The following is a 71,767-nucleotide window of genomic DNA, read 5'->3' as shown; positions in this document are numbered from 1 at the left end:
CACATTTGTGTCCTTTTTTCGCAGGATACGCACATGGGTGTTTATTGCGCACTCCATGGAGACGTTCTGTCCGTGTAGTAGCCTACATTTCAGTGTACAGCAACGGACTTCACCCCACAGAAAGGGCCACCCCTTACAACTCGTCTGCACAGTACACACTGACTGACGCATGAAACAGGACGCTGCATGTGCCAGCAGATGACAAACTCGCGTAGGCCTTTCCCAAGTGTCTCTTTCTAGAAATGTAAAGTCAATATTCAGTCACTACTTCCCTTGGCCGTTTTATGAACCTGCAGAGTATTTTAAATTCTTTATCCTGTGGTTGACCTTTGAACTTATAAGGTCCTGTTCGACCCCAGCAGAATGTGACTTTTGTGAGTTGAGTTCTAGTGACCTTTTGGTGGTTGAACTAGGACCTTTTTGCAGCGGGGGACTGACTGTTGGCAGGGATAAATGACCTTTGCAGAGGGAATAGTGACTGGAGGTTTAATATAGACTCCCTTAACCCCAAGATACAGTTACGTTGCTAATGTCAGTGTATGCCTACTGTACGCCACAACACTAGGGATATCCCAGTTGTACAGTGTGTACTAATGTTGCAGACTCAGGTATTGGACTGCATAACCAACACTGTGGATCAAATAGGCCTAATCATTTTGATCGGTAGGCCTTGTTGCTTTATATACTGAAGTGAATAGTAGTGGGGCACTACATGGATTTGTCACCACTGATACTCGATATCACCAATCACTGTGTACCCATCCTACTTAAGTTTTTCTGAAAAGATTACTGTAACATGGGCATCCATGTAAACATCAAGGGGCAAATCCTGACTTCCACTTAGAAATTTCACTTTGTCTCACACGTTGACATCAATGCATGACGACTGAGGTGAGAATTTTAACTTAAGTGGAATTTAGGATTCACCTCTAAGAAAACAAACTGGTCCAGTGTTAGTCGGTCAGCTATTTAAACCCTGAGAATAGTGGTCAGTGCATGACCGTGTTGGTTTTCTCTCGGTGCTTGCAGAGGTGGTCTGCGGCGCCCCATCAATCTACCTTGAGTTCGCCAGGACCAAGCTGGACCCTAAGATCGGAGTGGCCGCTCAGAACTGCTACAAGGTCAAGGGTGGTGCCTTCACCGGGGAGATCAGGTAATGGACATGACCTGTAACTGCGCATGCTAGTGTCTTCAGGACTCTCGTGCTTTACTGAACCAAACATTGTAGGCTGACCGATTTAACAAAGTAAATCTCCTTTCTCACACTACATTCTTTTCCCCTTCTCTCGCTCTTCCTTTATGCCCCCTCTTTCTCTCCTCAGCCCTGCGATGATCAAGGACGTTGGCGTGCACTGGGTGATCCTTGGCCACTCTGAGAGGCGCTGGGTCTTTGGAGAGACTGATGCGGTAAATGGCTTATTTGATGGAGTGCTCTCGTTTATGAATGTGTCGTCTTGGGAGTCCAAAGACTATCACAAGAACAGGGCCATGACACAGTATTGGATTATGTCTTTCAACAGTGAATTTACCTTTTTACAATGACAGAATTTGAGGAGCAGTGACAAATCATTTGTATCTCCTTTATATTTTTTTTTTTGAGGAAATGTTAGCCAATCAGACAGGTTGTTGTAATATTGTTAACTGTCCTGACAGCTTATTGGTCAGAAGTGCGCCCACGCCCTGGAGAATGGCCTGGGTGTCATTGCCTGCATTGGTGAGAAGCTGGACGAGCGGGAGGCTGGCATCACAGAGAAGGTCATCAACGCACAGACCAAGCACTTCGCAGGTATCGTAACCGTCACTGAAATCACTGATTCATCATGAGTGTTACACAGGACCACAGATTCTGCTCAGGCGTACACATATTATCAGAGTGCTGATCTAGGATCAGTTTGCATTTTATATCTTTGAAAATGGGCCCTGGCCTTTATGTAGCTGATGTGAAATAGCTGGCTAGTTAGAGGTGGTGCGCGCTAGTGGCGTTTCAATCGGTGACGTCACTTGCTCTGCAAGGGCCACGGCTTTTGTGGAGCGATGGGTAATGATGCTTCGAGGGTGACTGTTGACATGTGCAGAGCGTCCCTGGTTCGCGCCCAGGTCGGGGCGAGAGGACGGATGTAAAGTCTATACTGTTACATTTAAACATGTCAAGAACCATGTCAGTAATATATAACAATCGTATAAACTGCATAGGCCTTTTTGTATCTGGAAAGCAAGCAATGAATTTGCAATTACTGTATGTACAGTGTTACATGGTTATCTTGGTTATATCTAGTGTCCATGATGGTACTTTGTCCATTTTGAGGTCTCCCTTTTTATTAATGTGAATGCAGTACTGTATTCATGTCAATTCTGTTTGCAGACAACATTAAGGACTGGTCCAAGGTTGTTCTGGCCTATGAGCCCGTGTGGGCCATCGGCACCGGCAAGACCGCATCCCCCGCCCAGGTAAGTTTCTTCTATTGTCGTCCTTACAATTGTATGACCTCAATGGAAAAACATGGGACCGATGGGGACGTGACATACGGTATATATTCAGTCTAGACTAGAGCAGAATGTGTTGTCCATTTGAGATTCATCACTAAAATTGAAGACTGAAGTCAGAACATACTGGATTTTGGAACCCATTCATGTTTTTATTTGAGTCTTTTATTTCTTTGTCTCTCAGGCCCAGGACGTTCATGACAAACTGAGGCAGTGGGTCAAGGCCAATGTGTCTGAGGCAGTAGCCAACTCTGTCAGGATAATCTATGGAGGTGAGACGGCTCATCTGCTTCACGTTTAAACACACTTAAGCTGTTAATGCCACGACCACCAAAGTGGGGATTAATAGGTTTTGTCATTGCATAGCTAATTCAAGTCCGGGACATGCAATGGTACAGTGGACTCTTTTTCTCCCCACCACTCTGTCACTCTCTCTCATAAATCCATTCCTCGCTCATATCCGTCTGTTCTCTCTTCTCAGGTTCCGTGACAGGTGGCACCTGCAAGGAGCTGGGAGGCATGAAGGATGTGGACGGTTTCCTGGTTGGCGGCGCTGCACTCAAGCCCGAGTTCGTTGACATCATCAACGCCAAGCAATAAAAACCCTGACGTGGTCAGACCCATGTCCATATTTGAGGCCAACTCCATTCAGATGAAACGTGACCATCATCCTCAACTCGGCACCTAGAACCCCCCTTCCCTTCCCCTTTTTTATTCAAGTATTTGTGACAATGTCTTTACCTGTTTCCTTTTTTTGGTTGAATGTCTCAAAGAAAAAGGACAGATTGACTAGCATACTATACAGCAGTGAAAGGTGTTCGTTCTACTGAGATGGTGTGTTTAATTTTTTTTTTTGTACTGGCCTCCACTACTGTTTTAAAGGGACTGCGCTTGACAACACCTTTCTGGATGGAAAACCCATGCCTTTTACTTGGAAGTTTACAAGCTTTTATGTATACAGTGTCAACTAGCAACATCAATCAGATTCACTTTCCTTTGTACTAAAGCTGAGTCTTTGTAACTATGTTCTATGGCTTAGCCCTTCCCATAGAACACATGATCCTCTCCGGTCAGCAGGGAGGCGTCCGTTTAGATGTCCGTGTTTGGTCATGGCCGACTGAGGGGGTGGGGGCCTAGGAAATGTTGTAATAAAAGGTTTGACTAGTTGTGGCTTGTTTTTATTTTATGTCTGTGGACACTGCATGATCTTGACTGCTACGAGGCTGCATTCCTACTCATGTGTAAAGCCTGTCAGACTACAGTATCTGGTGGTGGGACTTTGGTAACATGATGCCAAACTCCTGAGTGTTTATGTAGATAATGGTGCAATTCACATGTCCACTAAGCGACACCAACATCATAAACTAAATATTTCTCTTCAGCAGCATTCTTAAAGTGGAGCTGTTTATAAAGGTCAAACACTCCTATTTTCTCTAGCGGCTTCTTCTCACCTTGAACTATGAAGCTGTCAAATGATGTAATATGCCAGGGAGATCTGTAGCTAAGAATGTAATGTATGTAGTGTCGTAAGCTGTTAGTAGCCCATGTGCCTCATCTGACTAATTTGGTCCATTTAGCCTACTGTTCTGACTTGTTGGTGCACATGTAGCCTACAGCCTGTTTTGGAGAAATGTCAATGAATATTCTAAGCACTTTCAATGCCCCCTTCCTTTAAACAATTTTGGGGGAGTTTGCCCCACCGAGATTTACATGCTAAAATCGCCACTGCCATGAAGACTCGAGGCTGTAATCGCTTCCAAAGGTGCTTCAATAAAGTACTGTGTAAAGGGTCTGAATACTTACCATTTTTTTTTGCCTATAGCCTGTTTTAGTGAAATCTCATTGAATATTGTAAGAGCTTTCATGGTTTCATGACCCCTTTATTTATCCTATGGTTTTGACTTGGCGTACAGGGACAATACTGTAAGGAAGGCCCATGTTATGAATTCTCTCGCTGTACAGTTCAAAAGTGTTGAAATAGTTCTATTGACTGCGTCAGTCCTAGCTCGCTCATTCATGTCTTAATCTAAATTGCGGATTGCCTCTTATCTGCTCGTCCCCTTATACCAAAGTTACATCTCAAACCACATTTGTTTAAGCAAGTCAGTCATGTTATTTTCAAAAGGTAGTAAATAAGACTCAATTAACTGTTCTGCAGTGGAAGGTGTTGGGACAGCTTGTGGACACCGTTTGTCACCGTTATAGTCCAATTAATGTAGTGTTGTGTAGTGGCTTTGCTGGCATGCATCTAAACAAATCGCTACTGATTATAATCAATGGGATCAGTGGGATGGCGGATGACCACTGCCGCCAATCTAAGAGATGTAATTATGAAGCTCTCTTCTCCTGAGGGGAAACATGGCGCAAAAAAAATGCGGTAAATGCTAGCACAAACTGCGATGGAAAAGATCTAGTGTAGCCTGGGCACAGAGGTTTTAAAAACGGCTGATACATCTTCACAAGCCACGACCCTCCAGTCACACTCGTGGGAGGACAGCAAGATGCTGATCTTGGTCTTCAGGCAGGTAGACACTATGGATCACCCCTTATAACGAGCCGCCAAGGTGCAAAGGAGGGACTGAATAGCCACCAACACTGGGTCGCACAGGAGCCCGGTGGAGATAGCTGGGGGGGGGATAACAACCAGCGTGATGTATGGAATTGCAAGAAATAAGCTTTAAACTTACTAAATGTTCTCTCCACCAACAAGAGGGGTGTGAACAGTTTGATGTTCCCCAATGCTGGGTGACCTGAGTGAAAACGTTTGTGAACCCCTGCTATATCGCACAGTAATAGGCTACTGTAGCCTACCCATACAGTCAAATATTTTACATAAACTACTGGTCTATTTACTGTGTTGGGAGAATGGTTTAATCGTTTGTAGTAATGTTGTATCCGGCAAAGGAATGTGTCAGTTTCTGAAAGAGAAAATAATGGCAAATGGTTGTGAACCTGTCAGTGAACGTTTAAATTCAACAGAAAACTGGTAGTGACAGGAGGAGCAATATGAGTCTGTCAGAGGTTGTCACACTAGATGGGGATTGTGATGGAGGCTTTGATGGTCCACACAATGAAGAAGCAGATGTCCTTTCCAGTGATGTGGAGCTGACCTTGGACCTTGTGCCAGTAAGACCCTCCCTCACTCCCTCTTCAATTGTAAGGTCCCATGCACCATAGGGACACTTGACCTCCACCACCATTGTGGTGCCCACCAGACCCTCCTGTGAGGCACCCAGGATCCCAGACTCCGTGATCTAAAGCCCAGACTCCTGCATATCCATCCCTGTAGCCATTTGAATGCCTTGATGCCCTCCTCTTCGTTATCTGTAGCCCACTTTACAGACAACATCCCATCCAATGACTGATCTGAGGACCCTTTTTTTTATAGCAGTGACAGAGTAATGCACTTGGCCCTAACCACTGCTCCATCATTTCTGTCAGTTAACCTCCCTCTCCTCATGGTGTGCCAGTTGGTGTTGGTGCGCTGTCCAACTGTTGCCTGCCGTATATGTAACAGATGTAAATTGTACTCTCCTTGCGTTGTGTTTTGTCCAAATAAATCACATCAGCCAGTGGTCCCAGTTGAGCATCATTTATTTCTGTTGCTGTTGTTAAATGGGAAACAGCACGTTAGTTGTGCAGGGCTTACCGATATTGATGGCTGTCGATGGCAAAATCTGTAGCATGAAGACAACTGTGTTAGCAGTGGGCTTATGTGACCATTACATCAGTGTATGCTAGCTAACACACTTATTTACAGCAATCATATGCCAAAGCACATCCCAGAAAGCCCCTCAATCCCTAACAGGTACCATATACCCACGTACAGCAAACTTGTACACATTGTAAAATATAAAATAGAAAACAGTATTCAGAATGTGACCTACCTTGCATCACATTTTCATACTGGGAAGACCTGATGTTCGCGATCTCCCCCTATCTGCAAGCGGGGCCAATCGCAACACACCTTATTGTCATCAGAGTTAAACCAACCAATAATAATGCTTGGACATTAAATACACATTTCTTTAAAGGCAAGTGGAAACATAACCAACCCTGTTACATTCTCCCCCACTGAATTACACTTGCATACTATAAAGAAACAAAATGAGGTATGCAATACCTTGCAATACATATGTCACCAAATATTCCAGTGCAAAGACTATTCTCTAAAGAGAATTAGGGGAATTCAAAGACCCCGTAGGAAAATATGCCTGTTACATGTTCAGTAAACTCAGTGACAATAAGAACCTCAGACAGAAAATATTTGGTCTACTTGACCCATTAGCTATATGGGGTCTCTTGAAAGTTAAAAAAAAAAGTAAAAAGGGCTACAGACTTGGATTCTAATCCTACACCCACACAGGTATCCTAATGAATTCTGTATAAAAAACCCTCTGTGTCTGCATAGTCTCTATGAGTCTCACTGGGCGTTTCCTAACCCGGCCAACCCCTGACCTGACAGGCCTAACAGAGTTATCATTACGTTTAGCCTGTTCACCTACAACTACCACTGGTGGGTCACTGTCTACAGTCGGTGGATAGTCAAGGTCAAGGGTTCTGTGACTGTTGCTGGAGCTTGTGCTACCAGCAGCATCTTCAGAATGCCTTCTTCAGAGGGTTCGGACATTTCTTCTCCAAAGGTTAGCTCTGACATGCTTGTGTCACCAGTGGCACCCTCAGAATGTGATGAGTTCTGAGGGTCCCTCGCCAGTGGCCCATCTTCCAGCACATCTGGGGTTTCTTTTTCAGAGTGCTCCGGCTATGCTTCCCCCGAGGTCTGTTCTGATACTAACACACTAGTCCTCTCACCAATGTCCATTTCTGGTATATCGTTCATGGATGAGTCCTCCATCTCCTCACTCGGATCCTCACGGTCTCCCGTATTAGGTGTCTCCAAGGCAGTGTCAGGGAGAGGCAAGAAGTTTACAGGCATTATCAGATTACGGTGGACCATTTTCTCCTGGCCAGTCGTCATCTTCTGTATCTTGAAGATGTGGATGTCACTTCTCCGTAACAATATAGAGGTTGTTCTCCCAACGATCCGCCAGCTTCCTCTTTCCACATTCACCCTTATTCACCAGCAGCACCCGATTACCGACCTCCACTGGAGCTCCTCTGATCTTCCTGTTGTAGAGGCCCACATGCCTCTTCAGCTGTTTGGTTGCCGACACCTGTACCGTCTCCATGGCCTCCCTCAGGTCTCTCGCCAGGGACTTGATGTACTCGTCATAGTGTACAACCTCTGAGTCTTGTAGCACCGTACCAAACATCATGTCGACAGGCAGACGTGGGGTTCTCGCAAACATCAACTGGAAAGGAGTGTGGCCCCTGGTTTCAAAGACTGCAAAGTTGTAGGCGAAGGTCAACGACTTCAGCTTCTGGGGCCACCTATGCTTCGCTCTCGTAGGTAAAGCCCTGATCATGTTTCCCAGCGTTCTATTGAACTTTTCGACTCCCCCATTCCCCATAGGATGGTAGGGAGTTGTGTGCAACTTCTGGACTCCTGCAGCACTCAACAACTCAGCAATCAACTTACTTTCAAAGCTGGCCCCTTGGTCAGAGTGGATACAACGAGGAAAACCATACACACAGAAGATGTTGTTCCACACCTGAAGGGCCACTGCTTTAGCTGATTGGTTCGGACACAAGAAGGCATGGGCCATCTTAGTAAAATTATCAGTGACAACCAGAACATCCAAGGACTTGTTGTTGGAGTCTTCAGCAAACCAGAAGTCCACACACACCAACTCGACGTACTCTCTCACATCGGACTCCTGACCATGCCAGAAGAACCTCTGCTCATCAAGTACAATGTCCGGTGTTGCCCCTGATGATTGGCTTCATCGTGGACACCCTTCAAAACTGATGCCCTCATTGAGGTGGGTACTACATACTGGTACGTCTTCTTCTTTGACAGCGAACTTTTGGCAACGCGATATAGTACACCCATTTTCAGAGTGAGCTTCTCCCAGGTCTTCAGAATCCGCAGAGCCTCGAGTGGTTCATGGTCACATTCCCTCCTAAAAGGTCTACGGCCCCTGTCCACGTAGAAGACAACTCTGGCGAGTGCGTTATCCTGGCGCTGCTTTGATATCAGGTCGTCACGGGACAGCACTTTCACATCTGACATCTCAGATGGCACCAGTGACTGAGTAAGCGGAGGCAGTAGCAGCGCACAGTTCTGTAGACCAGCCTCCCCTTGCGACCTCAGGACTGCCGACACCGCTTCCTTTGACAGAGAACCAGGAGACGGATAGGAGGTAGTTTGGCAGTCCATGACAATTTCACTGGCATCTGCCTCAATTGACGGTGAGCAGCTTTCGAGGTCGAATGGGTGGTTCGACCAGCGGAACACATCTTGCACCTTCTCAGCATGTACTCCCGCAGCGTCTTCCAGTAAGGCCTTGTATGGAACCCTTGTTATGCGGTGGAGAGCGCTCAGCTGCACAAATGGCTGTCTATGGGGATGTACTTGATGTCAAACTCAAATGGAGCGAGTTTAGCAACACATCTCTGTTCACAGGTGTCCAATTTGGGCTTAGACAGGATATACGTTAATGGGTTGTTGTCTGTCCATACAGTAAAAGGCTTGCCCCTTAGCCAATGACTAAACTTCTCACAGACGGCCCAGCGTAAAGCAAAAAAACTCTAACCTATGGGCAGGATACTTTGACTGTGCATAAGTAAGTGATTTGCTATCGAATGCTAAGGGTCTGGCTGCAGACCCATCCTCTGGCACCTGGGAGAGGACAGCACCTAATCCATTACTAGATGCGTCTACAGACAGCAAGAAAGGTCTACTAAAATCATGGTGGGCTAGCATGACCTGATCGAGGAGAGCTTGTTTCAACTGACTAAAGGCCTGTTTGCACTCACTAGTCCAGTCTGCTGCTGTAAGTTTCCTATGTATTCCTCTTTTCCTCTTGCCTTTCCATTGGCGTGGTGCCTTCATCCCAGTTGTCAGCCCATGCAGCGGCTTAGCGATGGTGGAGCACCCCTCAATGAACTGCTGGTAATAGACTATCATTCCGAGAAAGGACCGAATCTTTCCCTGGGAGGGCACATCCGTGTTATCCTCCATGAGATCCTTCTCTGTCATCCCTGCAATAACCTTCACTTTTTCTGGGTCTGTGGCCACATCTCCGTCACTGATGACATGCCCCAAGAACCGCACTGACCTCTTCATGAAATGGCATTTCTTTGGAGACAATTTCATATTATGGGCTTTGAGACGCTCAAAAACTGACTCCAAGCGTTGCAATCCAAGTTCTTCAGTTGGGGCAAAAACCAGCACATCGTCCAGGTAGCATAGAAGGCTAGAATAATTCTGATCCCCAAAAATGCTCAACATCATCCTCAAGAATGTAGCTGGGTTGTTGCATAGTCCTTGTGGAAGACGGTTATATTCATATAACCCAAAAGGAGAAGTGAAAGCTGTAAACTTCTTGTCTTCTTCATGTACCTCCACATTGTAGTAGCCTGAGGTCAAATCCATTGTAGAGAAGAAGGCATTGCCACCCAGGGCCACTAGAGCATCAGCTTGGTGAGGTGGAGGGTGAGCGTCCTTTACGGTGCGAGCATTGAGCCATCGGAAGTCTGTACACAGTCTCAGATCACCAGACTTCTTCCAGACCAGCACGAGCGGGGAAGCATACTCACTGCATTTCCTGATTATCTCTCGCTCTTCTATCTCATCCAAGTCCTGCCTGAGCTTGTCATAATGGTTAGGGGAGAGCCTACGGTAAGGTAGCCTAGAAGGCTTAGTGTCACTGAGTCTGATGCGATGGACATATCCAGTAGCCTTCCCGCAATCTAGTTTGTGCCGGGAGAAAATAGACTAGTAGCGGGCTATTAGCTGAACTAGCCTGGCCTTACACTGTTGCGACAACTGAGTGGACTCAATGTCAATGTCGCCTAGCCCTAACTCGTGCAACATCTCACTTGTCACTCTGTGTGGTTTGACGGCACTGTCAACGGTCAAGCTATCTCCACTACCATTGTCAAAGTCTGGATTGTCATCCATTTTGTGTACCTGTTGCACCAGGGGGACCGGTTCGACAGTGGGCCCATCAATGTAGTCAGTGTCAAAGTCCTCTAATGCCATGCAAGGAAAAATGCCCGCTATCTTGGCATTGCGTCTCACTGTTACTGGCTTTGGTGAGGGATTGATAACTTTGACAGGGACCCAGCCACCGCTCCACAATGTCGCTACTGTCCTCCCCACTAGAATGTTTTTCGGTCTTGTGCGTGCCCTCGTAGGCTCAATAACGACAGCGCTGCCCGCGGATACATTTTGAGGCATACACGACCGGCCCCAGACTGACTAAATGTTCCTGCATGGGCTCCAATGTGACCGCCCGCTTCAGCCTTACCGTGCCCACTCTTCCTGGCACTTCGGTTCCTTTCCATCTCTCTACATTAGCCAGCAGACGGAACAGTTTGTCATCTCCATTGTGTTCAGATGATGACATCTTCTCCCAGAAGTCACCGTTCGTCTTCAGCTCTCTGATGAGGTGTTTTATCACATTGCTGCCTAGGATGAGCTCATCACGTTGGCCTTCCACTACTAGAACAGGGACAGAGACACTGCTGCCATACACATACAGATTCAATTCACACACACCTACAGGCTTGGTCTTCAACCGCCCGCAGCCAACCAGCACTTCAGTCAGACTGAGGGAGCCACTCTTGAGCACACCTGCTTTGCATGCCATAGAACCACTGTCAATCATAGAGCTCACCTCTATAACATCCCCCAGTAACACACTAGTATAGAAGAGTTCCTCATTGTGGAGCACTCTCTGTATATTTTGCATAATGACTTTTTCATTCGACTTGACTTCATCACAAACATTTGAATATATTGACTCTAAATCTACACCACTATCTGATTGGGGCACCTCACAAGGACCAGTACTTCCCCCCACCCTGTGCGGGCCAGCTAGTTTTCCTGACGCTTTTGTCGTGTTGCTGTTTGATGGAGCTATGGGAGTTACCGATGAAGTTCGAGGACATTCTTGACGTGTGTGCCCAGCTGCATAACAGAGGAAGCAGAGGTGGTGTGGATAACAATGATCCATTGTGTTGTGATTCGCATCCCCACACACTTTGCATTGCAAAGACGGGTTCTCCCTTCTCCTGGGCCTCCTCTGGAAACGGTTATCATAGCCGCCTACAGGTTGCTGTGGCCTCTGCTCCAAGACCCGTTCAAGCATGCCCATCACACAATCCAATGCCTCGGATGAGCCATTTGTGGGCTACTGCAAGGGGTGTGGGCAGTTTGCAACAGCTGACACTGGCCTACTTACTTCCTGCGTCAGTGTGGTGACCAGTGGGGCCAGCCACAAGGGATGTGGAGCCTTGCACTTCCTCTGGTACTCCTCCAGCCTGCCATGGACCTCCACAGCAGTCCACTCATGCAATGGTTTGCACATGAATATCAATGACAGCTCTGGGTTCGGGACAGTGCTTGATGAACATGACAGAACACGTGATGGATTGTCTAGCTCCTTGTTTTGCCTCTTCAAACAGTCCTCTGCCACCTCTATGGCCCTGTTTAGTCTGATCCAGTAATCAAATGGAGTCTCCCCTTCCATTGGCAAAGTAGAATAAACATCAGCTAGGGGCATGTCAGAGTTGATTGTGTTGCTAAAGTGATGCTTCAGAATGTCAAAAACCGGTCTAGGGCCCTGGCTTAAGTCAACTGGGTTAGTGCGTAGGCTTACTCTTACCAAGTCACGTGCCTGACCTGACAGCTTACCCCAAATTTCATCTGAACTCTCCTGCCCACCATAGCCCTTGTTCTGCATGTACACTAACATGGTCTCCTCCCACTCATGCACTGTGCATTCCTCTTAACCATCCCCCCTGAAAAACACTGGTTCCCTGACATCATTTTTCACCACTACATTTAGACTAGAGCTGGTCCCAGCCTTGGTACCACCAACATAATCAACCTTCTGTCCCACCCCATCTCCCATAGCCTTTGATTCCAAACAAGAGGCAATATTTTCACCTATGGAGTAACCTATCTACCTAACAATGCCCGCCAGGAAATCCAGACACATCCTCCTTCCTAGGACTAGGTGAAACAGGTTTGAATGCACTGAGTTGAGGTAGCTCTAAATCACGTGGAAAGCGCACACTTGCCTGTGTCGTTGGCCTAGCCAGAGGTGTGGAAGTAAATGGAGAAATTGGTGCCCCCCTACCCACTGGCGGTGAAGGGTTAAACATGAGAACTCCCCTACCTCTCCCAAAACTTTGCATTTAAAAAAAATATATTTTTATTTTTTATGTAAATATTAAGTCCCAAAAGAAATCACTATTAATATGAACACTTCTATAAAATCAGCTTGAACATAATGCACTCAAAATAAAAGTTCAGTAGTAGTTGTCTAACAAGACCAAGAATCAATACAGAAAAGTAACAAGAAATGCCTTAATAAATAGTTGTCGCCACCGTGTGGTAGAAAATGGCGACGCACCCACGTTAATGGGCTTCGGAAGGTTACTAGCGTAACAGCACAATTACATCACTAAATAATCATAGCATCACCACATACAAGTAATAAACAGTACATTATATTTCCCCCACTCACTCATGCTATCAGGAGCTCCCTGAGAATTCCACTTGTGCAGAATGCGAAACCTAGGCCTCTGGTGTGCATGAGCAACCAGAGTACTTCTTGAAGCCGGGTCTCGGATCCCTCCACGTGACGTCCGGCGAAGACGAGTCACGGCACCAGTGTAACAGATGTAAATCGTACTCTCCTTGTGTTATGTTTTGTCCAAATAAATCACATCAGCCAGTGGTCCAAGTTGCGCATCATTTATTTCTGTTGCTGTTGTTAAATGGGAAACAGCACGTTAGTTGTGCAGGGCATACCGATATTGATGGCTGTCGATGGCAAAATCTGTAGCATGAAGACAACTGTGTTAGCAGTGGGCTTATGTGACCATTACATCAGTGTATGCTAGCTAACACACGTATTTACAGCAATCATATGCCAAAGCACATCCCAGAAAGCCCCTCAATCCCTAAAAGGTACCATATACCCACACATGTATAAATCAGTAACCTACAGCAAACTTGTACACATTGTAAAATAGAAAACAGTATTCAGAACGTGACCTACCCCTTGCATCACATTCTCATACTGGGAAGACCTGACGTTCGCGATCTCGCCCTATCTGCAAGCGGGGCCAATCACAACACACCTTATTGTCATCAGAGTTGAACCAATCAATAATAATGCTTGAACATTAAATACACATTTCTTTAGAGGCAAGTGGAAACATAACCAACCCTGTTACATATAGCCTCCTGCTGCTCTGCTGACCACGCCATGCCAGCCAGGATGCCTGCATGCCCCAGGTGCGCTTATTTTTAAAACTTCTTCGGGATGTCCCTTCCACGGGACGGTTGAGCTAACGCAGGCTAATGCAATTAGCATTAACAAGAACATTTCCCAGGACATAGACATATCTGATATTGGCAGAAAGCTTAAATTATTGTTAATCTAACTGCACTGTCCAATTTACAGTAGCCATTACAGCGAATGAATACCATTCTATTGTTTGAGGAGAGTGCACAATTTTGAACATGAAAAGTTATTAATAAACAAATTAGGCACATTTGGGTAGTCTTGATACAACATTTTAAACGGAAATGCAATGATTCATTGGATCAGTCTAAAACATTGCACATACACTGCTGTCACCTAGTGGCTAAAATCTAAATTGCACGTAGGCTGGAACAATTCATTATGGCCTTTCTCTTGCATTTCAAAGATGGTTAAATGTTTTTACAAAAGAATGGTTGTTTTTTTCATTGTATTATCTTTAACCAAATCTAATGTGTTATATTCTCCTACATTCCTTTCACATTTCTATAGGCTATGCAATTGTGTGAGAAAACAGAGTGATGGCCTCTATTAAAAAGAGGAGGATCCCATCAGCGTTATATAGGCTAGGCCTACTATATTCATTTCTCAACTTTCCTAATATTAAGCACATTGCTTATTGTACAACAGGAATATAGCCTACCTGGCTGGCATGGAAATTAACCATGAGAATAGCGTCCTCTATTCGCTATTTAAGTGCATAGATAGGTATTTTTTCCCGCTGACCCTGTTTCAAGACAGGTGCATGCCATTCTAACTCAAAACTAATTTCACACATATTCGTCAGCCAACAACATGAGTAGGCCTAACGAACAGCAGAAGCACTAGCCTATGTCAATCTACTATCCACCATAGTACAAAAGTTGACCTATTCTATTCTGTGCAATAAATAAATATTCCAAACACAGTCTGGGATGCGATAGATCCAAAATTAATACAAACACTAGCATCAAAAAAACTTTTTTACGTAATGTAGTTAGTTCATTTTAAGAAATTATTTGGCCACTTTAGCTGTGATACAAACTTATTAAAACATATAGGCCTTTGGGCTAGGCTACATGAGGTGTGATACTAACCTCATTAAAACATATAGGCCTTTGGGCTAGGCTACATGAGGTGTGATACTAACCTTATTAAAACATATAGGCCTTTGGGCTAGGCTACATGAGGTGTGATACTAACCTTATTAAAACATATAGGCCTTTGGGCTAGGCTACATGAGGTGTGATACTAACCTTATTAAAACATATAGGCCTTTGGGCTAGGCTACATGAGGTGTGATACTAACCTTATTAAAACATATAGGCCTTTGGGCTAGGCTACATGAGGTGTGATACTAACCTTATTAAAACATATAGGCCTTTGGGCTAGGCTACATGAGGTGTGATACTAACCTTATTAAAACATATAGGCCTTTGGGCTAGGCTACATGAGGTGTGATACTAACCTTATTAAAACATATAGGACTATGGGCTAGGCTACATGAGGTGTGATACTAACCTTATTAAAACATATAGGACTATGGGCTAGGCTACATGAGGTGTGATACTAACCTTATTAAAACATATAGGCCTTTGGGCTAGGCTACATGAGGTGTGATACTAACCTTATTAAAACATATAGGCCTTTGGGCTAGGCTACATGAGGTGTGATACTAACCTTATTAAAACATATAGGCCTTTGGGCTAGGCTACATGAGGTGTGATACTAACCTCATTAAAACATATAGGCCTTTGGGCTAGGCTACATGAGGTGTGATACTAACCTTATTAAAACATATAGGCCTTTGGGCTAGGCTACATGAGGTGTGATACTAACCTTATTAAAACATATAGGCCTTTGGGCTAGGCTACATGAGGTGTGATACTAACCTTATTAAAACATATAGACCTTTGGGCTAGGCTACATGAGGTGTGATACTAACCTTATTAAAACATATAGGCCTTTGGGCTAGGCTACATGAGGTGTGATACTAACCTTATTAAAACATATAGGCCTTTGGGCTAGGCTACATGAGGTGTGATACTAACCTTATTAAAACATATAGGCCTTTGGGCTAGGCTACATGAGGTGTGATACTAACCTTATTAAAACATATAGGCCTTTGGGCTAGGCTACATGAGGTGTGATACTAACCTTATTAAAACATATAGGCCTTTGGGCTAGGCTACATGAGGTGTGATACTAACCTTATTAAAACATATAGGCCTTTGGGCTAGGCTACATGAGGTGTGATACTAACCTTATTAAAACATATAGGCCTTTGGGCTAGGCTACATGAGGTGTGATACTAACCTTATTAAAACATATAGGCCTTTGGGCTAGGCTACATGAGGTGTGATACTAACCTTATTAAAACATATAGACCTTTGGGCTAGGCTACATGAGGTGTGATACTAACCTTATTAAAACATATAGACCTTTGGGCTAGGCTACATGAGGTGTGCGACTATGATTCGAAAAAGTCGCAAAGAAAAGGCATAATTTATTGCCTTATGCTGGGCATCATTCACAAATGATAGGCTAATATTGTCACCCATCAGACTTAATCATGTCTTTACATATACTAAATAATATATGTGTGAAATTTGTTTTGATTCAGAATGAACCAATATCATGCACCTGTCTCGAAACAGGGGCAGCGTAAAAAATACATCTATGCACTTAAATAGCGAATGTAGGACGCTTTTCTCGTGGTTCATTTTCATGCCTGCCAGGTAGGCTATAATCCTGTTGTAAAGATAAGCAATGTGCTTAATATTAGAAAAGTTGAGGAATAAATATAGTAAGCCTAGCCTATAGAAAACTGAGGGGATCGTATTATTTGTACTAAGTTTTCCCTCACTATAGCTGCACTTCTCCACATGGGCAGACTTATAGTAGTCTTCTCCCCTTTGAATGCTCACGCTCATCCTTGAAAAATAACATAAGGTCTGAAATAGACACCAAAGTCGACATACTGTACAAACAGTAATCTAGGCTATTTTTTGATCTACCGCTCTGCTAACTAGCTAGCTAAAGTGTAGTCAGAAGTTCATGGATTGGACACAGAAGGTCTCTGATCAGATCGCGCTGGTGAACGGTAGCTGATAGTGTCAGCTAGAGATGATATTTAGGAGCTTCCAGCAGGAATTTGTGGTCTTGCTGAGGTCTTCTCTATCGCTAATTACCATTTCAATATTTTGTAAATTGAGGCAAATATATTGATAAAACTCACCTAGTCCGAGAGAGAATTACAAGCCTACACGAAACACAGATATGTGTTATATGAAGTAGTGCTAAAATTCCAGATGCAAAAATGAATGGTGAAAAAACAATTGGAACCATTACCGGATTAATGGCTAGGTCTTATGGGTATTATGATGTGTCCACAGTGCTGGACTATCGGCCATATACCACATCCCGTCAGACCTTATTGGTTAATTAAACCATGGCATTGTTGAATAATTGTCACATTCTGACCATAGTTGTTATTTTATTCTTTGTTTTAGTATGGTCAGGGCGTGAGTTGGGGTGGGCAGTCTATGTTTGTTTTTCTATGTTGGTTTTTGTGTTCGGCCTAGTATGGTTCTCAATCAGAGGCAGGTGTCGTTAGTTGTCTCTGATTGAGAATCATACTTAGGTAGCCTTTTTCCACCTGGGTTTGGTGGGTGTTTATTTTCTGTCTTTGTGTTACGTGTGTGTGCATTTTAGATAGTGGTGGATTTTCTTTTCTTTAACTTGGCACCCTGTGGTTTTTGGGTTGTCTCGTTGTGTATCTCGCGCCCTGTTTTTGTTGGGCTTATTATTTTGTTGTGCCTGAGTAAAGCACTTAACCTCAGTGGAACTCTCTCTGCGTCTGATTCCTGCACCCACCTAGTCCCGCGTGACAATAGTTTCTGATTGGCTTGAAGGTCATTCTAGAGTGTGCATTATTTAAGTGATAATGCCCCAAAAGCCCATGTTTGGAGGATATGTTGGCACGGGTGTTGTTAGGCCCGAGACGAAGTCCAAACACCGGCTTCGAGAGCATTATCACTTTTATACAATGGCTTACCAACCTATTCAAATAATGATTTACATATTTTCATAAATGTTATTTTGATCAATTTATTCATACTATTTCCTCCTTCCACAAGATATAGTCCCGAAACAAATCTAGGGTTGCTACCCAAACCGGCTGGTCGTTCGTTCTATCGGTTTGGTTGCCAGAGACGTGACCCAGTCGTTCAGTCTTTTTCTTCTGTATCTATGGATGCGACCCAGTCTGTCACACCCTGATCTGTTTCACCTGTGTTTGTGATTGTCTCCACCCCCCTCCAGGTGTTGCCCATCTTCCCCATTATCCCCTGTGTATTTATATGTGTGTTCTCCGTTTGTCTGTTGCCAGTTTGTCTTGTTTGTCAACCAGCGTTTTTGTTCTCAGCTTCTGCTTTCCCAGTCGCTCTTTTTCTCACCCTTCTGGTTTTTACCCTTGCCTGTCCTGACTCTGAGCCTGCCTGCCTGCCCCTGAGCCTGCTGACATGTACCTTTGCCCCTCCTCTAGATTATTGACCTCTGTCTACCCTGACCCTGCCTGCCGTCCATGTACCGTTGCCAAACCTCTGGTTTACTGACCCCTGCCTGCCTTGACCTGTCCATTGCCTGCCCGTTGGATCATTAAACCATTGTTAATTCGACGTGTCTGCATCTGGGTCTTACCTTTATACCTGATACAGTCGTTCGTTCTAAATGTTCCATTGCCATACTGGCTGGCAACATTATAATCCCTTGTTTGCTAGCCAGCCAACTACGGCTAATGTATAGTCAGCTGCATTTGCGTTTGTTTTAAGTTGTTTTCTAGTGACATTTATTTGGGTACATCCATAACGATCTTGCCTGGCATAGAAAATGTGTTCTCTCATCAGAACACTGTTCAGAGGAGCTAGCCAACAACACAACTCACACAATCACTTCAAACTGAAGCTGGAAAGACAGCAAACTAAATCAAATAAAATTGTATTTGTCACATGCGCTGAATACAACAGGTGTATTACTTATTTACTTACAACAGGTGCCGTGAAATACTTACTTACAAGCCCTTAACCAACAATGCAGTTTTGGGAAAATAGAGTTAAGAACATATTTACTAAATAAAGTTACAAAAAAAATAAAAAATTATAATGGGGCTATATACAGAGGGTATCGGTTAGTTGAGGTAATTCAGGTCATTTGTACATCGGGGGGACAATGAAAATAGTCCGGGTGGCCATTTGATTAAATGTACAGCAGTCTTAAGACTTGGGGGTAGAAGCTGTTAAGGAGCCTTTTGGACCTAGACTTGGCACTCTGGTACTGCTTTCCGTAGCAGAAATATCACTTGGGTCACTAGAGTCTTTGACAATATTTTGGGCCTTCCTCTAACACTGCCTAGTATAGAGGTCCTGGATGGTAGGAAGCTTGGCCCCAGTGATGTACTGGGCCGTACGCACTACCCACTGTAGCGCCTTATAGTCAGATGCCGAGCAGTTGCCATACCAGGCGGTGATGCAACTGTTCAGGATGCTCTCGGATAGCGCAGCTGTAGAACTTTTTGAGAATCTGGGGACCCATTCCAAATATTTTCAGTCTCCTTAGAGGAAACTAGCTGCGCTTCGTTTCCTGCCTGTCTGTCTCATCCCGACTCACGACATGTTCATTACTATGGGACAGCTGGAGATCGAATTTGAACATTGAGACAATGTTGCAAATGTTGGAGAGACAGACAGCAAGGTTTAGACAAATCTCCACTGTTGAAAAGTAAATGTTAGACTAACAGAGAGATAATGTCTAGATGCTTTTTATTGTGGAGATCAAGTTTATAAATTGCCTGGCTGGGCTGATGAGACAGTGGATTGCTCAGTCAGATGGAACAGAATAAATAGGCATTTTAACGTCAGATTGCCCCAGTGGTAACTTGTGGAATAGACACTGGCTGGAATAGCTTTTAACCAATCAACATTCAGGATTAGATCCACCCGTTGTCTAATTAAGAGATAATGCAAGGAGGAGATATAGTATATGGCCAATATACCAAGGCTAAGGGCTGTTCTCATACACAAGGCAGACCTGCCAATCCTGTCCAATTTTTCAGAGTTCCAGATGGGCGCGGCAAATTGGAGATTCAACTCGCAAATCTAGTGCAAAGGCATTTTAGAAGCATTGCCTCTATAGCTAATACCGGACACTCATTCATTATTCATCGCGCAGTCTTCATTTAATGCCAATATGTTTATATTTATTTTGGATTATACTTTTTGTGACTGGATCATAATTACAGTTAACAGTTTTTCAGGTTGCGTGATCCTCGTAATGTTACGTGGAAAATACAACTAATGGCACGCAGAATTAAATGTATATCACACTCGCACAAATGCGACCAGTTATTTTTCGTATTTGCATTTAATTTATTTCACTAGCAAATGCGAGTGAACTGCTGGCATTTTAGAGACCACTAAATGACAATCTTATGTTCGCTAACGTTAGCTTGAAACAATTAGTGTTTACCTTTCCAGTCGGCAAACTCAGCATCACAACAGGAGGGGCAGACACTGGGTAACTACGTGGAATAATGATGTATTAATCTCCATGTCCGTTGACACAAACTCCGTGGCGCGATAGTGATGCCCTAAAGTGGTGATAAACCCAGGCATTCTGGACGGAGGCAAATTACACTTTGGTGCCTGGAAACACTATGACATTGCTAAAGTAGTCAAATATTTAGTTAAAAAAATAGCTAGCAATGCTAACGTTAGCTAGCTAAAATCCGGTGGCCTCCCCTCAATTTTAGCTAACGTTTTACTGCATCTAAAGTCAATCTGGATACATCAAAACGATGACAAAAGGTTTTCCTATTGATTGATGAATGTCATTGTTTATCCAAGCCACTGTAATGCACTTTTGATTAAATCTTCAACGCTCATTGACGATGCATTGCGTAGAATGCTCAGTCGGGCATCAGTCCAAAACAGTATTTTGACGAAACATGCAACCCATGTTATTAATGCAGCTCACATTGGAAGGGGGCTTTGCCTGCTATACTTACCTAGACACTGAACTGAAAACACAATGACATTTTATGACACAGACCAGCCTGGTGGTAGTGACTGGGAAGCAGGTATCAAATGATTTAGAGCGGGTGTGTGTTTGATTTGGCAATTTAACCAATCTACACTCTTATATTAATCTCCTGTTATGTATTATTATATATATTTTTTGTAACCTTTATTTAACTAGGCAAATCAGTTAAGAACAAATTATTATTTACAATAGCGGCCTACCCCGGCCAAACTCTAACCCGGACGATGCTGGGTCAATTGTGCGCTGCCTATGGGACTCCCAACCACAGACAGTTGGTATACAGCCTGGACCCCAACCAGGATCTGTCGTGACGCCTCTAGCACTGAGATGCAGACCATTAGACCATTGCGCCTATCTATCAATAGATTATAGGTTTTCTCAAAATATTTCACATATATAGTTATAAACAGTTATAGTTATTAAATAGTTTTGTCTTTCTCATTTTATTATGGATCCATAAATTATTACTCAATCCAATTTCAATTTAATAATCCAATTTTCATATCTTATTTCAGTTTATCCCATTTCAGAGCGCTCGACTGGACTTTTATTTAGAAAATCGTGAGAGAAAAACACGTGACCGGATGTAAGAACCTCACACTGCTTTGTTTACGTTACTGGGGGTACCTACTCGACTAGCATTCCTCAAAATGTCAAAAATAGAGTTGCTGAGATTGTTTCTCAACGAACGATTGACAGCTGCTGCTGATGAGATATTTGGGACAATTGAAAAGACGATTGTAGAGTACCAGGAAGAAGTGTCCCGCACGAAAGAGGAGAACAACCGTCTACGGAGGATGCTAAGGTTACAAAAAACAGGTTTGGGACATTTTAAAACGCATATGGGCACTAGCTAGCTAACTAGCTTCTACTGCTTTGATATTACTGCATCTAGCTAGTACTGATTCATGTGAAGCTCATCAATATTTGCCCTGACTCAAATTGCATTGCCAGCATAGCCCCTTGGATTCTCGAGAGTTAATTCTATAGCTACCTACCTGCATTCTACAGGTTTTGTCAGACCCCAAAAAGATGCAGGTTTGCCTGGCCTGCTCACTATGCTGTAGGTTTTACAAAGTAAGAATCAAAAGACAATCTTGTGCATCGGGTGGGAGGAAGCATAAGCTATGAGTGGCAGGTGTTCGAATCCCGGCTGTTTGAATCCAGACTCGGCGTGTCTTTGTTTTCTACTTATTACTACATACATTTATTGCTTTCATCGTGTCATTTGATATTTTTTCTATATTTTTTATCCATTCTCCCTCAGACTCCCAGCCGCTGACTGTCTCTGACGAGGATCTTCCCCCTGAGCAGCAGCACTGTGAGCAGGAGTGGAGCCCAAGTCTGGAACAAGATGGTCCAGAGGCCACACAGATTAAAAAGGAGCAGGAGGAACTCCGGACCAGTCGGAGGGAAGAGCAACTTCAATGGCTAGAGTCTGGTACCAAAGACTTCACATTCAGTCCTGCCTGTTTGAAAAGTAACTATGATCCGATTCAGAACCCAACTCATTCATCACATCTTCACCAAGTACAAAGTGAGGAAAGCAGAGAGAACCCAACTCATTCATCACCTCTTGACCAAATACAAAGTGAGACAAACAGTGAGAACCCAAGTCAGTCCTCATACCTTCACCAAATAGAAAGTGAGGAAGACGGAGAGAACCCGGCAGCTCAGTCCTCATATCTTTACCAAATACAAAGTCAGGAAAACCGAGAGAAACCATGGCTATGCCGTGTTTGTGACAAATGTTTCAACAATATTCATCATCTGAAAGCGCATGTGAGGAGTCACACAGGGGAGAGACCGTATAAGTGTCCTATATGTAGAAAATGCTTTATGACAACAAGCGCATTGAATAGACATCAGACAATTCACACTGATGGAAAGCCGTTTAGGTGTAATTATTGCGGCAAATCCTTCAAATGGATGAACTCCCTTGGAAGGCACATAAGGATTACCCACGAGAGGGAGAATATATGACATTACCTGGTGTGGGGAAAGGGCAATAGTTGTTCTGAAAAAGTTACATCCGGATGCTTTTTATATACTATTGCCATATAATATTATAATATGCCATATGCTATTGCCATATAATTACACTGTAACAAAAGTGAACACTATGTTATAGTTAATTATAGGATATCTATGGCTATTGTGTGTGTGTTTTTACATGTTTGTAACCACTTTCCCAGGGACTACAGATGGAAATATACATAAGTCTTGATCAATGTGCATTATCTTTGTCAAATAAATCAAATAATGTGTATCTTACACCTATTTGTGCATAACTATTGTTTTTGTCTTGTTCATATGGTCTAATGTCACATCTAATGTCACATCATTTTGATTTGTGTTTTGTCCTTTTCCTTCAGTGATCACAAGAGCCAAAACATTTTCCATATGCCTACATTACTGTCATTTTTTTTTTTACCTCAGTGATCTTTCTGTGCACAATTGGAGGCAAAAAAAATGTAACACACCAAATCTGTTGCCATAGTTTTATCCCTATTCCTCGCGCTAGCTTGCGTCTTACAGGAACGCGCTCACCGGCCAAGTACACGCACTGTCGTGGATGCGAGGTCCGATCACTTCTGACACCAATGTAATGAAACAGCAGGGAGCAGGTCTCGAACCCTCGACCTTCTAGCCCGAGGTCCGGCGCGCTATCGACTGTGCCGCAAAAGCATGCTCATGCGATTTCCGCGCTTATAAACCCAGGGTCGTTACAATACCATAATAGATTTGAATAAAAACAACATGTTTCATCCCCATTATGTATTTATCCGAGTTATTTACTTCACAATAAGCCAGATTCGAGTAACCTTTGTGGTGCTGAAGCTTGAATCAGCAGCCGTGGCACAATCAATCGAAAATGGACAGCTCATGGTGCTGAAAGTAGGCGCATTCCAGTAATTCATTTCAACCGTCTTCAGTTTGGTTAACCTTTACTAACAACCAGAGGGCTTTGTGTTGGAACCTATTTCTTCATATTTAAGAAATAAGAGGTAGGCCTACCTGTTTGACAGAAATTGGACTGGGCTGCTATATCCATAGTTTTGTAGGCCAATTCCTCCATCATGCACTCTTTAAATAGCCTACCTCCGTGTCAGTGAAGGACTGTTCAATTAAAACCAGGACTCGAATTGGAGGGTATGCCATAGGTCTACTTTTATTTTATTTGTTAGAAAATGCCAAAACGCGCAGGGCTACCCATTGTTAGCTTAAGATTTTGAAGAAAATAAAACAGATCCGATTAATTTAAAGTGACGCTAGAAACAAGCTGTAAAATACCCTGGAAAGACGTGATTCCGATGCTTATGCGATATCATTGTTTCGTTTCATTGCCATTGAGGCTGAGATAAAACCTTCTATAGCCTAGGAGACTGCGAATTCTGTCACTATGAATTGATTAAGCTATTCACGTTCTGTACAATATAACATTGGGTTAAGCCATGGAAGAAGAGTAGCCAGCAGTTAAAGCTTACATTTGTCCGGGGCAGTTTGCCTACTCGTTCTAAGGGTGGAAAGGTAGGCCTGACTTTTACCACGCTCAGTTTCCTAACGACGTCTCATATTTAATTATTTGCAAATAGGGACAGTTTCGTTGCAAACAAGACACACTGATTTGGCATTGGAGAAATGTGATAAAATGAACACAAGGGCCTATATCTCTGTCCATTCTTAGCCTGTAATGTCGGTAGTTTGTGTGGTATTAACACATATTGAGATTCGAATCATGTGACTTGAGACTTGTTTGTGACTCGAACAATAGTGACTTGGTCCTACCCCTGAGTGGTACAGATAAGGAGCGAAATGAATATTCCTTATCGTTTATGAAATGGAGAATGTTCCTAGAAATCCGAACAGACGATGTCCACTCCACTCCTGTAGGTAGCGACATTGCAGAATGCGTTAAGCCGTGGTGCGCACTCTACGCATGCTTTTTTTTTTGGCACAGCAGATCCATGAACATCTATCATTGATGAACGAAGTTCTTGTCAAATAATAGCGTTGTCACTGATTGCTAGTTAGCTAGCACTAGCATTCTGTAAACATGTCTAAAATACAGTTGTTGAGAGCGTTTCTCAACCAGCGGCTAACTGTGGCTGCTGATGAGATATTCGGGGCAGTTGAAAAAACGATAGCTGAGTACCAGGAAGAGGTTTCCCGTTCGAAAAAGGAGAACGACCGTCTACAGAATATTCTTGACATCGTTATTAAACCTGAGATAAAGTTACAAAGAGCAGGTTTGTGACATTTATTATTCAACCTACATTTCATACACATTGATAATGTTAGTTATTTCATTTTGAGAGCCAGTGTCGACAAAAGTAACGTTATGTCTAGACATTCTTGAAGATTCAACGCGCATGCTCGCCCCCAGAATTCCTCCCGTTCCAGCCATTATTTCCCTGTTATTGTTGGGTGTAAATTCACTTGCCACGTAGCCTAATTGTTTTTGGCCCGTTTTAGATTTTTTGTTGATGCACTATAATTCAGTCAATATTTGATTGATTTGTATATCCAAAAGCTTTGAGTATGTTATTACATTATGCAGCTGTTAAATGTACCAGAACTGTATTTTTTACCTTTTTATCAATTTTGATAAATAATGTAACGTTAGTAGACTTCTCTCCCTCCAGACCTCCAGCAGCTCACTGTATTGGAAGAGGAGGTTCACCCTGAGCAGCAGCCCTGTGTGCAGGATTGGAGCCCTAGTCTTGGACAGGAGGACAGCGAGCCCATATGGATCAAAAAGGAGCAGGAGGAACTCAAAAAGCAACTTCAGTGGCTGGAGTCTGACACCAGAGAGTTCATATTTGATCCTTTCTGTGTAAGTGATTATGATCAGGACCCAACTCAGTCCTTGCAAATCCAAAGTGAGGAAAATAGGGAGAGAGATTCTCAACCAAACGTTGTAACTGGACAGATCAAAACAGAACCTGACGGAGAGGACTACAGAATATCAGAACCAACCTGTTCTTCAGCTCAGAGTACAAATAGTGAACATGTCAATGGGATGGAAAGCAAAGGAGCGCAGTCTCTTTTAAAGTCACACAAACCAAAGACCACAAAAAAACAAAAAAGAAAACAAACTTATAGCAGTGCAAATGGCATGAAATGTACTCCCTGTTCTTGTAAGGTTTGTGGGAGGTCTTTTCGGTACAAGCGTCCCTTTTTTAATCATGTGCAAAGTCATGCACATATAGAGGATAAAGAACGTGTCTGTGGTGTGTGTGGAAAGCACCTAGATTCTAAAGAGAATATGAAAGATCACCTCCAAACTCACATCGTAGCTGAGCCTGAGTTTTGTCATGTTTGTGGTAAAACGTTCACCACGAAGCTTAGGCTGAAAAAGCACATGAGGGTTCACACAGGAGAGAAACCATATCGCTGCGATGATTGTGGCAGGTGTTTCAGTGATGCCGCCAATTTGATCGGACACAAAAGGACTCACACGGGCGAGAAACCATATTGCTGCCAGGAATGTGGCCAAGGATTCACTCAAAGTGGTCATCTGGTTTTGCACAGGAGGAGACATACTGGGGAGAAGCCATATCTCTGTTCTGTTTGTGGCAAAAGTTTCAGCACCAGATCAAATTATACAGGACACATGAGAGTTCACACAGGGGAGAAACCGTACAGCTGCCATGATTGTAGCAAATGTTTCAGCAATACTGCTAATCTGAGTGCACACAGGAGGATTCATACAGGGGAGAAACCATATTGTTGTGATTATTGTGGCAAAGGATTTGCTCAGAATGGAAATCTTAAAATGCACATGAAGACACACAGGAAATAAATCTTATAGGCTAATTGCTGTATTTGTGAGAAATATCTCAGCACTGACATCCACCCAACTTGAGAATCCACACAAGAGAGAAATACATCTCTTTCGTGACTGTGGCAAAGCCTTTGCACAATGGAAATTTGGCAAGGCATAATGAGAATGTACAAAATGCATAACATGTCAGAACTCAGCAACAACAAAATTTCAACAGTTTGATAACACTGGAGAGAACTGTGATCTGGCTCATCTGACAGTGATTGAGGTTTCACACACAGTGGTGAGAGACTATACAAGTGTCCTATAGAAAATGCTTTATCACAAGTGTATTAACTAGGCGTCAAAGTAGCCTAGTTGAGGAAATATTGTAGGCCTACATGCAATCCGGGGCGGCAGCGTAGCCTAGTGGTTAGAGCGTTGGACTATTAACCGGAAGGTTGCGAGTTCAAACCCCCGAGCTGACAAGGTACAAATCTGTCGTTCTGCCCCTGAACAGGCAGTTAACCCACTGTTCCCAGGCCGTCATTTAAAATAAGAATGTGTTCTTAACTGACTTGCCTGGTTAAATAAAGGTAAAATAAAAAAATAAAATTAAAATCCCTGTTTCAAGTTCTTCAAATGGACTCACTAGGAAGGCACATTTACAACAGGGAGAAAACATGGCAGGGCCTTCAGGGAAAGGGCATCAGACAGAGGATTGAGAAGCATATTCTCACTTCCACCAGTAAGAAGAGATGGGATCTAGTACATACCCACAAGAACCCAGCTCTTGGATCAACAAGATATGACTGTACTAGCTTGAACTTACAGAACATTGCTAGAAGTCCACATGAACATTGCGCAACAGATTGCTGAGTAGCAGGAGTCCCTGCTTATTAGTATGACACAGGAAACACATTTGAGCTGCTGTCCTGTGTCTTGAAAACAAAACTTTGCATTTTTTTGTAAAATGCCTTCTCCAGTTATACATCATATCTGTTTTTAACACTGTTGTGATGTTGTTGTCTTACTTTTCAAAGTGTTTGTTACTTCATGGCTTTCATACCAAAACTATAGTCATACCTCTGAGTTTTATGTCAATTTGCCTGCAAAGAAAATAAATACTTGTCTATTTCATTGTATATGTATTGACAGGTATAAATAATTAGTATGCTATGTTCCAGGTGAACTATTAAATGTGCATGGGCTACCATCTGAAATGTGTGCTTCTTATTTCAACCAGAAACTTAAATATGATAAAATATGAAAATGTATGATCATTTTTAGATCATACATTTTCCAGACATCCAGAACGTGGCACAGAATAAATAACAGATATGCCGTAATGGGAAATTATTTGGCTAATTATTTCCCTGTATTTGATTTACTGTTGATATGTAATAAACATAATTGTGTGGGAAGACACAGACAGATGCATTCCCTTGGGTAACGTATCTATCTATGTTTAAGTCGCTTTGTGCCTGTTAGTATAAAATTATCTATTGTAACTAACTATTTATGATATTATTTTTGACCTGTTTAACTGCCAGTATGAAATGTCTGCAGGTGTTTAATGTTATGGTTAAAGTTTGACCCAAGACTGGATTTAAGGACACATTGATAATGTATCTGTGCCACTGTAGCAGCTGATGTGACTTCCTTCAAGCCTCTGGCTGGTGTTTACAGAAAATTCGGTGCTTTGTGATTAATATATAAGGACCGTTAGACATTTGCTTCTCTTCTGTAGGTGTTTCCCTGAATTGTTGTATTAAACCGGATTGATTTAGATTTCAAAATCAAATCAAATTTATTTATATAGCCCTTCGTACATCAGCTGATATCTCAAAGTGCTGTACAGAAACCCAGCCTAAAACCCCAAACAGCAAGCAATGCAGGTGTAGAAGCACGGTGGCTAGGAAAAACTCCCTAGAAAGGCCAAAACCTAGGAAGAAACCTAGAGAGGAACCAGGCTATGTGGGGTGGCCAGTCCTCTTCTGGCTGTGCCGGGTGGAGATTATAACAGAACATGGCCAAGATGTTCAAATGTTCATAAATGACCAGCATGGTCGAATAATAATAAGGCAGAACAGTTGAAACTGGAGCAGCAGCACAGTCAGGTGGAAGTTGAAACTGGAGCAGCAGCATGGCCAGGTGGACTGGGGACAGCAAGGAGTCATCATGTCAGGTAGTCCTGGGGCATGGTCCTAGGGCTCAGGTCAGTTGAAACTGGAACAGCAGCATGGCCAGGTGGACTGGGGACAGCAAGGAGTCATCATGTCAGGTAGTCCTGGGGCATGGTCCTAGGACTCAGGTCCTCCGAGAGAGAGAAAGAAAGAGAGAAGGAGAGAATTAGAGAACGCACACTTAGATTCACACAGGACACCGAATAGGACAGGAGAAGTACTCCAGATATAACAAACTGACCCCAGCCCCCCGACACATAAACTACTGCAGCATAAATACTGGAGGCTGAGACAGGAGGGGTCAGGAGACACTGTGGCCCCATCCGAGGACACCCCCGGACAGGGCCAAACAGGAAGGATATAACCCCACCCACTTTGCCAAAGCACAGCCCCCACACCACTAGATTTGACTTCATCAACAACTGCACTCCTTTTTGTTCACCTGGACATTCCTGTTACATAATGTTAAGTGATAACTCATAAGTCATAAATAGCTATCAGTTATTTATCTCATTTTCTGCTCCAATAAAATTGATCATATTTTTGACTTTTAATTTGAAATTCATAAAATAAATTATACCGGAAGTTAGACCCAGCGTTCAGTTTCGTTCCACATCACATCCGCTGAGCAACAGCACAGCAGAAGTCAATTTGTGTGTTTTTGTATTTCTGAGCACAGCAGTGCAGTAAACACTTTCAACAACTGTGAGTATCCCTTCAAAAATATGATTTATGTAACTATTTTGTATGTAGCAAAAGCTATTCGTTTTCATATGCAGTGATAGAATATTGGCTAAGCGTAGCAATAATTGACATGAAGGAATGGTGATGTGGCGTCTTCGACCGGAATCGTTATTTAGTGTAAAAAAAAATGTAAAAAAGGGAGATATTCAAGGTTTTGAGTAATGACAGTGAACAACTTGTGTGTTAGCTAGTTTCTGTGATTCAGTTATTTATATTCTAACTACCTAACTAAACGATGTTGCATCGAACTGTCTGTGGGCAAGCCCATCAATGATGACAAAAATGTTCCATTCCATAACCCCAGACTCTCCCTACGGTCTCTAGGTTTTTCACTGTGCATTATTAATTTGTTACAACAATAGAAAGCCTAGTTTTGCATTGTGTGAGAGGATTTGTTATTGCTTGTGAAACAGTGCCATTGACCTTTTTATTGTTTATTTTCTGTCACTGCCATGTTGTATTTTAGCCTACATCTTTCCTACATCGGCATCGTTACTCTAATGAAATCTGGTGTCCCAAAGGGTGAGAACTGCCTTGTAGACATGGACTCCAAGGCAGGGGATCTCTTCAGCGCTGAGCCAGCTGACGCTGCTGGATCCGGAGGTGTCATGGGAAGGTGTGTGCTGTTGTTTTTCTAGCTCTGTCTCTATCTGTGTTAGTTCATCTGTCTAGTACATGGCTCGCCAATCCTGTTCCTGGAGAGCTACCCCCTCCTGCATGTTTTTGCTCCAACCCCAGTTGTAACTAACCTGAACAGGTTTGGAGAGCCCTGCTCTAGTGCCAGCAGTCTGTAAACCTGGTCCTGGAGAGCTACAGGTTGTGCAGGCTTTTGTTCCAGCCCAGCACTAACAGTTAGCCTGAATCAACTTGATGCATTGTAGCACCATGTATCTCTCTCGGATCATGGTTGGTGACTGGTTCTGGTCCAGATACATTTTATATACAGTCCTCATGTATAGTCATTCTTCTGTGGCTATTATTGTGTCTGTAGGAAAGTTGTGATCTGAATTTGTCTCATATTCTTCTTAATCTAGCCTACCACTAAAGGAACTAGATGGGTCAGTTTGTCCTTTCCTTGTATTATACCTGGCTATGATGTATTGTTGTTCATTCTGTCCACGATCAGTCTTGGTTTAATGCTATACAATTATTCCATCTCCCCATACCTCTTGTTTAGTTTACCACCCTGGCTTTCTGCCTTGCCTCACAGGCTGTGGCTGCCCAAAGGCCTCTCGCCCAGTGTGGCCAAGGAGTGGTTTGATCGTCGCCGTGCGTCCATCCGTCCCTGGGCTGGTTTCGTGGATCACAGGAAGTTCACCAAGCCCCGCAACTTTGGTGAACTGTGCCAGAGGGTGGTGCGCAACTTTGACACCTACAACAGCAACTACACTTTCATCTTCCTCGGCCTCATCCTCTACTGCATGTAAGAGCTGTGGGACAGGAGTTTAAAGACACTGTGGTATTCAGTGAATATATAAAAACAGTAATTACATATTGCATATAGACAGACTGCTGCCAGCAGCCTGTTTTATTTTCAAATTCCAAATCTCAGTTTAAATAGGCCTAGATCTATGCTGGATTGAATTGATTTAGAATCTGTGATTATCAAAGGATCACTCATTCCCTCTTCCAATCTCCCCATCTTTACCTCAGTATCAGCTCTCCCATGCTGCTGATTGCTTTGGCAGTGTTTGTTGGTGCCTTCTACATCATCCACCTCAAGTCCCTGGAGTCTAAACTGGTCGTCTTTGGTGAGTAAAGCAGTCATGTTCTGTGAGATTATTTATATGGAGCAATTTCAGTGCCAACAGATTGTATTTGAATTCCATCCTTTTGAATTTGTAATAGGATATTGAATTTGAATGTAATATTTTTGAATATGTAATGCACAAATGTAGTAATTTAATTATTGTATTTCATGATTTGACACTGAATTGAATGAATATAGCATTGCTTTATTTAATTGAACATTCAAATTCAATATTTTATATATTCAGTTTCAATATGGTAGATATTGCATTCATTGTCTATGTATCTAGTTTACAAACTATCAAGTTGATCAAAGTTTCATATATTCAACTTCTCAGATGCATTCAGATTCAGTTCTCTAAATTCAGATTCAAAACCAGAGACAACATCCTGGTACTTTGCCAGCCTGGAAAGGTAGAGGAAAGAATCAATCACTCTCTGTTGTAAACGGAAGCTTCTGGCAGTTTCTGAAGCCAATGTGGCATGTAGAATTGATTTTCTTCCAATGAATTTGGCTCTAGCATCTGAACCGTTTTAGCAATAAGCTATTATGACCCCATTCCTGGAAGGTTAGACTCTCTGAAACATGGACGTGCCTTCTGTTCCCCTCTGTGAAGCCGTGCAGGACACGTTAGAAGGGAGTGTCACAAACGTTTGGCCCCCCCATAAGAATATAGTTGAATAGCCCGGTTAAAGCCCTTCCAAGGATAGTCTTTCCACTCCCTATTTAATCTTGCTCTTGTGACTGACTGAGTTCGAACCAGGCCTCCTGCATGTAACAAGACTGTTAGCCCGCTTAGCTAAAGCCCATAGGGGTGAGTTTAGGAAGCTATCATGTCTTCAAGTCTCCAGCAAGGTTACTCATCAAAAGAGCGTGGTTCATCAAACCACCTCGGTTACATTTAACTTTGACCTCATACTGAGAGATCATAGCACCAATATACAGTGCATTCGGAAAGTATTCAGACTCCTTGACTTTTTCCACATTTTGTTACGTTACAGACTTATACTAAAATGGTTTAAATATTTCTTCCCCCTCAATCTACACACAATACCCCATAATGAAGGTACATGACAGTCCTCTTGGAGTTTGCCAAAAGGCACCTAAATGACTCAGACCATGGGAAACAAGATTCTCTGGTCTGATGAAACCAAGATTGAACTATTTGGCCTGAATGCCAAGCATCACGTCTGGAGGAAACCTTGCACCATCCCTACTGTGAAGCATGGTGGTGGCAGCATCATGCTGTGGGGGATGTTTTTCAGCGGCAGGGACTGGGACACTAGTCAAGATCAAGGTAAAGATGAGGGGAGCAAAGTACAGAGAGATCCTTGATGAAAACCTGCTCCAGAGCGTTCAGGGCCTCAGACTAGGGTGACGGTTCACCTTCCAACAGGACAATGACCCTAAGCACACAGCCAAACAACGCAGGAATGGCTTCGTGACAAGTCTCTGAATGTCCTTGAGTGACCCAGCCATAGCCCGGACTTAATCGAACATCTCTGGAGAGAATGGATCTGCAGAGAAGAATGGGAGAAACTCCAAGCTTGTAGCAAGAAGACTCAAGGCAAATTGCTGCCAAAGGTGCTTAAACAAAGTACTGAGAAAAGGGTCTGAATAATTATCGGTTTTCATTTTTTATAAATGTGCAAACATTTATGAAAAACGCTTTTTGCTTTGTCATTATGGGGTATTGTGTGTAGATTGAGGAATATATATATATATATATATATATATATATTTTTTTTTAAGTCTAATAAATTAATTGAATATACACCATCACAATAAATCCATTATTTTATTAGTCAGGTCTTAAGAAACATTATATGAGTTGACCTATTGTATGTCATCTGGCTATTCTCCATGCCAACGGTTGTAGGCGTGTTAATTTAGCTGACAAGATATCCTTATAAGTCCCATGCCATTATTTTATAGTAAATAACTTTTTATTATTAAGAATATAATTGAACTTGGCTGAATAAAATAGAAAGGGTATTTGTCCCATTCCGGAGTGAGTGCACATAGGAAGTGGCTATGTTGAGCGTAAAAGTGAGGTCCTATATGCTAGATTTAGTTATTTGGCAACTTTAGAATGTCTTAGAAATCAAAACATAAATGGCTGCATGATGTGACTACAGGCTATTGATGTTTTGAGAAAGTCGCAAAAAAGCTTACACTCTGTTCTTTGCCTCAGGCTACACAGCTGTTCTCTCATCAAGTGATCCTATTTCACCCATCAGACTACTCTCAATTTAATCTTATCTTTACTAATATGTAACGTTTAGAATGTCCCGTTATCAAATGGGCTGGAAAATAAAGGAGAGCCGCACACTCTAGGAGCTCAGATGCAAAAATGTCATATCCAACTTTTCGACAGCCAAGTGGTCTTCATCAGGGTATAATCACAAACACTGTGGGAAAGACTCGTTTATATAGTGTCAAAAGACACACTGGTGTCTGTAATCATGGCCAAGAGTGGCCTAATATCATTGGTTAATTCTCAAATATTAAAATGGCATACAAAGAACAGTATGCAAACAACAAATGGAGAGCATACAATCATAGATTAATTTTAGGCTACACAAGCTTACAAACAATTACAAATGGCAAAGTCACAATAATCACAAGAATGGCTTCAGATCAAAGTCTACGTTGAGACCGAAGGGAGCAAGGGTCTTTAAGTTCTCGTTGGGCTTGAACAGGGACAGGGGGGGGGGAGCATGTCACCTGTATGCACTCGAATAGCGAATGGAGGCTGCGCTTTTCAATGATGACTGGTAGACCACTTCGGTTTTATAGCGGAGCATGTGCTTAATATGAACAGCTGAGAAATATAAGAACACTTTTTTTTTTACGCATCAACCACTTTTGAGGAGTATGCTCTCGATGCGCGACAGATGATGTTCTCCCCATGGGCTCTCCAACCGTGTTACTGCAGCTACCCAGTGCATCATTTGGGAAGCCAAGTGGGATCTGTTTGGGAACAGCGATAATAACATGTTTTCGCAACAAAACATATATTTCACTAAACTGTTGACAGCCCCTCTGCACGCTCGAGAAAGGGACAAAAGGATGGAGGAGACGGAAACGCATGGTGGTGAGATTTTGTAGCTATAAAGGTAATGTGCGACCCAATGAATTATGGAAATCTAAAATAATTCCCTATTACTAGGCTATTCAAAATCCAATGCAAATTCACTATACTCGCGGTCCATCTGTATGCCGCCCAGCACATTCAACGAACCAACAGCACAGCCTAGGGCTTTACGTTCTCTCCCAGACTCATGGATACATTTTGGAGCTTAGCATAAGGAAACCAGTCCATACAGTATGCATAACAATTACAGTCCACACTCAAAAGGCTAGACCAATTATGTACCAAATACATCTTAAATCAGTTTTGTTTGATGTTTCTCTGCCATGTGTAATATGCCGTAGGTAATCATCATTTTAATTCCGTTTGGTCTCATAAGCCTATACATAAGCTCTAATATGGATGTTCTGGATGAAATCATCACTTTAGAAAGCCTGTCCATTTTTTGTTTTGTCAGTCATTGAAACAATATCCATGACGACCATCTTTTACACTCAGTTTCAACCTGCTGTTTAACTTTCCAATATTAAATTGAAATATAATTTTAAAACCCAAATGCAATGTTTATTCAATTCAGTTTCAAATAAATGCCATTACGAATTGGAAAATGTACCATTCTAATTCAATATCCTAATACAAATTCAACATTTATGGAATTTTAAATATAATTTCTGTTGGCACTGAAATCAATCCATAATTTGGGTGTAGAGAAACTAGTGTTTGAAATCTGAGTGATTTTTTAAAATTTATTTTGCCCACAGGAAAAGAGGTGACCGGACCTCACCAATTGGGTCTGGCTGGGGCGGTCTCTTTCCCTGTGTTCTGGTTGGCTGGTGCAGGAGCTGCAGTGTTTTGGGTCCTGGGTAAGTTACAACCCCCATCTCACTCTTTACTGTACACATCAGACCTGGGATAACTGTCGACCTAGGCCTAGATATGCATTATGGAATGTATTTCTCTTTGAAGGAGACAAATGATTATGGATGTAACATTCCCGGATTTGCATGGGAGCCCAAACCGATCCAAGTGTAGCTTACATCAGTCAAAACATCAATTCACTTTACGAATTGCAGAGTCACTGACATGTTTTGCTCACATGACATACTTTCGACCTGCTGAAGGTACCTCATATTTTGTGACAAATGATGCATCCTCTCCTTCATTGTTGAACTAAGCATGTAACTGTGTTGACAGCAGTGGAGGCTGCTGAGGGGAGGACGGCTCATAATAATGACTGGAAGGGCACAGATGGAATGGCATCGCACGCATGGAAACCATGCGTTTGGTGTATTTGATCCCATTCCGCTCCAGCCGTTACCATAAACCCATCCTCCCCAATGAAGGTGCCACTTGCCTCCTGTGGTTGATAGTCATTGATCTACCAGCAATTTTGCATGTCATCAACCCCAAGGATTATCAGTAGCCTAGTCAAACTATGCACTGGGCCCAGCTTTGTTTGCCAACCAACGTGAGGTATGCGGCCTGTTTCTGATTTTGCACATCTGCGGTCATCTTCAGCATTCAAATGCTAAAATGTCTTGCGCGATATTAGGCTTGATATTAGTTGAGTTACAACCTCTGTAATTTGCTAGATTGTTCTCTTTGCGCTGTTGAAAATTGTGTTTTACCAGAATAAAGGTAAGCTACCGGGGAGACAACTCTCATCTGGCTATACCTGCTGAATGGAGCTTACAATAGATTTTATTTTGATTGTTCATGTTCACCATCAGCAATAGTTTTGGTAGTTTTGCTTTAAACAATCAGTGTACATGGTGATTTTTACATACATAGGGTAAAGTTGATAACGAGGAATCACTTTTGCGAGGCACACTACTGGAGGAGAATAGAAGCTAACTTAATAACTTCCAAACGGTCAAAACCATTCGGTTTTGAGATGGGGGGGCTTATATCCAGAGTTGTGTGTGTATACAAAACATTAAGAACACCTGCTCTTTCCATGACACAGACTGACCAGGGGAATCCAGGTGAAAGCTATGATACCTTATTGATGTCATTTGTTAAATCCACTTCAATCAGTGTAGATATGTTAATAAAGAAGGATTTTTAAGCCTTGAGACCATTGAGACATGGATATTACATTTTACGACGCCGCTAGGATTTGAGTCCATTAATTCCCGGCATGAAAATTGTAAATTGATAGGAATGTAGTGCTAAGATGAACCATTGTGTTTGGTTTCTCAAAATGGAGCCCTAAATGTAACCTAGGCTTCTACTCTCCTTTTTCTCAGCCCCTTCTATCCCTTCCATTTGACTGACTCTCTCACTTCTCACTCAGGCGCGACAATGTTTGTGATTGGCTCTCACGCTGCCTTCCGAGAGCTGGAGGGAGGATCGGAAATGGAGGAGCTCTTCATGGAGCCTGTGTGAAGGCATAGTGATAGAATCTGTATATCTGTGCCATTATAGCGTCTGTGACAGCATTGGCAGCGCCATTGAGGCTACAACCCATAAGAATCCCCACGCGGGTGACTACTTTAAAATGGCAGAAGCACAGTGGAAGCCCTCAATGGTACTGCCCATGCTAAAGCAGCCTTTTGGCCACTAGAGGCCTCTTATCTTTCTCTGTGTGAACCCTCAACACTCACCTTTGACCTTTAAAAAAAAAATACAACACAGAATGCACCTTGTCATGCCTCTGAAGTGATTTGCTGTTACTGACCCTCTACAACTCTGTAAAGACCCGAATAGTACTCCATTTAGAAGAATATGTTGATTGACTGTCGTACGCACAAAGAGTGACTGAGACGTGGTTCGTGTACCTCAGCACACTTCATACTGTATGCCTACTTCATACTGTCTTTTCCAAATGTGGCTGATACCTCTCATTTTGTGTTTAATATCAATCAGGCTTTTGTTTATTTCCTCTACCTTCTGTTTTAATGTTCCCTTGTGGATATCTAATAATTACAAAATGTCCCTCGGTCAACTCAAGACCTGACATGTTTACAAAGAGCTTTAACATCGCCACAGTAATCATTCAGATTGGTTTTTAAAAATCCTATAGAGCTGATGTTGAATAAGACCTCAGTGAGCACCATTAAACTGAATGAGGGAAGTAACGTCAAATCGCCACCGCTTCTCTGACTATGGAAGAAGTGCCATTTGCAGCTCTACAATGTATTAATCCAACTAGAAGGAATGGTTCTTTGAGACAAATTGCGTTTTCTTTAAAGCAATGCTTAGTGGATATTCCAGATACCTAATGGTGATCAAGCATTATGTTTAAATCAGATTTTGTATTGTACCTACTGCATCTACTTTTAGTCGTGTGCAGGCATGTGGTGCAGTGTTGATGGGTAACTTTTCATAATTTTTCTTTTCATATTTTTAGCTCTACTTTATGGCTTTGACATTTAAAGATCAATATATTATTTTTTTTTAATATAGATTTCATACTTGTCATACTATCTTTTTGCTATTTTTTTGTATTTTTAATGACAATTGGGAAGTGCAATAAACTATCCTACCTAAGATATTGTGAGTGTGTGAGGAAGTCCATGCATGAATTCTGAAATATTTGCGTCCCTTTTGCGCATAATATTTATTTGTGGTGATTTAAAACATTACATTAAAAGGTATTAAAGGTTGTGTGTATATTCTGTATGTGCAGTATATGTCCCAAAATTGCAATACTTTGTAGGCCCTTTTGTGTCCTTGGATGTGCCCCCCCCCCCCCCCCCCCCCCCCCACAAGAGGATGTAGTTTCCCCCTACTTTTCTCTTTCTCTCCGTGTCCTCCTTCCTGTCCTTCCCTCCCTCTGTCTGACACTTCAGTGCTAACCCCCCCCCTTTTCCCTCCTTTATACATGACCCCTGGACACTGCTCATCAAGACAACCCCATGCACAGGTTGCTATGGAGATGACCTTGGAGGTTCACCCATCCACACACTCTTCACTCACTGGCATGCTGCACACTGCGGCAAAGCCGGGCGATCGATATTCTATTTTGCGGAGGGGGGGAGAGAGGAGTCTGTAAGAGCTCGCTGCATGGACATGTGGGAATTTAAGAGGAGGGGGGTGTGTGTGTGTGAGAGAGCGAGTGTCAGTGATGTAGAGTATCAATGCAGTTTATACACCTTTTGTGAAGAGCATTTTACCCCCCCATTATGTTTACCTCGTCATCTCGATCAATGCTAAGCGTTTATTCACCCCCCCCCCACCCTGTTGTGGAAAGCTGCATCATAAATGGCAACTACTGTATTCCCTGTAGTGCACTATATAGGGAATAGGGTGCCATTACGGACAAATCCTAAATGTGTGAGGGATGAGGTGGTGTGTTTAAAACTGTAGGCACAGGCAGATGTTAGCCACTGAACACAGCTATTTAGCCCAGATTAATCTTACTCCAGGATTGAGAACTATGTTTTGGGGAGAGTGAAAGTGTTTTTTTAGTCCAGGATTAGGCTTAATCTCAGTCTGGGAAGCTGGCCCATACTGTATCTGTACTCTTGTTACCAGTAGGTACAGAATACAAGGCAAGACTAACAAAGCTTCAGAAATGTAAAATGCTGACGACATGATATTCTTTGCTCGCAGAACATTTTATACATTTGTTTTATTAATGCGGAATATCAGTTGTCTTGGGAACCATATGATCAGGGAGCTTTGTAGAATTGTTGTTTTGTTTTTCTGCTCCACACGTGGTCATGTATCCTGCATTCCTTCTGTTTGCAACTGTTTGTAGGTTTCACATGTACTTTTGTTTTAGGTTTCAACATCAAAGCCAAAACATTTACTTGATTTGGCCGTTTGGTACATTAACCTGGGCTTAGCGCTCTGCCAATATGTCCCTCAACACTATAGATACAACGACGTTTGGTACATTAACCTGGGCTTAGCACTCTGCCAATATGTCCCTCAACACTATAGATACAACGACGTTTGGTACATTAACCTGGGCTTAGCACTCTGCCAATATGTCCCTCAACACTATAGATACAACGACGTTTGGTACATTAACCTGGGCTTAGCGCTCTGCCAATATGTCCCTCAACACTATAGATACAACGACGTTTGGTACATTAACCTGGGCTTAGCGCTCTGCCAATATGTCCCTCAACACTATAGATACAACGACGTTTGGTACATTAACCTGGGCTTAGCGCTCTGCCAATATGTCCCTCAACACTATAGATACAACGACGTTTGGTACATTAACCTGGGCTTAGCGCTCTGCCAATATGTCCCTCAACACTATAGATACAACGACGTTTGGTACATTAACCTGGGCTTAGCGCTCTGCCAATATGTCCCTCAACACTATAGATACAACGACGTTTGGTACATTAACCTGGGCTTAGCGCTCTGCCAATATGTCCCTCAACACTATAGATACAACGACGTTTGGTACATTAACCTGGGCTTAGCGCTCTGCCAATATGTCCCTCAACACTATAGATACAACGACGTTTGGTACATTAACCTGGGCTTAGCGCTCTGCCAATATGTCCCTCAACACTATAGATACAACGACGAACACAGTAAAATACTAGATACAGTATATCTCGCTAGTCTTAAGAATCACTTGTAAAATCTCTTATTCTCTTACAGATATTTCATTGCGTATATACAACCCCAAATGTTGTCCAGGTGAAGACAAAAAAGATGCATTACTGATCAGTTTTATCCTACACGATCTCATAAATTCAGGCCTACATTTAGCATTTAAGCCATGTAGTATCAGACTGACATGAGAGAAGAGGGAGAAAGAAATCTGAAAGTCAGTGTAGCGAGTCGAAGGCAGGGAGAGATAAAGACACACAGACATTGCTAGGTTGTATTAAATGGTCTAGATGTTTTATTGGTGTTGGTTTCGTTTTCTTTCACACACATGTTCTACGACTGTTTTTTTTGTCTTCTGTAGTCTCAACCCCCTATACAGCCCTCTGAGTAAGACCCAGCCTGAAATGGCTGTTCCTCTGCGGGTCTCCAATACAGACATTCACACAGAACTTAATACCTGGACTGGGTCTCCTAGATTGGACCGGACTCCAGGAACATGGAAGTGGTAGTAGGAATATGGACGCCATAGTTTCTGTCTCACATGTTTTAATAATAAAACACAACCTTGTCGCTTTTTTTTGTGTTGTTGTTACATTTTTGCATCGGCTTTCTGAAAACCTGGCGAAAAAAAAAGATTGGAAACCATACAAAAAAGGAAACAGAGTGATCTTTCCTCTTTTCCCATAGCACGCTCAACAATGTCGCCGATGTTCTTTTTCACTGAATGTGTATCTTGAGATGTTTTATTTTCAACATATTTTTATTTCTTTAAATCGGTATAGAATTATATAGTTTTCCTAGAACACACAGAAAGATTGAGTTGTATTTTCCAACTGGGGGTGTACTGTAGTATTTAACAAGGACAATGGTTCACACAGTGCACACATACAGACAAACAGGGAGTAGAGGGGAGAGGAGGGTGTGAGAGACAGAAAGGGAAGGGGGACTGGGGACGCCATGGCGGGGTGTGCTTTGTTATGCCTAAATGAGGGAAAGCAGCTCTCACACACCCCCCCCTCCCATTATATAAATAAAAAAACAAGTAAAACCAATGAACCCCCACCCCATATTATAAAAACAACAACAACAACACTGTTGAAGAAAAAGGAAACGGTCGGAGTGAGAAAGACATCCGCTCTTCCTCCTGCAGACAGGAGAGGGCGAGAGGGGACGGCTCGATGGGTGTCAGCTGTGGGATCTCGCTTGTGATCCGTAGATCTGTGTGTGACCGGAGGACGAGCAAAGGGTCGCAGGAGAAGGAAGAGAGGGAGGAACAGAGGTGTAGAGATAGAGGGGGGAAAGAAGGGGAAGGGAGGAAGGAGTGGTATGGCCCTTTTGTTTTTGCCCGAGCGTAGAAACTCCCTTTAGATCATAGCTCGTTCAAATCTACATACACAATATGCAGCTGCCGTTTGGTAGATATATTGGTTTATGTACACAGCAGTGAGAGAACACATGCAAAGAGTATCATAGGAGATGGAGATGGGGGGGTTGATGTAGGAAGTCGTAAAGGTGCTTTGCTGTTTTTAATCTTTGGGGCAGTTGTGATGAAAATTGCTTCGAAGCGGTTGTTGTCTTTTACGGGGTGGGGCATCTGAAGACGTGTCTTGCCAGGGATGGAATGAAAGGGGGGAGAAACAAATGGAAAATGTAGGGGTATGAGTAAAGACGGTATCCATCACTCAATAGTATGTCTCCCTTTCCACCCAACCTGTAGGAGGAGAGGGTAGGGGAAGAGAAAAGAGAGGCTTTAGAGAGTTTTCTTGTTTTAGTGTCAATTAAAGATTTGTGTGTGAAGTTATAAATGCAAATCTCATGTCAGGATTCGGGCCTAAATGTTATACATTGAGAAAGAGACAGCGATTTACCTCCTGGGTTCCTACGGATGAGCAGTTTTCGGATCTCATCATACACAAAGATGAGGACACTGTAGGGGACCGCACAGAACCACCAGCTGGGCCTGGAGAGAGGGGGGGGGGGACAGAGGTTAATAAACACACAGCATGGCAGATAGGTCAATAGTATGTACAGTATGTTTGTATGTCTATGTCTATCTGTTTGGTTTGTGTATTTGTATGTCTATCTGTTTTGTTTGTGTAGGTGCATGTCTATGTCTATCTGTTTGTGTAGATGTATGTCTATGTCTATCTGTTTGTGTAGATGTATGTCTATGTCTATCTGTTTGTGTAGATGTATGTCTATGTCTATCTGTTTGTGTAGATGTATGTCTATGTCTATCTGTTTGTGTAGATGTATGTCTATGTCTATCTGTTTGTGTAGATGTATGTCTATGTCTATCTGTTTGTGTAGATGTATGTCTGTCTATCTGTTTGTGTAGATGTATGTCTATGTCTATCTGTTTGTGTAGATGTATGTCTATGTCTATCTGTTTGTGTAGATGTATGTCTGTCTATGTGTTTGTGTAGATGTATGTCTATGTCTATCTGTTTGTGTAGATGTATGTCTGTCTATCTGTTTGTGTAGATGTATGTCTATGTCTATCTGTTTGTGTAGATGTATGTCTATGTCTATCTGTTTGTGTAGATGTATGTCTATGTCTATCTGTTTGTGTAGATGTATGTCTATGTCTATCTGTTTGTGTAGATGTATGTCTGTCTATCTGTTTGTGTAGATGTATGTCTATGTCTATCTGTTTGTGTAGATGTATGTCTATGTCTATCTGTTTGTGTAGATATATGTCTGTCTATCTGTTTGTGTAGATGTATGTCTATGTCTATCTGTTTGTGTAGATGTATGTCTATGTCTATCTGTTTGTGTATGTGTATGTCTATGTCTATCTGTTTGTGTAGATGTATGTCTGTTTGTGTAGATGTATGTCTGTTTGTGTAGATGTATGTTTGTTTGTGTAGATGTATGTTTGTTTGTGTAGATGTATGTCTATGTCTATCTGTTTGTGTAGATGTATGTCTGTTTGTGTAGATATATGTCTGTCTATCTGTTTGTGTAGATGCATGTCTCTGTCTATCTGTTTGTGTAGATGTATGTCTATGTCTATCTGTTTGTGTAGGTGTATGTCTGTTTGTGTAGATGTATGTCTATGACTATCTGTTTGTGTAGATGTATGTCTGTTTGTGTAGATGTATGTCTATGTCTATCTGTTTGTGTAGATGTATGTCTATGTCTATCTGTTTGTGTAGGTGTATGTCTGTTTGTGTAGATGTATGTCTATGTCTATCTGTTTGTGTAGATGTATGTCTATGACTATCTGTTTGTGTAGATGTATGTCTGTTTGTGTAGATGTATGTCTATGTCTATCTGTTTGTGTAGATGTATGTCTATGTCTATCTGTTTGTGTAGGTGTATGTCTGTTTGTGTAGATGTATGTCTATGTCTATCTGTTTGTGTAGATGTATGTCTATGACTATCTGTTTGTGTAGATGTATGTCTGTTTGTGTAGATGTATGTCTATGTCTATCTGTTTGTGTAGGTGTATGTCTGTTTGTGTAGATGTATGTCTATGACTATCTGTTTGTGTAGATGTATGTCTGTTTGTGTAGATGTATGTCTATGTCTATCTGTTTGTGTAGGTGTATGTCTGTTTGTGTAGATGTATGTCTATGACTATCTGTTTGTGTAGATGTATGTCTGTTTGTGTAGATGTATGTCTATGTCTATCTGTTTGTGTAGGTGTATTCCTGGGTTTACTCCACTCACTTTAGAGGGAACATCCTGAGTGCCACGTCCATGCCTGGGGTGTAGGATAGGAAGGCAGCCAGAGCTGTCTCCTCAAACAGGCCAAAGATCAGGATCTTGTTCCTATGAGGAGAGTAGTGCAGAGGAGAGACATGAGAATGAAAATAAATATAAGAGGGTGAGAGAGACTAATATACATAGAGACCAAGCATACTGTATATTAACAAATGTAGAAACAGACAGACAGACAGACAGACAGACAGACAGACAGACAGACAGACAGACAGACAGACAGACAGACAGACAGACAGACAGACAGACAGACAGACAGACAGACAGACAGACAGACAGACAGACAGACAGACAGACAGACAGACAGACAGACAGACAGACAGACAGACAGACAGACAGACAGACAGACAGACAGACAAGACAGACAAGACAGACAGACAGGAAAAGAGACACAGAAACAAGACAGGCTGACAGGCAGAGACAGGCTGACAGGCAAACAGATACAGAAACAGACAGGCAGGCAGACAGGCAGACAGGCAGACAGACAGACAGACAGGAAAATAGAGACAGAAACAGACAGGCAGACAGACACAAGAAAAGAGAGACAGAAACATACAGGCAGACAGGCAGACAGACTCACTTCATTCCCTGCTGGAAGACAGAGTTCCGCCTGGTCTTGCAGACAATGACATCAGCCCACTGTACCACCACGATACTGACGAAGAAGGCTGTGTGACACGTGAACTCCACGATCTTCCTCTGTTCATATGTCTACACACACACAGAGAGGAGAAAGGGAGTGAGACACAGTATTTGAATCATAGAATGAAATAGAACAATAGAATGGACATTGGCATCCTGGCAGTGTGACTAAAAGGACAGCAATCTTGGTCAGGGAATATTTATTTATAGAATCTGATCAACTATGGTGAAATAGTGTAAACAATGAATTTGCATATGTACTTGTAATATACTGTATGGCTATATTTAGAATATTTATTTTGGCTCAGAATTGTAGCGTGTACCTACCCATTGCTGGCCATAGCTGTCTTCCAGGTCGTTGCAAGCGCGGTCGTCCCAGTTGAGCCTGATACCCACAAGAATTGAGGGTAGGAATCCATTCTCAGCCAAGATCACAAAGTAGGAGAAGAAGCCTCCCAGAGCCTGGATCATACCTTCACACACAGACATAGACACAAAGCGTTAACACATGATCCCTCTGGAAATGATGTTACCGGATCCCACAAGGAGAAGCCATTGACTTGTCATATAGACTTGTGAACTATAATCCACTAGCCATAGATGTATGATCTATAAGCATCGATGCACTCAGTCTGTCAGATTCTACAACAGGGTGGTAGAAGACTAATCTCACGACTAATGCTCAAGGACTTCATGGGGAAGTATTGATCATTGATCTGGCTGTGGGCTATGATTACATGTCCAGTTACATATGCACTGTCTTTATGGCCCCAACCAGGTAGAGGAGCTAATGGGGACCCACCGATTTGTCCGTAGGCGATGCTGATGAGCCTCTCGTTCACAAGCTTGTCCCTGGTGGGGTTCCTGGGCTGACGCTTCATGATGTCACTCTCGGCTGCCTCATAGGCCAGGGAGATGGCGGGCACCTGGGGGGGGGGGGGGGGGGGGGGGGGGGGCGTGTCACAGGTCACAGATGTGAGTTTGTATGAGAAACAAATATCACATTGATGTATATTTGATTGATTGTTCCATTGTGAGATAGGGCATATCAAGTTTACATGTGACATTATTTTCAACAATGCACAATTTCGTATTTTGTGTGTGTTTGTGTGTGTGTGTTGGTCCGGCGTGTGTGTGTTATGTGTGTGTGTGTGCCTTACCATGTCAGTTCCCAGGTCGATACAGAGGATGGTGATGGTACCCAGGGGTAGGGGGATGTTGACGATGATGAAGAGGAGGAAGGGTGTGATCTCAGGGATGTTACTGGTCAGGGTATATGCAATGGACTTCTTCAGGTTATCAAAGATCAGACGACCTGCAGGGAGACAGGAAGACACACACAGAGGTCACACACTGAACTCTGACCTCTAACATCAGTAGAATTGAGCAAAGGTCACTCAAGGTTGGATCAGGGTCTGCCCTTATTCATAAAGTGTCTCAGAGTAGGAGGGCTGATATTGGATCAGGCCCCTCTTGTCCATGTGATCTTATTCACTAAAAAGTCCAAACTGATTGGAGATCAGCACCTACTCTGCGACGCTTAAAACATACAGGCTCATATTACCAGTCCGTCCCATCTTCTCCTTTTCTGCCCTCTTTTACCTTTCTTCCACTTCTCCCTCTCACACGCCCTTCTACTCTTTCCATCTATTCTCCTCTCTCTCCCTATTTCTCACCCTCTTCTACTCCGGTGACGATGGAGGCAAAGTTGTCGTCCAGCAGGATCATGTCAGCGGCCTGCTTGGATACGTCAGAGCCGGAGATTCCCATGGCAACGCCGATGTCAGCCTTCTTCAGGGCAGGAGAGTCGTTCACACCGTCACCTGTCACAGCCACGATGGCACCCTGAGAGGGACAGAAGAGTTAGCCTGTGTTCTAAATGGCACCCTATTCCCTTCATAGCGCACTTTAGTAGTGCTTTTGAGCATGGCCTATAGAAAGTCACTACTGTACCAAAACTAGGGGGAAGTGATGGGGTCAATTCCCTGTTCAATTCAATCAATTCATTTTCAAATGCATGAATAAAATCTCAACAATCTCCCCGAACTGAAAACGGAATGAACCCCAATCTTGTTCCCAGACTTATATTAGTGTAGTCGTGGAAAGCAAGTTCACTTTTGTTGATCGGGTGATGGATTCAGGTGGTGTGTGTGTGTGTGTGTGTCTATGTGTGTGTGTGTGTGTGTGTGTGTGTGTGTCTCACCAGTCGCTGGCAGCCCTCTACGATGATGAGTTTCTGCTGTGGGGAGGTCCTGGCAAAGACAATCTCAGTGTGGTTTCTGAGGATGTCATCCATTTGATCCTGAGACAATTCCTTCAGGTCTGTACCATGGATCACACAAGCCTTGGCATCCCTGGAGACACACACACACATCAGAATAGTTAGCTTGGATCCACGTAGACAGGGCGAAAGTGACAAGAGAGGGAACATTAATGAGCACAATGAATTAGCAGAACGGGATCCCGTGTGGTCTCACCGTCATTGTGAAATTATGTATTGTGCTGGTGGGTGTGTGTGTCTTATGTTTCTCACCTTGGGTTGACCTGGCTGACGGGGATATTGAGGCGAGAGGCGATGTCCTCCACTGTCTCGTTGCCCTCGGAGATGATGCCCACGCCCTTAGCGATGGCCTTGGCAGTGATTGGATGATCACCTGTCACCATGATGACTTTGATGCCAGCCGAACGACATTTGCCCACAGCGTCGGGCACAGCGGCACGGGGAGGGTCAATCATGGACATGAGGCCCACGAAGCACAGGCTCTCTGTGGTGAAGTTAACGTCATCACAGTCGAAGGCAAAGCCCTTGGGGTACTGGTCCTCTGGCATTAGCAGGTGGCAGAAACCTGGGGAGTAACAGGAGGGGTTAGCTTGATTTACTTGTTCTACTCATCCTCTACTAAATCAGTCAATCCTTCAGCTCTCATTTTTTTTATTCATCATTGGATAAGGTACATTTGACCCATTCTCCTAGAACCAACATCCTGACCTTCCATCCTTTCCTCCTCCTCCAGACTCTTTCTCTCTGCCCCCCCTCCCCTCCCTCTAACAACCCGCCCCACTCCTCTTATGCGTTCTGCAAGGTCCATTTCTCTCTCTTCCTTCTTCTCAACCTTCCCTCCACATTTCTCTCTCAACCCCCCCCCCCTCCTTTCACTCTCCCTGTCTCACCGAGTACTCTCTCTCCCGCCCTCTCTCTCACCGAGTACTCTCTCTCCCACCCTCTCTCTCACCGAGTACTCTCTCTCCCAGTCCTCCAAGCTCCATGTAGGCGTTCTGGAAGGATTCCTTCATCTCCTCGTCCATGGGCTGCTCCTTGCCCTGGATGATGATGGTGGTGCAGCGGTCCAGGATCCTCTCTGGGGCTCCCTTCATCACTAGCAGGTAGCGGTTGTCATTGGGATCCTCTGTCTCGTGAACTGACAGCTGTGGGGTTGGTTGAGGATGGACGGGAGAGAGCGAGAGAAATAGGGGGGAAGAAAGGGGAGAAGTGAGATCGGACATGGTCACAGTGTTAGAAACCAATCCATTTGAGTGTTGTGTTTGTGTGTGTGTGTATGTACACATATGTGTGTTACGTACCTGGTACTTGTTGGTGGAGTTGAACGGGATCTCGGCCACCTTCTTGTTCTTCTCTCTTATTTGTTTGACAGAGCCACAGGACAGCTCGATACACTTGAGAAGGGCAGACTCGGATGCATCACCAGCGGTGTCCCTCTTCAGGATGGGCAGTTGGTCCTGGCCGGCTTTGAACACGGCACGGTTGCAGAGAGCTGCGACGCGAGCCAGGGCAGCCCATGAGGCTGAGGTCTTGTCAAAGGAGGCACCTAGAGCGAGAGGTGGCCGATTAGAGATGATAAAACAATATCTATTCCTAACCTGTAATTAAACTGTACTTGTCTGTAGGTTATAGAACTACTTCAACTCAAGAGGGATTCCTAAACTTAAACCTGTCTCTAAACGTGACTGTACCCAAACTTGAACTCTAACACCAACATCCAACCCAAACTCCAGCTCTAACACTAATTCTAACACCAATTCTAACACTAACACTAACACTAACTCTAATTCTAACTCTAACACTAACTCTAACCCTAACTCTAACACTAACACTAACTCTAACACTAACTCTAACATTAACTCTAACACTAACTTTAACACTAACTCTAACACTAACACTAACTCTAACACTAACACTAACTCTAACTCTAACACTAACTCTAACACTAACTCTAACATTAACTATAACATTAACTCTAACATTAACTCTAACTCTAACCCTAACTCTAACACTAACTCTAACTCTAACACTAACACTAACTCTAACTCTAACACTAACTCTAACTCTAACACTAACACTAACTCTAACTCTAACACTAACTCTAACTCTAACACTAACTCTAACACTAACACTAACTCTAACACTAACACTTAACACTGACTCTAACATTAACTCTAACTCTAACACTAACTCTAACTCTAACACTAACTCTAACATTAACTCTAACACAAACTCTAACATTAACTCTAACATTAACTCTAACTCTAACATTAACTCTAACACTAACTCTAACACTAACTCTTAACACTGACTCTAACATTAACTCTAACACTAACTCTAACATTAACTCTAACATGAACTCTAACACTAACTCTAACATTAACTATAACATTAACTCTAACATTAACTCTAACTCTAACTCTAACTCTAACACTAACTCTAACTCTAACACTAACACTAACTCTAACTCTAACACTAACTCTAACTCTAACACTAACACTAACTCTAACTCTAACACTAACTCTAACTCTAACACTAACTCTAACACTAACACTAACTCTAACACTAACACTTAACACTGACTCTAACATTAACTCTAACTCTAACACTAACTCTAACACTAACTCTAACATTAACTATAACATTAACTCTAACATTAACTCTAACTCTAACTCTAACTCTAACACTAACTCTAACTCTAACACTAACACTAACTCTAACTCTAACACTAACTCTAACTCTAACACTAACACTAACTCTAACTCTAACACTAACTCTAACTCTAACTCTAACACTAACTCTAACACTAACACTAACTCTAACACTAACACTTAACACTGACTCTAACATTAACTCTAACTCTAACACTAACTCTAACTCTAACACTAACTCTAACATTAACTCTAACACTAACTCTAACATTAACTCTAACACTAACTCTTAACACTGACTCTAACATTAACTCTAACTCTAACTCTAATATTAATTCCAACATGATACTCTAACACTAACTCTAACATTAACTCTAACACTAACTCTAACATTAACTCTAACATTAACTCTAATTCTAACTCTAACACTAACGCTAACATTAACTCTAACATTAATTCTAACTCTAACACTAACTCTAACTCTAACACTAACTCTAACACTAACGCTAACATTAATTCTAACTCTAACACTAACTCTAACACTAACTCTAACACTAACTCTAACACTAACTCTAACATTAATTCTAACATTAACTCTAACATTAATTCTAACTCTAACACTAACTCTAACTCTAACACTAACTCTAACACTAACGCTAACATTAATTCTAACTCTAACACTAACTCTAACATTAACTCTAACTCTAACACTAACTCTAACCCTAACTCTAACACTAACACTAACTCTAACACTAACTCTAACATTAATTCTAACATTAACTCTAACTCTAACACTAACTCTAACACTAACTCTAACATTAATTCTAACATTAACTCTAACTCTAACACTAACTCTAACACTAACTCTAACATTAATTCTAACATTAACTCTAACTCTAACACTAACTCTAACACTAACTCTAACATTAATTCTAACATTAACTCTAACTCTAACACTAACTCTAACTCTAACATTAACTCTAACACTAATTCTAACTCTAACTCTTACATTAACTCCAACCCAAACTCTAAAGGCTAGCGCACATCACACTGAATGTGGATCTAGCATTCGCCAGCCAATATTTCAGTGCGCCAACATTTTTTCATGCAGTTCTACATGTAAAATCGCTGCGCACTTGGTTCGCAAATTACATTCAGAGGTGTAATTTGTGCTCTCGGTCAGAAGTGCTCTCGGCCAGAAAACGCTATTGGTGTGTCTGAGCCCAAACTCTACCATTATATCTAACATCAACTCCAACCCTAACCCTCCTGATCTCCTCTTACCAGACTGGTCCTCTGTGGTGTCAGCCTCGTGGATCTGGTTGTCGAACCACATGTGGGCCACGGTCATCCTGTTCTGGGTCAGGGTGCCTGTCTTGTCGGAGCAGATGGTGGAGGTGGAGCCTAGGGTCTCCACAGCTTCCAGATTCTTGACCAGGCAGTTCTTCTTCGCCATACGCTTGGCAGTCAGAGTCAGACACACCTACAGCACAGAGACAGGGGAAAGACAGGGGTTATCCAGGAGCCAGAACGAAGGAGGGTACTAGTACCAACAAACTAGAACGGTTACCTATTCTGGAGAAAATGTGTGTGCTTGCTTCAGCTGTCTAGTTGGTCTAGAGATCTATAATATATGCCTGGTAGAAGTTATAATTGGTCTGGATCTTGTCTTAATCAATGTGTAGTATGTCTATGTTAATTGTGTAGTTAGCTGTCTAGTTGGTCTAGTTGGTCTAGATCTACAGTCTAGTTGATCTAGAATGAATCTCATTTACAGTATGCAAATTGTGACATTTCTAAAAATTCTAAAAAACAGTTTTTGCTTTGTGTGTGTAGATTGAAAAACATTTCATCCATTTTAGAATAAGGCTGTAATGTAACAAAATGTGTGATTCACAGAGAAACAGCCAGGGCCACTCACAGTGACAGTAGCCAGCAAGCCCTCGGGGACATTGGCCACAATGATGCCGATGAGGAAGATGACGGCCTCCAGCCAGGTGTAGCCCAGGCAGACGGCCAGGATGAAGAAGGTGATGCCTAGGAACACGGCCACGCCTGTGATCAGGTGGATGAAGTGCTCAATCTCCTTGGCGATGGGGGTCTTGCCCGACTCCAGCCCGGAGGTGAGAGTGGCGATACGGCCCATAACGGTACGGTCGCCGGTACACACCACGATGCCACGTGCCGTACCTGAGAGGGAGAGAGAGAGAGAGAGAGAGAGAGAGAGAGAAGAGAGAAGAGAGGAGAGAGGAGAGAGGAGAGAGAGAGAGAGAGAGAAGAGAGAAGAGAGGAGAGAGGAGAGAGGAGAGAGAGAGAGAGAGAGAGAGAGAGAGAGAGAGAGAGAGAGAGAGAGAGAGAGAGAGAGAGAGAGAGAGGGGGAAATAGAGGGCATATATTCATTGAGGGAAAAAAAAGAGGTTGAAATGAGAGAAGAGAAGTAAAAGTGGGAACTCTTGTATGCTTATGTGGGTAACTTCTGCGTCAACAGCAGCTCTATGGTATAATATTACGTTTGAATCAGCTTAGTTGAACCAGTCAAAAGCCTAGCAAGCCTTAGTGCTGCTGGGGTGCAGCATCCAATACTGCAGTAGGACCCTGCTGACTGAATTTGGTAGGTCGAGTCTGACACGCAGGAATAGAGAAAAGAGGATAGGAGAATTGTCAGGGACAGAACAGCTGATGTGTCTGTCTGCTTGTCTGTGAGTTAGCAGTTTCTATGGTTACCTTCAACGCAGTTGGTAGAGAAGAAAGCGACATTGCGGGTCTCCAGGGGGTTGTCATGGGTACAGTCAGGTGACCTGCTCTGGGGTTCTGATTCGCCAGTCAGGGAGGAGTTATCCACCTATAGGAGAAGGACAAAACCCAGAAGGACAAAAAATGTTAAGTAAAATGTGTACTTGTGTGAGTGTGTGTTATCTGAACTGTGTGTGCGTGTGTGTGATTGGTACCTTGCAGCCATGAGCAGAGACGACTCTGAGGTCGGCGGGGATCCTGTCTCCTCCCTTCACCTCCACCAGGTCTCCTGCCACCACCTCCTCAGCGTTGATCGTCATCTTCTCGCCTTCACGGATCACCAAGGCTTGCTACAGGGAGAAAACAGAGGGAGGGTTAGATAGCCCATACACACACACACACACACGCACACACACGCACACACACGCACACACACACCTCAGACAAGATACTGTTTGTTTTGTTGAGCGTGTGGATTTCAAAGAAAGCTTTGAAAAGTGTGTGTATGTGTTCAGTGTGTGTGACAGTACAGTACCAGTCAAAAGTTTGGACACACCTACTCATTCATGGGTTTTTCTTTATTTTTACTATTTTCAACATTGTAGAATAATAGTGAAGACATCAACACTATAAAATAACATATATGGAATCATTTACGAACCGAAAAAGTGTTAAACAAATCCAAATATATTTTATATTTTATATTCTTCAAAGTAGCCACCCTTTGCCTTGATGACAGCTTTGCACACTCTTGGCATGTCATGTGTTTACCTGGGGCACCATGTTCTTGAAGGACTCCATGATTTTGGAGCTCTTGGCCTCCTGGAAGTAGGAGAAACAACCGGTGACCACGACGACTACAGAGAGCACGATACCCAGGTACAACTGAGGAGAGAGAGAGAGAGAGAGACAGGAAATCCCACTGTTACACTGTGTACATTGCAGGTCAATGCATAGCAGGAGTATTTAGCTTCAAACTGAACACAGACCAACACGGTAATAGTCACTAGACTAGATGATCATGCAAAAACAGAAAAAAAGTGTCAATGACCAAGTACATTAGCCATGTGGGTGTATGTTAGAATTAAGGTTGGGGACTGGCGCTGCTGGCAGTGTGTGTGAGGTTTGGTCAACTTAGGTATGTGTGATTCGGCTGTGTGTGGCTCTAACGGTCCCTTATTCTGTGGCTGTGTTTACATTTCGTGTTTGGGTGCATGTGTGTGCGTGAGGGTGTGCTTGTGGGTGACTAACGTTGTCTCCTGCCGGCTCGTCCTCCGTGGCGGCCTGGATGGCGTAGGCCAGGAAACAAAGGATGGCGCCGGTCCACAGCAGGATGGAGAATCCACCGAATAGCTGGCGACAGAACTTGATCCACTCGGGGGTGGTCGGGGGAGGGGTGAGGCAATTGGGACCATCCCTGATCAGAAACTCAGCCGCCTTGGCGTTGGTCAGACCCTGGGTGGGGAGAGAGTGGGGTGGGTTAAACCTAGAACTGAGTGTGTTGAAATTAGGGGTAGCACCATAAAAATCCTATTAAATCTAATATGTAATTATATGGGTAAAACTTTAAGCCTGCAGGTATAATGCTTTATGACTACTTATAAGCATATATGAGTCTTTACAATATTATAATGAGGCTTAAAATGTGTTGTCTTTACGTAGAACATTTTCAACCGACTCAAAAAGGCTGTAACGTAGTAAGGATAATTAAAACATTATAATTGAGACTTTATAAGGGGTCTTGCGAAGTCTTAGAAGGCATTAAAACGTTGCTCAAACGGATCCCCTCAAACACACCGACCGTGTGGCATGAGTGAATGTAAAATAGTAAAACACCACCACCTAGTGGCCTAGTAGCGGCTCTGTCAGTGACACAGCAGGACTCGGCAGGACATCTCGTATCGCCATGGTACAACATAGACAGACCTCTATGGGACAGTACAGTAGGAGGAGTCACCTGGACAATGTCGGTGTTGAACTTCCTGCAGCACTCCTCTATGGACATCTTGTGTTCCGTCTGAAAGGTAGAGAGGGAGGGAGGGAAAGAGAGAGAGACAGAGACAGATAAAGAGAGAGATAGAGAGAGAGAGAGAGAGAGAGAGAGAGAGAGAGAGAGAGAGAGAGAGAGAGAGAGAGAGAGAAGGAAGAGAGAGAGAGAAGGAAGAGAGAGAGAGAAGGAAGAGAGAGACAGAGAGAGAAGGAAGAGAGAGACAGAGAGAGAAGGAAGAGAGAGAGAGAGAGAGAGAGACAGAGAGAGAGAGAGAGAGAGTGCATATGTATGTGTATGTGTATTTGTGTGGGAGAGAGAAACAGAGAAACATTGAGAATATGCCATAAATATCATAACAATGAATTTAAAACAAACTAGGAGGATTTTGACTTAATTACTATCATTCACTTTAAGGTCTTTCTCCAAACTATTTAGAGAGTGTGTGTTCTAGTTACACATTGACTCTTGGGGGGTACCCTGAAAGTATTCGATCAATATTCATACTCTAACTTACGGAGAGGCATATGTTAGTATTTCAATAATAGTTATGGGGGTGCCCAGTGTGCCCCTTGAGTAGGGCAGTGTGTGTGTGCCACTGTGTGCCAGTCACTTACAATCGGTACTTCTTTCTTGAGTTCATCCATGTCCTTCCCCTTCTTGTTCTTCTTACTGGGAGAAGATTTGCCATCTTTATCCTGCGAGGTAGCAACGCGGTAACTGTCCGACCGCCCATACTGGGCGGTGGGGGGGACAGTAAGAGAGGGGGGAAGGGATTAGGGGGGGGGGATACTTTCACTATTATTTAAATAGAAACATGGTTAAAGCACCAGACACAACAGATGGGGAGAGGGACTTCATTATTTTCTCTGATACCCATTTGATCTTCACAGAGATCACAGACAGAAGGATCAAACGACCGTCTGGCTTTACTGCAGTGTCTGTCTCATCTCGGGGACCCGCTATCACAGTTTGTATCCACTGGCCACCTGCTTCATTTGTCATTTATGTCAACAGCGACTATTGTATGTTCTCCGCAAATGCACACGCACACACACACTAGCTGGTGGTGGGGCACAGAAGCCCTGAAAGAGAAACACAGTGCAGATGCAGTGCATTCTCTCAGTCTTCAAAACCTCTCTAATGATTAGATATATATTTTTAAATTGAACCCTTATTTAACTAGGCAAGTCAGTTAAGAACAAATTCTTATTTACAATGACGGCCTACACCGGCCAAATCCGGACGACGCTGGGTCAATTGTGAGCCGCCCTACGGGACTCCCAATCACAGCCGGTTGTGATACAGTCTGGAATCGAACCAGAGTGACACCTCTAGCACTGAGATGCGGTGCCTTAGACCGATGCGCCACTCGGGAACCCCTAGATTAGATTAATATCTATTCAATTAGATTGGATACATCAATGTGACTGTGATGTGTTGAATATGAAACAGTTTGGCAGACACACACACATGCACGTACACACACACACACAGACAGATGTCTCTCTTCTAGGGAGCACAAAGTGTTGCATTAGCTCAAGTTACGATTTACACTAACGGATGCTCAAATCAATACAGAAGCCGCTGACCAGAGTCCCTCAGTTGACAGAATGAGAGAGAGAGAGAGAGAGAGAGAGAGAGTGAGAGAGAGACAAAATGGCTCCCAGGAGGGTTCTAGTGGAAAAGCCGCTCATTGACACAGCCAACTCATCAAGGAAACTGACCTTGCTGCAGGATCAATACAATCAGTGATGTAATGAAGGACCAGAAGGGTTAAAGGACCACAGAGTCCAAAATACATCCAAAAGGCAATCTGTCTGTCTCTTACCACACCCATCACCCTTAATTATGAACACGTAGCTCAATCTTTCTCATCCATTCTGACTATATGGTCACTTTTATTTGTTCTAGCATCATCATCAAGTGACTGTACGGTGTCGCATTCAAGGAAACACAGGGGAGCCCACTGGTGGCTATTGTCAAGATGACATGCTCTAACAAGCTTGGTCTACTGCCTGGGTTTGACTGGGTTTCAACTGTGTTACTGCTTGGTTGGAACAAAAGCCTGCACCTACACTGGCCTTCTTTGGGTATGGTTGACACCTACCTGTTCATTTATTCTGAATAATAAAGGGCAATGACACATTCAAGTCAAGTTTTTATTTTTGCCCTGGTCCATCGCAAACCAAATAAATAGCCTATACCGAGCTAAACACACATGACCTAATCTCCCACGCCCTGATAAACACACTTGACTGACGAAGTACAATGCCATGAATGGGTGAGTAAACCTGCCACTGAAAGTCCCAGTGCTTAACGCGAGTTCAGTTGAGAAATTTCAGATGCCTAGAATCTTCCACGTGTAAAAGAGACCAGTCTTAGTGGTTCATTGTGGTCAGAAAGGTTTGAGGAGGATTTATAGTGAACACTGCAGGTCTCCACTCTGCCCCTGATTTACAGTAGTAATACTGGAACACACTAGAGTGAGCCTCCCTTGAACACAAACTAACCCTGAAGAGATTGGTTCAAACAGTCGACCCGAACACAACTCCCCACAAACAACACACAAGTTGACTACAAAGTGCACAAAATCAACCTTCCCACACACATGTGCGCATGTGGATGTCGACAACCTAGAATATGAGTGAGCTCTCGCTGCAACAAGACCAGACAGGCCTAGAGAGCCGAATGCAGAACAAAGGAGAGACTGATAGAAGACTACTGCTACTCATGCCCTTTGAGATTGGCCTGCCTCTGTGTGTGTGTGTGTGTGTGTACTTCAATATAACATGCACATTAAATACTCTAGTTGGCTTCGAGATAAGCATCTTTAGCCAAACAGTGTAGGGTAGATATTATAGATAAGCTAACAGGTCTGGGTTAGGCACACAAGGTGTGGAGTTTCTAGCTAGGCAAGTTTTTCAATGGCTAACACAGAGTGGGCCATTGAAATGCACTTAGAGTACATTGTTAGGTCTGACAGCACACCTGCTCATCACGCACCCACTCACACACACACACACACACACACACACACACACACACACACACACACACACACACACACACACACACACACACACACACACACACACACACACACACACACACACACACACACGCACACACAATTTAATGCTAATACAAACACTGGATGAGCGGAGACAGGTGAAACAGGCATTACAAGAGAGGGCTGGACAGAGAGAGATGAATGAAAAAAAGAGAAAGACGGTGATGGGGCAGATGGAAAGAGAGACAGCAGTGGGAGGTGAGAGAGAGAGAGAGAGAGAGAGAGAGAGAGAGAGAGAGAGAGAGAGACAGCAGTGGGAGGTGAGAGAGAGGGAGAGAAGAGCTCTTCTCTCACACCACTAATTAGATATTGACCACTATTCTTTGTCTGTTGACTCAGGCTGTGTATATCAGTGAGTGACAGCGTGACTGGGATCCCACTCTAACAGATTGTTCTATAACACTGTAAAACAAACAACCCCACCTGCAGGGTCGCGACCTTACAACCTGCGACCCAGAAAGTGGATGTTGGCCCTTTACCGTGTGTGTGTGGTGGGGGTGTTAACATGCGTGCAGGCATGTGTGTGTGGGCTAATGCCACTTAATCTTTCATGACACACAAGGAACAACCCAAGCTTCTCCTTTCACCCACAACCCTCAAGCTGTGTGGCAAGATTTCTTCATTGTGGTTACGAGGTCACGACTATCGCCTAGGTTACAAGCAACAACATTTAGAGAGCGTTGTTTTGTTCCTCATTGTTCAATACAACATGTCATCTATCTGTCTATCTGTAGGTCTGTCTGCCGGTCTGTTTCTACCATTTGCTGTTGGGCGAAATGTAATTCAATTATGTTGTTTCAGAGAAGAAACAGAGACTGCTGGCTGAAATTACAACCACTAGCTCTCACACAGACGGACAGAGAAAGACAGGCGGACCTACTGACAGACACAGACTGGAGGAACTGGTGTCGGTGACTTAACAACCAGACAGATGCTACAGTATATATTACCTGCATCTCCTCCACACATTCTAATCTTTTCAAGTAGAAGACAGACTGCCCGGAACAAGGAAGACAGGCACATTCACTTTGGAGCAGATTACTAAGGCTACTAGCGTGCTAATCTACCAGAGGATAGTAGAACATCATTGGGTGTGTGTACACTATGTTTGAAAAGAAACGGGCAAGAGTTCGTCACATTCTATCGATGTCATGCTGCTGTGGTTTGTCTGGTTCTAATGTTCTGTTCTGGTTTTGTCCCGTTTTTCCCGGAGCTAAGCGCCTGGTTAGGAGGTCACATTACCATGGAGGTTGGCATGGTGACCGAGGCTTAGTGGTGGGCGGTGGCCTAGTACTGTAGGATCCCCCTGATCTGATCGCGCAGTTATAATTGATGCCTCGGTAACTGGACATTCGAGGAAATAGCCAACACGTCTGTGTGTGTGTGTGTGTGTGTGTGTGTATCTTTATTTTAAAAAACGAGATACCTTCTTATATGCGCAAGCTATAAGCCTGCCAACAGCTAGGCAGAGGTGAGTCATTGTCGAGGTGGCTACAGTCTGTCTGTGCAGCGAGAACACGCACTGCGGCAGACAGAGAGAGCGAGAGAGTGGGGGGGGGGGGGGGCAGATAGTAATAGGAACAGAGAAGGGAAGAATAGGAGACTAGGAGGAGATATTAAAACAGACAATGTCCTATATGTAATGTTTTCTCAGTTATTAATCAGACTCATTCGTTCTGAAGTGAAGTGAACACGGGGCATGTTTCATATGTTGAACATTTCCACACTGCAGTGAACCACAGTAGCCAGTACCCTCCATCAGGAGCATGCCAGTCTGTCAGTCTGTCTGTCTAGGGCACACAGGCTTGGGCATGCCCCCTAACGGTGATGGACCTGCTTGGGCATGAGGCGTGGCATCCCAGCCTCTCCTGGTATGCATGAGAGGTGAGGGGTTTCACAAGAGGTGGGAAGAAGTTGCTTTGTTTGGGTTTCCGTTTTAGGGAACCTACAAAAGGGGAAATAGTAACTATTGCAGGAAAACAGTTTGATTGTGTGTGAAGCTTGAATTGACTAAGATGGTAGATAGATTTCTCCACACTACACACTTCCTGAAAGAAGTTATATAAACCTCATTACCTTGAGTGGTTCCCAAATGACACCCTATTCCCTATGTAGTGCAATACTTTAGACCCATACTTTTCCTAATGTAGTGCACTACTTTTAATTGTGCACTATGTATGGAATAGGGTGAATAACAACATTTTATAAGTGACAGTATCTGGCTGTATCACGGCTGTGCAACATCCTTCTCCCAATATAGTTTGATTATCTCTTGTAAGCCTATCAGGCCAGCCATGACCCACATGACACTACTAGTTGATAGGCTGATGTGAAGGGATCCTAGCCAATGGGGAAGGTGTGGGGGCGGAGGGTAGTGATGGTGACAGTTATATGTCCATTCAGTCCTGCTGTGAATAAACTGAGTAAATGTATTTATTGGTTTCTTTTCGTTTTGATAGGAGATGAAAATGCAATGAATTAAATGTGATTTGTTGATGTAAAAATCTGCATGTACAGGTTGTGTTATTAGATTTGGGATGGGATGGGATGGGGTCACAACAAATTCTTGGGGGGAAAAAAATGTGAGCCCCAGAAATTCTGGCGGGACATAATGTGAAACCCCCCACTGAAAAAGTTGGTACACCACTGCTTTAGGCCTTTATGTAAACTATATACTATATGGGAGTGTGTACAACATTGTTGTGGATAAACTGCATTGATGGTTATGAGCCTGTAAGTAAGCATTTCACTGTAAGGTCTACATCTGTTGTATTCGGCGCATGTGACAAATACAATTTGATTTGATAGGGACATCTGGTTCCAACAGCCCTGGGGTATAGGGCTAGGTAGCCACAGGGGGAATGGCCTAGGGGTAGGGGGGCTGGGCTGGATCGGTGGTTGAGCCTGGAGGCTCATGTTAGTAGGATTAGCTAGACTGATTGCTCTTGTCTTGATTAGCCCACTGTATTGTACACCAAGTACAGTAATTCTCCCTAGCTAACTTCCAGTTGAGACGTTCTTCTCCATATTAAAGAGTGATAATGAAACGGGGGAAATCGGTGCATTAAGAACTATAGGAAAATCAAATCAAATGTTATTGGTCACATGCACATATTTAGCAGATGTTATTGCGGGTGTAGTGAAATGCTTGTGTTCCTAGCTCCGACAGTGCAGTAGAATCTAACAATTCACAACGACACACAAATCTAAAAGTAAAAGAATGGAATTAGATTGAGCTATGTCGGAGTGGCATTGACTAGAATACAGTAGAATACAATACAGTATATACATATGAGATGAGTAAAGCAGTATGTAAACATTATTTCAACATTTTTAAAGTGACTAATGTTCCGTTATTAGTGGCCAGTGATTCCAAGTCTATGTATATAGGGCAGCAGCCTCTAAGGTGCATATCTAAAAATGGTTTCATATCAAGACACGTCTTGGTTGTAAAATACTTGGTGTTGCTTTTTGTCACAATGACAGTTAATTTAATTTCTGGATGCCCAACTTCTTCTCAAATGGGGATTTTCTTAATTTAATAAATATATAAACAGTGGTGGAAAATGTACCCAGTTGGAATCTAGTGAAGTAAAAGCAAAAGTTGTCAAAAATATAAACGCAACATGTAAAGTGTTGGTCCCATGTTTCATGAGGTGAAATGGAAGATCCCAGAAATGTTCCATACGCACAAAAAAAACATATTTCTAAAAAATGTTGCGCACAAATTTGTTTACATCCCTGTTAGTGAGCATTTCCCATTTGCAAAGATCCCTTCCACCTGACAGCAGTGGCATTTCAAGAAGCTGATTAAACGGCATGATCATTACACAGGTGCACCTTGTGACCACTCTAAAATGTGCAGTTTTGCCACACAACACAATGCCACAGATGTCTCAAGTTTTGAGGGAGTGTGCAATTGGCATGCTGACTGCAGGAATGTCCACCAGAGCGTCTACCAACGTCATTTTAGAAAATTTGGCATTAAAAATGTGGCATTACCTCCAACCGGCCTCACAACCGCAGACAATGTGTAACCCCGCCAGCCCAGGACCTCCACATCAGGCTTCTTCACCTGCGGGATCGTCTGAGACCAGACCAGCTAGACAGCTGATGATACTGAAGTGTATCTGTCTATACAAAAGCCCTTCTGTAAGGAAAAACGTATTCTGATTGGCTGGGCCTGGCTCACTAGGGGGAGGGCTGGCTCCCAAGTGGGTGGGAGTATCCCCTCCTAGTCACACCCATGGCTGCGCTCCTGCCAGTCATGTGAAATCCATATATTAGGGCCTAATTTATTTATTTCACTTGACTGATTTCCTGATATGAACTGTAACTCAGTAAAATGGTTGAAATTGTTGCATGTTGCGTTTATATTTTTGTTCAGTAGAGTAAAGTACAGATACCTCAAAAAACAACTTAAGTAGAACTTCAAAGTATTTTTACTTCACACCACTGTATATAAATAAAGTTATATTAAATTCAATTAATTTGTTTTGATGTTCAGAGGTATGGAATTCCAGCCAGACCCTGAGGTCATGACCTCTGCTTATAGCAGAAATTATACACTGAGTATCTATGTGCATGTGAACACACACACACACCAAATGTCCTGTATCCTAATTTAGCTCTCACTGACAAATCATTTGTGTTCCCTTCTAAAAAGAAAACAGCAAAACCAAAACAAAATCCCATCTTATGGCATTACCCCACCTGTCCTCCCCTACCCTCATCCCTTCATCCTTCCCCCATGCCCATCTGTCCATCCCCTGATCTGTTCATCCTGGCAGGCAGCTGTGCTCCAGTTTAGAGTCTGCATGTGTCCTTGTCTCTCAGTGTGTATACCATTCACCCATTGTGAGTGTATTGTCAGAGTTTTCTTTAGGAAAAAGTGGCGCACTTGAATGGCGAATGGGAAGCGCGCTTCAATTACCAGTTGAGAAATAAAAATAGTAGTTATTTTTAATCGGGGCCATCAAAACTGTTTTTAACATGCAATTGCATTTAGAAATGTTATAAAAGCACACGTTTCACTCCAGAAACAACGAATGAGCTGTTTGAGAATCTGTAACAGCAGCTCTCGCACTGTCGGACAGATTTTTTCGCTCATAGGCTCTGTATCTGTATGTTGTGCGCTGGAGATAAACGACTAACGAAAATACGCGCTGCAATTTAATTCCATGAAATTATGCAAATGAACCTGTAGACCAGTAAGCCTGACTGGTCAAATGCATTTACATCGACTGGTATTTCCATCGATGAAAAGACTAAAAAGCATTATCGGCCAAAAGTCGGCTAACGGATACCCTGGTGTACATGTGCGTGGATGTGAGTGTGAGTGTGAGTGTGAGTGTGTGTGTGAGTGTGAGTGTGTGTCTGTGTGTCTGTGTGTGTGTGGGGGTGTGTGTGTGTGTGTGTGTGTGTGTGTGTGTGTGTGTGTGTGTGTGTGTGTGTGTGTGTGTGTGTGTGTGTGTGTGTGTGTGTGTGTGTGTGTGTGTGTGTGTGTGTGCTCCTCAGTGAGAATAGCATTGTCTAGATTGGTATCGTAAATCTTGAGTGTTTAGTGGCCCTTGTAGGGACAACTGTAGATTCTCTCTTTCTCCTATGAGGGGTTTCCTGAGGATATTCTGTGTTTAATGCAGATGATTTAGGTGACAGAGAACACATAGCAGCTCCTGCTCTGTGTACTGTCTTGTCTTCTGACCTCTGAAGTACTGTGTTGCCTGTGACACGGTCTGTGAAAGGAAATGTCATTTGGGCAGAATTGAGATAAATAAATACATTTAAGCATTTCTGTATATTTTCAAATGAGACAAATTCAATTGATGTAGTTGATAATGAAAGGGGGAAGAAAACATACACACACACACACACACACACACACACACAAACACACACACACACACACACACAAATAAGCTTGGGAGGACACTGAATTAGTAATGACTGTGTTGGCAGGGAACCCAACTCCCCTCTGTCTCTCACTCTGCAAACCCCCACTTAACATTTCCCGAACATTGCAGCAATGCTAACTAACCAGGCTGCCCTATCTTGCATTACAATCGATCAAATGTTTATGTTATTTGATTAACTCATGACCTTAGTAAGGAACTCAGTCTGCTTTGACGGGTAAGTCCCCAAATAAGTCCCCCAAAAGTCCCCAAATACTTACACAATACCCTACTACCGTATCACCATACCCTTAAAGTAGGTCCTTCTAGCTATGCTAGAAGACTAACATTCAAACCATGTCCTTCCAAATGACTCTTTAAGGACAGAACCCTCATGAATATCCCACTAGTATATTGATCATTGACTATTAGTAGGATGACCAGGACGGCTCGGTCGACATACAGTGCACTGCGCAAACCCTCCAGACTCAGCAGTAGGACACGAATGACTGCAGATGCAGTGAGGAGGGGAGTGAGCTAGCTACTCTGCACCAAACACTGGGTTGGGCCACAGCTACATCTACACTCTTAAAAAAAAGGTGCAATCTAGAAACTAAAGGGGTTCTTTGGCTGTCCCCATAGGAGAATCCTTTGAAGAACCCTTTTTGATTCCAGGTAGAATCCTTTTGGGTTCCATGTAGTACCCTTTCCACAAAGGGTTCAACATGGAACTCAAAACAGTTCTACCTGAAACCAAAAATGGTTCTATTTGGAAACAAAAAGGGTTCTCCTATGGGGACAGTCGAATAACCCTATTGGGACCATTTTGTCTAAGAGTGTACCTTGTCCCATCATGACCAAGCAAGCCTTACCTAAATACCTACACCCTTACCCTTTCCTATACCCGTCCTTGTACACCTGGCTAGTTAAGGAGATCGCCAAGCGTACAGCTCTCTGCCACTGCAATTATTTATCTCCACAACACCTACACCAATATGCCCGTCCTTTATACTGTATATCACTTCCCTTTCTCCCTTTCAATGAGAGAGATGATGGGGGATATCAAGGAGTGCTCCCTCATGCTCCTCAGTCCCTGTCCAGTGAGCTCTCCCTGATATCCCCCACCACCTCTCTGTATCCCATAGGGACGAATACCTATACCTCCCCCCTGTCCTGTCATCCCATCTGCCTCCTGTCTCTGTGGTAACCAATCCCCAAGAGCAGAGGCAAGCAGGGGAAACAGGAGCCATGGCAATGTGAGCTCAGGTCATTATCCCACAACAGGATACAGCCCTCCCTCTCTCTCTCTCTACACTTGCAGATCAGTCACAACTCATCTCATCCCCCTCCCTCCTTCGCCCTGCACCCAACCCTCCCTCTGTCCTCCCCCTCCTTTTCGCTATGGCTCATGTGTCTGAAGGTGAAATGTGTGCACCAATCTTCACTTGCTCTCCTCTCCCATTTCTCTTTCTCGCTCACTCCCCCCCCCCCTCTCTCTCAGCATCATTAGGTTACCCCATCACTGACTGTACCAGAGCAACTATACACACATTCGCCACATCAGCAACCTCAATTGCTCACAATTGGTGTGTCAAATGAAAAAGGCTGTCTGTCTGTCTGCCTGTCTTCAGTACCGCTGACACTTCGCCTCAGTGTTTGCTTGCTCCCTTACATCCCTTGCTAAAACATCCCTTTCTGCGTGACTCCCCGAGTCCGCCAATCACAGCTTTTTAAAGGGAATTTCCACTCAAAAGGCACCGCCCCCATTTTGACGCGGCAGCCTGCGGCCTTGGGGGCAGGCAGTTGGCAGTGCCACGGCACAGCGCGTCAAGCGCCAGATCGACTTCGCAGAATGTCTTGTATGTTGTCAAATAATCATAGGGGTGAGATGGATTAAGGTAAAGAACATATGCCTTCCAATTATTTGAAAATGTCATTATTATCAGAGGTCACACACATATTATATTTTGCGCGCCAGATGAGGACCCCCACCCCCTGTCTCATTTACACATAGGCTACAGGGGCTGATCTAACTTTACCACGGAAGTGGTTCGTGCGTAAGCACTTTTTGCACTCCATCCCATTTGACGCAGTGCCTGTTGCTACGGATGATTCTCGCATCCTCATGAATAGCCTATCACCAACGACTGCTTCATTTCTCGCCGCTCCACAGCATACTTCGACCGGGAGAAATGCCTCCAAGGCCCACCCAGGTCATAGATGGAGATAGCTGATATCATTCGTGCCTGCTCTGTCGGTGTCTCTTCAATCATGTTCGGTAACCGTGGGCGATCCAGCTTCATCAGCCACTGGGATGGTGTGGCATCATGTCATCAAATTAAGTCAACACCCAGAACCGAGTCGGGGATTAAATCTTAAACTCTCATATACGCAAGATAAATGATGAGGCAGAAATTGCGCAACAGTCCACAACGACAGTCGCAGCATCACCTCGAAATGTTCCTACAGAACTATTCATAGTCAAATTATTATTGGCTTTACAAAACAGTGAAAATATTGATGTTATTATGGTGTTATTTCAATCGATACTTTTATTGAGACGTGATATTTTCCAAAATATCATCCAGCGCCGGGCCGCATCCCCCATTTGACGCAGTGAGGGAGTCAGAAATTTGTGTGCATTCTATTCACTTACAAATCCAGTCCCAAATGTATCATCACCCAGCATTCACGGGAAATTTTTTAAATATATCGTGTGTATTCACTGTCAACGATTATCGCGTCCCTGTTGTCACAAATTAAAGGGGAAAAAAGTTGGTGAAGCGCTTATTCCCGGTAACCGCATTATGACGCATGGGCCACCGAGGCTTCAGTGCGCTCAGGCATCGCATACCATACCGACATACGCAATGTCCACAGTAGCCGGGTAGACTAGGATAGGGTTTCCTATGTTACACTAGCTGTCTATCGTCAAATGTTGCGTAGAAGTAGTTACCTGCACTATCGCAGATTTAAAGAAGTAGACAATTGGGTCGCGATGATGCGAGGATAATTTACATGGGCTATAGGGGGAGGGGATACTGTAATCATGCGCCCATTCGAATACACAGCCACACATTCTAAAATCATCAAATACAGGCTAATAATAATGGCAGGTGAATAACAGAACATTGTGTCTCATTGAAATCCCTCAGTGACATGCCAAGTGAAGCCTATACGCAGTGGTCTCTCTCTCTCGCTCGCTCTCTCGCTCTCTCTCTCTCTCTCTCTCTCTCACGAGAGCCGGCTGTCAGAATAAACCGATTACCATGGCAAGGTTATAGACAAAGTGTCACGATATGCCTAATATAGCCCATCGCCTATATTAATGCATGAATGAGACCATTCAATCATTTTTTTTATCACTAACTTGTTCGTTCCATAGTGTATGAGAAACAAAGGAAACAGCAGCAAATTACAGTAAATGACATTCAATTATTCCATCAGTAGATTCTGACCAATTCATTGTCAATTTGAAACCTTACAACTGCAGTAGACATTACAGAGAGCTGTTTTGTGCCTGCTCTAGCCTACTTGTCACATCAATTTGTCGCAGTCAAAGAGACCGTAGACTATATAGCCTAAAAAAAATCCGCATTGGAGTCAATGTCACTCAAATATTTCCAGAGGAGAAAAAACATGACACTGCAGTATGGTGCCCTTCCCCGTCAGCATCTGGGGTTTTAAACAGTTTTCAAGGCATTTGATAACTTTCATGCATCAATAAGGCAGTTGTAAAGTTGGTAGACGCCGGGCTTACCCCCATGTTGGCGCAGTCAGGCTTCTCTCCTCAGGTGATGCAAAGCTTGAGAGGTGTCAGCCCCTCAGGTGGAATTATATCAAAATGGTATTGCCTTTTAAAAACGTAAGAAAGATTTGTATTCAGTTATTCAGGTAAAAACGAAAGAAAGCGACAAAGACGTCAGTCAAGCAAATTTCTATAAAATAAATTGGTTAATTGATTAAATAAACAGATTGTGTCTCTAACCTCCAAAAGGTTACAGTATTTTCCCCCTCCACCTAAACGTCTTTCAAATGAAATGTTGCGGTCTCAAGCAGAGCATCACGCGAGGATGCGGGTCCTTCTCTTGCGCTCTGATAGTTGCAGTAAAAGACCGGTGAAACTAAGAAGCCGCACTGCTCTGGCTTTTTAGGATTTGATCTCCCTCCGCGGCTCTGTTGGCTGCCGCAGTACTTCCTTCTCTACACACTACCACTCCGCCTATGAAGAAGCGCCGGTGGGTGTGAGTGATCGCAGCGCCCCATTCTAGCAAAGCTGATAAACCATGGACCTCGTAAACCCGCCCAATGACCACTGAATTGGCCAATAGGAATTCTGAGCAACTATCTGATGACAGGCAATCTAGCCAATCGTCACAAGTATGTAACACTGGCCAACAGAAGGCCTAATCTGCCCCTCCTTCTTTACTGCAGAATTCCAAGGCCGTTGGCCATCAGCATCCTGAGCCCCTAGGCCGAAATGTTGTCTAAATGGACATACAAGGTTAGATACTATTGTCGTGCTTGTCTTGTATTCATGTAGCTTATCTATGTTTTATAAATTGATGGCATTGTGTGCTGTATTGCATGTGATAACCACCGCTGTCTTTCTGGTCGTGTAGGTCACTGCACTTCAATGCCTCCCCTCGGCCTGCAATTACATAGCAGACGATGGAGAGAATAGGCTACACTGATAGAAGATAATAGACCTAGGTCCTATAATTAAGATGTCACAAAGGGCTTATACAGAAATCAAGCCTAAAACCCCAAAGAGCAAGCGATGCTGATGTAGATGCACAGTGGCTAGAAAAAAACTCCAGAGAAAGGCAGGAGCCTAGGAAGAAACCTAGAGAGGAACCAGGCCAGTCCTCTTCTGGCTGTGCCGGGTAGTATAGAATTGAATAGATTTCAGAATAATATTTCCGATATCAGACAGTAAGTATGGATAGGCTGTGACTGGTCTCACACCCATCCCTCAGACAAGCAGATTCTCTCCATGTGATAGTCTATGCCTATTTACTGTATGGTGTGTGTGTGTGTGTGTGTGAGACGACAGATGTGGACGAGAAGAGTTCAAAACAAACAACAAAACTAACAACCGTCAAAATTAGAGTGAGAGATTATCAGTGGTGTCCAACTGCAGCTGGGTTAAGCAAACCACTATCTGCATGTCTGTTACAGATGTTGTATGTCTGCTTATCGGTCAGACTACACCCATGCACCTACGTCTTCTTGTTGAAGTAAAAAAGCACTCTCTCTCTCTCTCTCTCTCTCTCTCTCTCTCTCTCTCTCTCTCTCTCTCTCTCTCTCTCTCTCTCTCTCTCTCTCTCTCTCTCTCTCTCTCTCTCTCTCTCTCTCTCTCTCAGAGAAAGAGTGAGACAAATAGACAGAGGTGTGGCACCATGAAGTACGCAGTATGAAGTTGCTAGAAGTGGAGAGAGAGACAGAGTGAAAGAGAGAGAGAGAGGCCATGAGAAAGGAGAGAGACAGAGAGGAACTGACAGAGAGAAAGAGACAGCTGGCCTACGTGTAGAAGTGAGTGAGTTGCCATTGCAGGTTCACGTATTTTCCGTGTGTTGTTTTACCCCTATATGTATTATAGTAAGTGGAGAATGAATGCTGCAGTACACAGGCTGCACACAGCTCCGCGGCTGATTTGCAAGGGAAAGCACACAGTCACGGTTCACCTTCCGACTGAGGTGCATAGCACTGCTGCCTCCACTGCCCCTCACAAGATGTCTGAAAGGATGACCAGAGGGGAAAATAACCACAAGAAATAAAGCTTTGACAAGGGTTAAATGAAGGTTATATGTCTTATTAACAAGGTGGTGTCCCAATTCATTCCCACTGATCTTTAGATGAGGGACGCACTTGACATGACACAGGCCCAGTGTCAGATGAACTACCAGTGGAATAACCTTTGTAGCTATGCCATTTCAGAATGCGATGTACTGTCTGTCCTTGTGGTGATACTGCCTTCAGGCAATACAAATATCCCCGTGATTTCCACAGATCAGGCTGAAACGAGGGAAATGGAAAGGGGATACCTAGTCAGTTGCACAACTGAATGTGTTCATCCAAAATGTGTCTTCCCGATTTTAACCCAAGCCCTCTGAATCAGGGGGAGTGGTGGTGCACATAGATGACATGAAATAGGTCTTATATCAGTGTAGAGCAATGTAGTCTCATGTTGGTTATTATTACCCTATTACCTCTGTTACTGTCTCTGTTTCAAATGATTAAAATAAATAAATAATAATAATCATAATAATAATAATAATAATAATAATAATTATTATTATTATCAAAGTAATTGTATATCTTTCTCTATGAAAGCACTTTTGCTCCCCAGGCAGTGTAATGTAGTGATGGTAAGAGATGTACAGTGCATTACAATTCCATACAGCAATATAGCACTGTGTCATCGCATGTATGGCTACTAATAAAGTTATTCAAGCTCCTTTCAAACAAAATGGCTGACGACAGTATCCTTCTTTAACCTCTGCCATCCTGCTTCCGTGTCTCTCATTCCCCACCACTCTCTCCACCCTCCCCCCCTCTCTCGCTGCCCTGCAGTAGAGGGAGAAGGAGGAGGGGGAAAATCCCCAAATTCTCAGTCTCCATAGCAACAGTAGTCAGGTGACCTTGTCTCCGAATCATACTGCTGAGTCAGAGAAATTGAAGGATTGAACAAGATGGAGAACAGAATATAGCGAGACAGAGAGAGAGATAGATAGAGAGAGAGAGAGATTAAATGGAACCCACCATCATTTCATTCTCTGATGCTGGATAATGTGCAAACCTTTGATGTGTAAATAATGTCGTGTCATCCCATTTCTCCTCTACTTTTATGTCAGGCATAAGTGACATAAGCAGATTTTTCCCCTCTTTTATTTTTAGGAACTCAGTCAGGTTCTCAACTTACTGTTAAGAGTTAAACTGATAGAATACACAAGGTGTAAATTAGACATTTGTTTCTGCATCAGCAATTTTTTCTTGTTTTCTCAGTCACTGACTGTCACTGAATTAGCCATGTTAGCTAACAATTTTTAGATTGGTAAATTGGTTTAGCAGTTATCTAAACTTATAGTAATCATGTCCGAATACCAACTGGGCAGGCAGGGCACGTGCCCAGGGCCCCTGACCTCCATATGGGATTGATTTTGTTAGTCACTCTCACACATATATCATAAACACCGTCATAAGTCATGGCAAAATGTGTATAATTGCAGGAAATTAGCTTTAAAACCACAAAAAATGTCACTCCACCCCATGGCAAAATAAGTAGAAATTAGACTTAAAACTGCTAAAATGCCTCTCTGCTCCATGGCAAAATAAGTAGAATTGTATGGAGTCTGTTATAAAATTGCAAGTTTTTCTCTGCCCCATGGCAAAATGTATAGAATTGCACGAAATGAACGTTAAAACATACATTTTTTCTCCGCTGGCAAGACGGGGGCCACAATTTTTCTCTTCCCCACTTGGCGGGGAAGGGCTCCACAACCAAATCCCACTTAGGGCCCCCAAAAGGCTAGAGCCGGCCGGCCCTGAATGTCAGTGTCTGATTGTTAAACTGTTACTAAAAGTAGCTTAGTCTTAGGAGTGGTTGTGATGGGTGGTCGTGATGAGTGGTTGTGATGTGTGGTCGTGATGTGCATGTGTTTGTGTCTTAAGGAAAGGTTATGCAAATGTCATCCTACTGTATCTCTACATACCCCCTAATGTTAGTCTTGCATTGCTTAATGTAGTAGCTGTGTGATTGCATGTGTGAGAGAGGCTGAAGTGTGTGTGGGAATATATGCATGAATCGTAGGTTTTAAAGAAGGGTTATAGAAATGTGTTCATTTCTTCAATGGTTTAAGTCAGGCTTCTTGAGAGAAAGAGAGAGAGCGAGGGAGGTAGAGAGAGAGTGTCGGTATGCGACAGTCAGGATGGGTGGAAATGTGTGATGCAGATGCTGTCATGGAGCATTTGTGAATGTCATGGAGCATGTGTGTGAGGGTCAGTATAGGATTTGGTGTGTGTGTGAGGGTCAGGGACAGGGTGTGTGTTTATGTTCTATGTGTGAAGGCGGCAAGGAGGATGTGTGAGTGTCATGGAGCATGTGGGAGGTAGAGTGTGAGGATGAGAGAAAGAGAGAGAGAGTGTGTGTGTGTGTGTGTGTGTGTGTGTTTGTGTGTGTGTGTGTGTGTGTGTGTTTGTGTGTGTGTGTGTCTGTGTGTGTGTGTGTGTGGTGTGTGTGTGTGTGTGTGTGTGTTTGTCTCTGTGTGTGAAGGTGATCCTTGTTAATCCGGTTTTATAAATGTCTGACATAATCTATGTTCCACTCACAGCGTCCAGAACAGGGGGAGGGGAGGAACAGAGGAAGAGAGAGACAGAGAGAGATGGACAAAAAGAGGAAGGGAGTGAGATCATGGGGTACAAAGGACTGTGTCAATTGATGGAATGAATGAGAGAAGGGGATGACAGAGATAAAGGGGTGGGCCAATAGAATAAATGTTCTTCTGCTTTTCTTTTTGGGATGTAAAGAGCTTGTATGAAGGAACTGTTTATAGGAAAGGATGAACATATACTTTTAACCATTTTTTATTATTATTAAGAGATGGAGAGGAGGAGCACAAAAGACCCCACGAAGAATCATACACGGGAGGAAGTCACACGGAAAAGTGTGACATGGGACAGTTGAATTAGGGCTAATGTTGCCGTGGAACGAAAGTATCACAAGAGAGGGCAAAGGCCCCAAAAAAAGGGGA

The 71,767-nt window shown here is 43.2% G+C and overlaps 4 protein-coding genes across 12 annotated transcripts in view; 3 read left to right on the top strand and 1 right to left on the bottom strand.

Moving 5' to 3' along the window:
- Positions 1-3,651, top strand: part of LOC109864339 (triosephosphate isomerase B-like) — a 4,753-nt gene extending 1,102 nt beyond the window's left edge. The window contains exons 2-7 of the mRNA XM_020452070.2: positions 1,030-1,153; positions 1,323-1,407; positions 1,654-1,786; positions 2,363-2,448; positions 2,669-2,756; positions 2,966-3,651. Of these exons, the coding sequence (XP_020307659.2) occupies positions 1,030-1,153; positions 1,323-1,407; positions 1,654-1,786; positions 2,363-2,448; positions 2,669-2,756; positions 2,966-3,084 (635 nt within the window). The 3' untranslated portion in view covers positions 3,085-3,651. The remainder of the gene's footprint in view (positions 1-1,029; positions 1,154-1,322; positions 1,408-1,653; positions 1,787-2,362; positions 2,449-2,668; positions 2,757-2,965) is intronic.
- Positions 3,652-24,881: 21,230 nt separating this feature from the next.
- Positions 24,882-27,951, top strand: LOC109910321 (zinc finger and SCAN domain-containing protein 2-like). The gene is made up of 2 exons (XM_020509483.2): positions 24,882-25,216; positions 25,613-27,951. The coding sequence occupies exons 1-2, from the start codon at positions 25,024-25,026 to the stop codon at positions 26,770-26,772; spliced, it is 1,353 nt and encodes a 450-aa protein (XP_020365072.1). The 5' UTR covers positions 24,882-25,023; the 3' UTR covers positions 26,773-27,951.
- Positions 27,952-29,512: 1,561 nt separating this feature from the next.
- On the top strand, positions 29,513-38,115 carry LOC109864346 (prenylated Rab acceptor protein 1). 8 transcript variants are annotated; one of them, XM_020452088.2, is made up of 7 exons: positions 29,513-29,624; positions 30,130-30,279; positions 30,698-30,721; positions 30,874-31,086; positions 31,317-31,414; positions 35,269-35,370; positions 36,804-38,115. In XM_020452088.2, the coding sequence occupies exons 2-7, from the start codon at positions 30,164-30,166 to the stop codon at positions 36,893-36,895; spliced, it is 645 nt and encodes a 214-aa protein (XP_020307677.1). In that variant the 5' UTR covers positions 29,513-29,624; positions 30,130-30,163; the 3' UTR covers positions 36,896-38,115. The 8 variants fall into 8 exon arrangements, with proteins under 8 accessions (XP_020307677.1, XP_031647516.1, XP_020307684.1 ...); XM_031791656.1 differs by having other exon boundaries at positions 30,841-31,086; XM_031791693.1 differs by having other exon boundaries at positions 29,522-29,624; positions 30,185-30,279.
- A 2,183-nt stretch (positions 38,116-40,298) lies between these two features.
- On the bottom strand, positions 40,299-67,278 carry LOC109864422 (sodium/potassium-transporting ATPase subunit alpha-3). 2 transcript variants are annotated; one of them, XM_031791646.1, is made up of 22 exons: positions 67,003-67,278; positions 66,775-66,868; positions 54,668-54,748; positions 54,021-54,080; positions 53,315-53,518; positions 52,835-52,948; positions 52,279-52,413; positions 52,055-52,172; positions 51,252-51,520; positions 50,615-50,813; positions 47,981-48,225; positions 47,632-47,824; positions 46,932-47,244; positions 46,602-46,752; positions 46,075-46,243; positions 45,559-45,713; positions 45,201-45,324; positions 44,726-44,871; positions 44,337-44,467; positions 43,706-43,807; positions 41,899-41,990; positions 40,299-41,741 (listed from the first exon to the last, which is right to left on the bottom strand). In XM_031791646.1, the coding sequence occupies exons 2-22, from the start codon at positions 66,778-66,780 to the stop codon at positions 41,713-41,715; spliced, it is 3,036 nt and encodes a 1,011-aa protein (XP_031647506.1). In that variant the 5' UTR covers positions 66,781-66,868; positions 67,003-67,278; the 3' UTR covers positions 40,299-41,712. The 2 variants fall into 2 exon arrangements, with proteins under 2 accessions (XP_031647506.1, XP_031647498.1); XM_031791638.1 differs by having other exon boundaries at positions 54,668-54,787; positions 67,003-67,264.
- Positions 67,279-71,767: the final 4,489 nt, after the last annotated feature.

The sequence above is a fragment of the Oncorhynchus kisutch genome, linkage group LG2 (assembly GCF_002021735.2).
Source record: "Oncorhynchus kisutch isolate 150728-3 linkage group LG2, Okis_V2, whole genome shotgun sequence".
NCBI lineage: Eukaryota > Metazoa > Chordata > Actinopteri > Salmoniformes > Salmonidae > Oncorhynchus > Oncorhynchus kisutch.
The sequence above is the reverse complement of the archived record's forward strand: the minus strand, read 5'-3'. Positions and strand labels throughout refer to the sequence as shown.

What these genes read in the sequence shown, in the direction of transcription:
- LOC109910321 (XM_020509483.2), top strand. Translation starts at nt 25,024, where the DNA reads ATGTCTAAAATACAGTTGTTGAGAGCGTTTCTCAACCAGCGGCTAACT. An exon ending in GATAAAGTTACAAAGAGCAG is followed by an intron (nt 25,217 to 25,612) that starts GTTTGTGACATT and finishes CTCTCCCTCCAG; the next exon opens with ACCTCCAGCAGCTCACTGTA.
- LOC109864346 (XM_031791656.1), top strand. Translation starts at nt 30,164, where the DNA reads ATGAAATCTGGTGTCCCAAAGGGTGAGAACTGCCTTGTAGACATGGAC. An exon ending in CCACTAAAGGAACTAGATGG is followed by an intron (nt 30,722 to 30,840) that starts GTCAGTTTGTCC and finishes CCTCTTGTTTAG; the next exon opens with TTTACCACCCTGGCTTTCTG. An exon ending in TGCAGTGTTTTGGGTCCTGG is followed by an intron (nt 35,371 to 36,803) that starts GTAAGTTACAAC and finishes CTTCTCACTCAG; the next exon opens with GCGCGACAATGTTTGTGATT.
- LOC109864422 (XM_031791638.1), bottom strand. An exon ending in GCTTGCTGGCTACTGTCACT is followed by an intron (nt 50,814 to 51,251) that starts GTGAGTGGCCCT and finishes TCTGTGCTGTAG; the next exon opens with GTGTGTCTGACTCTGACTGC. An exon ending in TCGACCTGGGAACTGACATG is followed by an intron (nt 45,325 to 45,558) that starts GTAAGGCACACA and finishes CCCCCCCCCCAG; the next exon opens with GTGCCCGCCATCTCCCTGGC.